At 43.2% G+C, this 68,346-nt stretch overlaps 3 protein-coding genes and 1 non-coding gene across 5 annotated transcripts; all 4 read left to right on the top strand.

Annotated features, from left to right (window-relative positions):
• The first annotated feature begins 11,378 nt into the window (after positions 1-11,378).
• Positions 11,379-21,777, top strand: rpl23 (ribosomal protein L23). 2 transcript variants are annotated; one of them, XM_052038827.1, is made up of 5 exons: positions 11,379-11,457; positions 13,088-13,171; positions 13,567-13,695; positions 20,686-20,799; positions 21,630-21,777. In XM_052038827.1, the coding sequence occupies exons 1-5, from the start codon at positions 11,445-11,447 to the stop codon at positions 21,710-21,712; spliced, it is 423 nt and encodes a 140-aa protein (XP_051894787.1). In that variant the 5' UTR covers positions 11,379-11,444; the 3' UTR covers positions 21,713-21,777. The 2 variants fall into 2 exon arrangements, with proteins under 2 accessions (XP_051894787.1, XP_051894786.1); XM_052038826.1 differs by lacking the exon at positions 11,379-11,457 and adding an exon at positions 12,232-12,253.
• LOC127583155 (small nucleolar RNA SNORA21) lies at positions 21,013-21,148 on the top strand. The gene has a single exon (XR_007958221.1). It is a non-coding gene; the product is annotated as a small nucleolar RNA SNORA21 (small nucleolar RNA).
• Positions 21,778-30,252: 8,475 nt separating the features above from the next.
• Positions 30,253-45,892, top strand: LOC127582805 (uncharacterized protein C17orf98-like). The gene is made up of 4 exons (XM_052038371.1): positions 30,253-30,537; positions 33,799-33,898; positions 39,027-39,160; positions 45,719-45,892. Exons 1-4 carry the CDS (start codon positions 30,304-30,306, stop codon positions 45,890-45,892), a joined length of 642 nt encoding a protein of 213 aa, XP_051894331.1. The 5' UTR covers positions 30,253-30,303.
• cwc25 (CWC25 spliceosome associated protein homolog) lies at positions 45,716-66,418 on the top strand. The gene is made up of 10 exons (XM_052038622.1): positions 45,716-45,929; positions 48,746-48,918; positions 51,968-52,204; positions 53,202-53,271; positions 53,797-53,906; positions 55,658-55,727; positions 57,230-57,450; positions 58,282-58,368; positions 60,160-60,321; positions 64,166-66,418. Exons 1-10 carry the CDS (start codon positions 45,912-45,914, stop codon positions 64,278-64,280), a joined length of 1,263 nt encoding a protein of 420 aa, XP_051894582.1. The 5' UTR covers positions 45,716-45,911; the 3' UTR covers positions 64,281-66,418.
• The last annotated feature ends 1,928 nt before the right edge of the window (positions 66,419-68,346 follow it).

Below are 68,346 nucleotides of genomic sequence, written 5' to 3'. Positions count from 1 at the left end.
ACTTTTCCAACTTCCGGTAACCACTTCCCTCTGTTCCCTTTTTCCCTTATCCCACCAGCTCCCATCACTCCATCTCTTTCCCTGCCCCGCCCTCTCGATCCGCCCATCACCCACACATTCCTCCCACCAGTTCCCCTCCCCACCTCCTTCCCTTTATTCCATGGTCCACTGTCCTCTCCTATCAGATTGCATCTTCTTCAGCCCTTTGTCACTTCCACCTCTCACCTCCCAGCTCTTGCTCCACGTCTTCCCCCACCTCTTTCACCGTCTCCAAGTGCTCTGCCCAATTAAATATCCTTTTACACGTACCTTAAACATTATTGTAAACTGAAGTGCTAAAGGAATTTATTTTTGGTGGCCCTATGATATTATTTTCTCCGCTAAAGTTGCTTACAACAGTTCCCTAGAGATTGATGTTTAACTCTTGAAGATTCCCAACAGTCTTGGAAAATTAGAAACCTTAATAGCAGAAACTCCAGAATGTGAGAGGAGGTGGCACAGCCAGTTTTTGTGGGACAAGAGGAGATGAAAGGTTGCGAATGATTTTTGTATTAATTGATTCACTGGATGTGCTTATTGGTGTGAGACCAGCAGTTACTACCCATCCTTAACGACTCCCAAACTGAAGAGAAGGTTAAGAGTTGATCATGAAAGTGAATCTGGAGTCACGTGTAGGTCAGACTGCGTTAGGGCAGTGGATCTCCTTCCCAGAAGAAGATTGGTTATCCAGAAGAGTTTTTACAACAGTATGGTTCTTTTACGGATACAATTAATATTACCAGCATTTTATTCCAGATTTAGAATTCAAGTTCTTTAAGCTGTGGTAAGATTTGAAACCACATTTCACACCTCTGGATTTTTAAAAATTTACAAAAATACCTCATTTCATAGAAAATATTTCCATAGAAAGGTTTGAGCATACGCAGTTCATATAAACACAGGCTATGGCTTACACATTTTTAGTTAAGACATTTGTACATAAAGCTTCTCATTGTTAAGTCTCCCGCTCTAGTGCAGTGAATGCTACTGTACCTGGGAGACTTAGAAAAATGATGAGATTGGCAGATAGTAACCCTGGGAAGCACGGCTGCGTTTCCTCTACAGTATGAACTCCCTCACAGCTTCTGGAATCAAACCAGGGACTTTAATTTTCTGCGTGAGTTGAGGACGTTCAATACAGGAATTGTGGATGCAGTAAATTAGCATGTAAATCCAAGATCTGTTCGGATTATTAAACGCAGCGGGAATGTGATCCATGGATCTGTAATTCTAATTTTTTTTATCAATGCTTTATCCCTAAAACATGCTCAGCAGGAACAGAACATAACATGCTGAGCTCTAACCGCTGTGCATGTTTAATTACTCCCTCTTGCACGTTCTGCATGACTATATTCTAAACTGTAATCACCAATTGCAGCCCAGAGCTCATGCGCGCCCCCTTTTGGAAAGAACATCAATTTATTTGCAGACAGGGCATGGTGTCTTTTCAGTTTTAACAGATTAAAAAAGCATAAACACTCTAAACGCCTACTTAGAAGATCAACTTCTTTATTCACCAATAAAAATCTATTCTGGCAGTAAGTACCAGTGATGCAGAATTTACATTTCCATTCAGTTTGCTTTCTATAGCTTGCAAAATCCACAGATAGACCACTGATTCATCACACTTGCTTGTGGGAATTGCTAGTCAGTGACACGAAGGTGGTGACCGGGTAGACATGGTAGGTTTTAGTAAGTTAATACGCTGTTGAGTGTGCTCATTACTGATATTACCAATTCCAGTTTGGAGACCTAAGTTAATGGCATCACTTAAAAGAAGCGTTTTAACAAACATAAATACCCAATTTTGTCACCCACAAAAAAAGCTGCGAAAACAATGGAACCGCAAATAAGTACAAAACTTCAAGCCGTATTTAGAGTCACGGAGACGTGGAGTCATAGGTTTTACAGTACAAGACCAGGCCCTTCGGCCCATCACATCCATGTTGCCCATTAACACTAAACCCATTTACCCACATCAGGTCTGTATCCTTCTATGCCTTGCCCATTTAAGTGCCTGTATAAATGTCTCTTAAACATAGTGATTGTCTCTGACTCCACCATCTCGTCTGGCAGCGGAGTTCCATGTATCAACCTCTCTGTGTAAAAAAAAGTTCCCCTCAAATCCCCTTTAAAGCTACTTACTTCTAATTTTAAACCCATGTCCTCTTGTTACTAATACGCCTACCATGGGTAAAAGATTCTGACCACACTATCTATGCCTCTTATAATTCGATATACCTCCATCAAGTTACCCTAAGTCTCCTTTGCTACAGGGAACACAAACCCAGCCTATCCAATCTCTCCCCATAACTAAAGTTCTCCAGTCCTGGCAATATCCTGGTGAATCTCCTCTGCACTCGCTCCAGCACAACTACATTCTTCCTATGGTATAGCGACCAAAGCTGCACACAATACTCCCAAGTGTGGTCCAACCAATATTTTGTAAAGTTGCAACATAACGTCCCAGCTTTTATATTCTGTGCCCAGGTCCATGAAGGCCAGCATGCCATTTGCCTTCTTCACCTTCCTATCTACCTGTGTTGCTATTGTCAAGGAACTATGGACTTGACCAATTTGATTGAATTCTTTGAAGAGGTAACAGAGTGTATCGATGAGGGCAGGATAGTAGATGTGATTTGCATAGACTTCAGTGAAGCCTTTGACAAGGTCTCACATGGGAAATTGGTTCAAAGCGTTAGGGCCCACGAGATCCAGGGCACGTAGGCAAACTGGATCCAAAATTGGCTTGGCAACAAGGGACAGATGGTGATAGTAGAGGGTTATTTTTGCGACTGAGTGCCCGTAACTAGTGGTGCCCTAAAGGATCAGTGGTGGGACCGTTGTTGTTTGTGATGTACGTGATTGACTTGGATGTGCATGATCGGTAAGATCACAGATGACACAAACATTGGCAGGGCTGTTTTTATTATGTAAGTTAGTCTGAAGCTGCAGAAAGATGTTGATGTTTCGTTGAAATGGGATGAAAAATGGCAGATGGCGTTTAATCCAGGCAAATGTGAGATGATGCATTTTGGGAGTACTAATGAGGCCAGGACATATACCGTGAATCATAGGGACTACAGAGGAACAGGGGGACCTTGGAGTACCAGTCCATAGATCCTTGAAGGTGGCAACACAGGTGGACAACATGGTTAAGATAAGATGATATCTTTATTAGTCACATGTACATCGAAACACACAGTGAAATACATCTTTTGCGTAGAGTGTTCTGGGGGCAGCCCGCAAGTGTCGCCACGCTTCCAGTGCCAACATAGCATGCCCACAACTTCCTAACCCGTACGTCTTTGGAACATGGGAGGAAACCAGAGCACCTGGAGGAAACCCACATAGACACGGGGAGAACGTACAAATTCCTAACAGACAGCGGCAGAAATTGAACCTGGATTGCTGGCACTGTAATAGCATTACGCTAACCGCTACACTACCGTGCCTGCCCATAGGGAGGCATACGGGAGACTGGCCGCCATTTGTCTGGGAAATGAACACAGAAGTAGGAAGGTTATGCTCCAATTTATGAAACCTTGGTCAGGCCTCAGCTGGAGTACTGCGAGCAGTTCCAGTCACCAAAATATAGGAAGGATGTGACAGCGCTGGAGAGGGTGCAGAGGAGATTCCCAATGATGTAGCCTGGGATAGAGCAGTTCAGTTATGAGGAGAGACTGGAAAATCTAGGTCTTTTCTCCCTAGAGTGGAGGAGATTAGAGGGGACATGATGAAGGTAGATAAAATTATAAGGGGTACAGATGGAGTAGACGGCAGGAAACCTATCCTTATATCAGAGGTTTAAGGTAAGGGGAAAGAGATTTAGAGAGTGACCTTCTTCACCCAGTGAGCAGTATGGAATTGGAATTGGTTTATTATTTTCACATACTGAGGAACATCAGTGCATTGAGGTAGCACAAACAAGGTAAAACAATACAGAATGCAGAATAAAGTGTCACAGTTACAGAGAAAGTGCAGTGCAGGTAGACAATAAGGTGCAAGGCCATAATAAGGTAGATTATGAGGTCAAGAGTCCATCTTATTGTACCAGTGGACCGTTCAATAGTCTTATAACAGCAGGATAGAAGCCGTCCTTGAGTCTGGTGGTACGTGCTTTCAGGTTTTTGTATCTTCTGCCTGATGGGAGAGGGGAGAAGAGAGAATGTCCTGGGTAGGTGGGGTCTTTGATTATGTTGACTGTTTTACTGAGGCAGCGAGAAGTATAGACAGTCCACGGAGGGGAGGCTGGTTTCTGTGATGTGCTGAGCTGTGTCCACAACTCCCTGCAGTTTCTTGTGGTCCTGGGCAGATCAGTTGCCATACCAAGCCGTGATGCATGCAGATAGGATGCTTGCTATGGTGCATTGATAAAAGTTGGTGAGTGTCAAAGGGGACATGCCAAATTTATTTAGCCTCCTCAGGAATTAGAGGTGCTGGTGACCTTTACTAACCGTGGCGACTCTATGGTTAGACCAGGACAGGCTACTGGTGATGTTCACTCCTAGAAACTTGAAGCTCTCGACCCTCTCGACCTCAGCACTGTTGGTGTAAACAGGTGCATGTGCACTGTCGCCCTTCCTGAAGTCAATGACCAGCTCTTTTGTTTTGCTGACATTGAGGGAAAGGTTGTTATCATGACACCATGACACTAAGCTCTATCTCCTTCCTGTACTCCAACTCAACGTTATTTGAGAAACGGTGGTGTCATCTGCAAACTTGTAGATGGAGTTAGAGCAGAATCTGGCCATGCAGTCATGAGTACATAGGGAGTAGAGTAGGGGGCTGAGGATGCAGCCTTTTGGGCCACCAGTGTTGAGAATAATCGTGCCGGAGGTGTTGTTGCCTTTCCTTACTGATTGCAGTCTTTGGTCAGGAAGTCAAAGATCTAGTTGAAAATGGAGGTGTTGAGTCCCAGGTCTCGGCGTTTTCTGATGAGTTTGCTAGGAATTATAGTATTGAAAGCAGAGCTGTGGTCAATAAACAATAGTCTAACGTAGGTGTTGTAGGTAATTACTTGGAATGCACTGCCTGAGAGAGTGCTGGAAGCTGGGTCCCTGACAGGAATTGTCTAGATGAACACTTGAATTGCTTTAGCACAGAGATAAATGGACCAAGTGCTGGGTGATGGGGTTAATAGGGAAGAGTGCTCACTGGTTAGCATGAACAAGTTGGCTCGAATGGCCTGTTTCCAAGCTGCATGATTCTATGATTCTATGACTCTATGAGTCTAACCCCAGGGTCCCTAAGTTAATCACTTTTTCTTAGTGCCCTAGTACTGACTGTACATGCCATATCACATTATAACTTCTCAAAATGCATCACCTTGCACTTGTCGGGAATAAATAAGTCCAATGGTCCACCCAGCTTTCCATCTGATGCATATCCTGCTGTAGCCTCAGACAAGCTTCCTTGCTATCCACAACACCACTAACTTTCATGTCATCCTCAGGCTTACAAACCATACCTCCTACATTCCATTCCATTAATATATATCACAAGCAACAAGGCTCCAGACACCAATCCCTGTGGTAAAGCACTGGTAACATTCTCCCAATTAGAATAGCATCCTTCCACCTCCACCCCCTGCCTCCTATCACTGCCAATTTTGGATCCAGTTATGCAGCTCACTTTGTATCCCATGTGCCTTAACCTTCTGGAACAGCCGACCATGCAAGCCCTTGTCAAATGCCTTACTAAAGTCCCTACAGACAACATCTACTGCCCTGCCTTCATCGATCCTCTTAGTTACCTCCTCAATCAAATTAGTGAGCAGGATTTCTCCCACACAAAGCCATGCTGACTAACCCTAACCCTGCCTTTCAAAATGTACATAAATCCTATCCCTTAGGATTTTCTCCAATAATTTCCTACTAACATAAGGCCCACTAGCCTACAGTTTCCTGGCTTACCTTGCTGCCCTTCTTAAATAAAGGAAAAATGTTATCCTTAGGAGCAAGAAGAATGGACCCACCGACAGCAAATCTCTGCTCAGCTCATCGTACTATACAACTTTGATTCAGACTGCTGTCCAAAGATTTAAATTCCTGCATGACCTGGAAATAATAGGGAAGAATGAATTATGCCTTTCACAACTGTGTTGACATTTCAGTAAGTTTTTCATTGGCTGTCAAGTCAAGTCATGTTGAGTTTATTGTCATGTGCCAAGTACAGTGAGGTACAGGTGCAGTGAAAAACTTGCTTACAGCAGCATCGCAGGCCCATAGGGACAGACAACACACAGAATGTAAACTATACATAAGTTACACAAGACAGTTTGGGATATCCTGAGGTTGTAAAAGGTACTGTAGATATACATTTCTTTATCTTTCAATTGACAAACATCAAGATCCCAAAATGGGGGACAAGTAGATGGCCAGGACACCACTAGAATTACCATCATATCATTTACATCCACTTATACAGACAAACTGAGGTTTGGTTTAAGCACAGACTTAAAAGATGGAACCTCAATGAGCCAAACATTGCTTTCATTACTGGTTCTGAGACCTTGTTATGAAAAAAATGATTGCTCACATAATGATAGCCACTGTGTTCTAAAATATTTGGCATGGTAGCATAGCGGTTAGCGTAATGCTATTACAGCGCCAGCGACCAGGGTTCAGTTCTGGCCGCTGTCTGTAAGGAGTTTGTACGTTCTTCCCGTGTCTGCGTGGGTTCCCTCCGGGTTCTCCGGCTTCCTCCCACGTTCCAAAGACATACGGGTTAGGAAGTTGTGAGCATGCTATGTTGGTGCCGGAAGCGTGGCGACACTTGCGGGCTGCCCCCAGAACGCTCTATGCAAAAGATGCATTTCACTGTGTGTTTCGATGTATGTGTGACTAATAAAGATTTCTTATCTTATCTATTCAATCACTTTACTTTTGGCAGTTGTGTCTTCTGCTGCCATGTCTGAAGCACTGGAATCCCCTCTCTAAACCTCCACCTTTCTGTCCTGCTCCAAAGGTGCTTCTTAATACCTACCACTTCAACCAAGCTTGTGGTCACTACCCTAATAGTTCCCTACATTGCTCAGTGTTTAATAAAGCTCCTGTGATGGACATTGGGGAAATTTTGTTTCATTAAAAACATGTATAAATTCAAGTCGCATTGTGTGAATTGCTTTGCGATGGCTCTGAGGGAAATGTTGAGGACAGGCCTTAGTTTATTCTCTTAAAGGATCCAGACGACCCTGAACAATATCACACTGGGCTTTAATCGAAAGCCTCCTAATCATCTCTATGCAGCTATAAGCTAATGCTCATGGAATCATGGAAAGTAACAGCACAGGAGATTATTGTGCCTCCCTTTACCTCTGCTGGGACTCTGATGGAGCAGCCCTGCCTCGTCCAACCCCCACCTTTGTTTATTAACCTGTACATTCCTCATTCTCAAGGACCCCTGTACACCAAATTGATTTGTGCATGGAATCAGATTCTACCACCTCTTTAGGTAGACAGTTCCAACATATCGGATGACCTGTCCTGGGCCCAGCACATAGATGCAATCACAAGAAGAGTGTGCCAGTGTCTTTACTTTCTTATGAGGTTAAGGAAGTTCGGCTTGTCACTGAACACTCTAACAAACTTCTACAGATGTACTGTTGAAAGTATCCTGACTGGAACTTTCCTGACGTGATTTGACATCATGGTCTGGTACGGCAATTCGAATGCACAGGAACATAAGAAGCTGCAGAGAGTAGTGGACTCAGCCCAATACATCACGGGCACGTCTCTCCCCACCATCGGTAGTATCTACAGGAGGCGCTGCCTCAAGAAGGCAACATCCATCATCAAAGATCCCCACCATCTGGGCCATGCCATCTTCTAGCAGTTACCATCGGGCAGGAGGGACAGAAGCCTGAAGTCCCACACCACCAGGTTCAGGAACAGCTACTTTTCTACAGCCATTTAGTTCCTGAACCAACCAGCACAACCCTAATCACTACAGTTTAGCAACACTGTGACCACTTTGATCACTTTGCTCTAAAATAGGCTTTGTGCTTTTTTTCTTCTAGTTGTGTTTGCTTGTAAAATTTGCGTATAACTTATGTTTAGTTTATGTTTTTCTTGTGAATACTGCTTATATGATGCTATGTGCCTGTGATGCTGCTGCAAGTAAGTTTTTCATCTCACCTGTGCAGATATGTACTTGTGCAGATGACAATAAGCTTGACTTTGACTTTGATCTATGCCTTTATTTTCTTTAGACGTGACTATTCTGATGCACTGTGGCCACCCTCCCACATTATCTCCACTGAGACCATCCAAAAATCCTAACAAGTGCCATTTCTTCCCTATGTTTGCTGATCTAACTTGGTCCCCATCAAGCAGTGTCTTGACTTTAAAATTCTCACCATTTTGAGAACTCTAAAATATACAACAAATCTGCATTTTTTTGATCGGTGAAGAGTGCCAGTGGAAAGATACTTCCTGGAGCTGCTTTGTTTAAAAATAATAATGCAGTTCATTAATATTGCAACCAGTTTATCCAGAATATTCCCACTTTTTATTAATCAGGTTGCAATCAGGGTACAACCTTAGAATTAGAGGATACAGTTTCAAAACAGAGATGAGGAGAAATTTCTTTAGCCAGAGGGTGGTTAATTTGTGGAATTCCTTGCCAGGTACAGCAGTGGAGGCCAGATCATTGGGGGCGTTTAAGGAAGAGATAGATGGGTATCTAAATAGTCAGGGTATAAAGGGATATGGGGATAAGGCCGGAAATTGGGATTAGAATAGTTTTTTTTCTTACTTTCCCCCCCCCCCCCCCCCATTTCTCATTTCTTTTTCTTTTTTCCCTTTTCCTTGGAGCAGACTCGATGGGCCGAATGGCCTGCTTCTGCTCCCTTGTCTTGTGATCTTGTGCTCTTGTATGTTAATGATCTATGGCCATGGAGGTTGTTGGTGAGGTTCTCCTAACATTCCATTATTTTAGGTGTGAAGTTTAAAAGCTCTCCTGAGTGCCCAAACAACTTGGTGCTTCCCAAACTCCCAGAGTAACTTACACATCTCTCATGACATAAAGTACAAAGAATAGCTGGTGAGTTGTCTGACTGAGGATATGATTTATGGTATGATTTGATTTGATTACTTTTCCTGTCAATATGTTCAACGTTCTTTTCGTCATGGAGTCATACTGCATGGAAACAGGCACTTCGGTTCACAAACTGTGCCAACCATCTAACACTCATCTATACTAATCCTATGTAAAACCCATTCATTTTATTACTATTATTGATTTACGATTGTCACATGTACTGAAATAGAGTGACAAGCTTTTGTTTGCATGCCTTCCAGATAGATCATTCCATACATAAGTACAATGAGGTAGTAAAAAGGAAAACTGAATGCAGAATATAGTGTCACAAGAGATTCTACAGATGCTGGAATCTGGAGCAGCACACACAAAACGTGCTGGAGGAACTCAACAAGTCAGGCAGCATCTATAGAGAGAAATAAACAGTTGACGTTTCGGGTCGAGACCCTTCAGTTTCAGAGAAAGTGCTGCGCAGGTAGACAATCCACATTCTCATCAACTCTTCATCCCCTCACCCCCCAACCCCCTTCCCCACTGCCATCCCATTTCTACCATGTACTCACTAGGAGCAATTTACAGCAGCCAATTAGCCTACACATCTTTGGAACGTGGGAGGAATCCAGAGCACCCAGGGGCAGCACATGCGGTCACAGGGAGAACATGCAAACTCCACAGAGACAGTATCCACGGTTGGATGAGACAGCACCTTACTAACTGTGCCTTTCTCCTTTCTTGAATATGATTATGCCATTTGCCAGACCTCTTCCCAGATAAGAGAGATGAGGTATAATATCAATGTCACCAACTGAATGACATTTGATCAAGGAATTTGCAGGTTTGTTTGTGCCTGTCACTAGCAAGATGTGTTCTGATTGTTGCCAACTCCGGCTAATCACCAAATAAGTAATGCTAGCAAAAATACACACTCTGTTCTCACTACTACTGTCAGGCAGGTGGTACAGAAACCTGAAGTCCCACACCACCAGGTTCAGGAACAGCTACTTTGCTACAACCATCAAATTCTTGAACCTACCTGCACAACCCTAATCCTACCTCAGCAATGGAACATTATAGATCTGTCTCTGATTGTGTTTTTTTTTGCACTGTCTTGTTTTGCAGTCTTTTTTTCCCTTCACTGTCTGGTATAATTTATATTCCGTGCGTACGGGTTAGGAGCTGTGGGCATGCTATGTTGGCGCTGGAAGAGTGGCAACAGTTGTGGGCTGCAGGCTACCCCCTGCACATTCTCAGTAGCTCAAAAAGACACATTTCACTGCATGTTTCGATGTACATGTGACTAGTAAATAAATATCTTGTCTGTACCTATGCGCCTGTGATGCTACTGCAAGCAAGTTTTTGATTTGTACCTTTACCTCACCGTACTTGTGCATGTGACAATAAATTCGACTTGACTTGAAAAACAAACTGTTGGGAGGAACACAGTCTAGACGAAGGGTCTCAACCCGAAATATCAACCATCCCTTTCCCCCCTTCTCCCCCCACTCCCCCTTCCCCTTCTCCCCTTTCCCCTACTCCCCCTTCTCCTCCCCTCCTCCTCCTCCTCCCTCCTCCTCCCCCTCCCCTCCTCCTCCCCCTCCCCTCCTCCTCCCCCTCCCCTCCTCCTCCTCCTCCTCCCTCCTCCTCCTCCTCCTCCCCCCTCCTCCCTCCTCCCCCCTCCTCCCCCTCCCCCCCCTCCTCCTCCTCCTCCCCCTCCCCCCCCTCCTCCTCCTCCTCCCCCTCCCCCCCCTCCTCCTCCTCCTCCCCCTCCCCCCCTCCTCCTCCTCCTCCCCCTCCTCCCCCCTCCTCCCCCCTCCTCCTCCTCCCCCTCCTCCCCCCTCCTCCCCCCTCCTCCTCCTCCCCCCTCCTCCCCCCCCCCCCCCCCCACAGCTGCTGCCTGACACGCTGAGTTCCTCCAGCAGTTTGATATTTGCTGCAGATTCCGGCATCTGCAGTCTCTCGTGTCTCCATTTAACTGCTGGCAAAGACGCCGTACCTATCTTTAGTGTTACACTAGACAAACCCTGCAGATAGCGCTGGTAATCAATTATTTTTATTTCAAATAAACTTTATTCATAAATAAAATATATATGCAAAACGAGAAAAAACACACTGCCAAACTCTTTACGTCCTTAGTGTCCTTGCATTCACCAGTGCTAACACCTCCTGAACCCTGCAGCGAGCGCTGGTGATGACCGGCTCCTGACACGTCCTCTTCCCCGCAGTTCCTGGTCCCTCGCCACGTGATACGGGCGAAATGATCTCCCCGGGCCTCACGTAAAATGCGCGATTGCGTCACCGCCCGGCGCGCTCTCCGTCGATATATCCCATAATCCAAGGCGCTCGGTCTCTTTCCCTGCGCCGCGATGTCTAAGAGAGGTAAGCGGGCGGCGGCGGCGGGGGAGCGGCGCCATCCGCCGCCATCCGGCCCCCTCATCGCAGCGCCGTGCGAGGCACCGCTCGGATCGTTCGTGTAGCCGCCGGCCCCGTCCTCTCAGCGGGGTATTTGTTGGGCATCGGCGGGTTTTAATGTGTGATGGATGTTGGGGTTGGATCCGGTGGCCGCCATGTCGGAGGGGCCGTGGTTCGGAGGCCGCGCTCCCTCCTTCCCTCCGCGGCGCTCCCTCCCTCCCTGCCACCGCGCTCCTTCCCTCCGCGGCGCTCCCTCCCTCCCTGCCACCGCGCTCCTTCCCTCCGCGGCGCTCCCTCCCTCCCTGCCACCTCGCTCCTTCCCTCCGCGGCGCTCCCTCCCTCCCTGCCACCGCGCTCCTTCCCTCCGCGGCGCTCCCTCCCTCCCTGCCACCGCGCTCCTTCCCTCCGCGGCGCTCCCTCCCTCCCTGCCACCGCGCTCCTTCCCTCCCTGCCCCCGCCGCCCAGCCCGTTTGCTCGGTTTATTGTGAGCCCGGGGAGGGCTCCGTGGAGCCGGTGACCTGGGCTGAGGCGTTGATGAGGAGGAGGAGACCCCTGCATCCCCGGCTGGGTGGTTGGACACGGTAACTGCCGAGTGAGTTATTGGCGAAGGAAATTAGTATGACAAGTGAGCAGCCTTGTATTTTTATGTTCCCTTTCATTTAAAGAAATATGCTTGGATTGCATCATTAAATGGTTATATTACTTCGGGATGTTGGAGATCATTCCTGAATGAGTTTGGCATTTTCTGTTCAGTTTATGTCAGGTATGCATGTGTGCTTTTGATCTGCTGTCGTTGGTATTGGTTTATTATTGTCACATGTACCGAGGTACAGTGAAAAACCTGTCTTGCATTGGAGGTAAATGATAGCTGATCTGACATCGTGCACAGGACCAACGAACAATCTGCTGGAGGAACTTGTGGCTGATGCAGGGTTTTGACCAGAAACGTTGACAATTTCTTCCCCCTGTCCCACAGATGTTGCTCGACCTGCTAGGTTCCTGCAGCAGGTTTTTTGTTGCTCCGGGTTCCAACATCTGCATTCTCGTGTGTCTCCATATTGGCATCACTACCTAATGAAGGATCTATTTGCAGTAGAGGGAGTGTAATTCACCAGATTGGTTTCTGGGTTGAGTGGGCATTGGTTGTCACGTGATGAGCAGATTGGGACAATCCATTCTTGAATTTAGAACAAAACGGAGAACATCTCCACATCTGTAATGGGTTTGACCGTGTAGATGATGTTCTAATATTTCACCTGGCTGAGGTCCCTTGAACCAGGGGGTCAGTCTCAATAATGGGTTGGCCATTTAGGACTGAGATGAGGAATATCTTCAGCTGAGGATAGTGACTCTTTGAAATTCTCTACCTAGTAAGAGCTGTGGAGATTCAAGAGAAGCTAATGATTTTTAGGTACTAAGGAAATGGGGGAATATAGGGTTAATGCAGGAAAATGGCACTGAGGTACAAGATCAACTGTGAGCTTGGAGAAGGTGCGAGGGACAAACAGGACTACTTGAATTCTTGCATTTGAGTATCTTCCAGCTAGCATCAAATCTTTCACTCACCACTTAAAGCCTCATGTTTTGGTTACTGCAGGACGTGGCGGGTCATCTGGAGCGAAGTTTCGCATCTCCCTCGGCCTCCCCGTGGGGGCTGTAATAAACTGCGCTGATAATACAGGTAAGAGCTGTACTAAATCCCTCGACTCAGTAAGGTACAAGGGACAGTGGGCAACCTGTGAATCATTTTGTTTATGGGATGGAAAGGTATAAAATGTACACTTTGCACTAAGCACATTATTTCTTTTAGTGATTATCTTAGCTGTCTTACTGCAGAGGCTATTTGGTTTTGTTGAGTCATATGGGCATTGATTTATTTGTAAAACAAAGTTCTATTATGAGCTATATTTGCATGATTGTTTTTTGCTACATTGGTTATTAGTAAATCCAAAGTTTGTAGTTAACTGGCACAGGGCACCTGATTCTGTGTAATAAATTGAGGTCAAAAAGTACCAGAGCTGCAGTAGGTATAATGAGGCAATGTGTTTCATCTGTTTGTTGACTGTGTGCTTTCAGGTGCCAAGAACCTGTACATCATCTCTGTCAAAGGGATCAAAGGCCGTTTGAACAGGCTGCCAGCTGCTGGTGTTGGAGACATGGTCATGGCAACTGTGAAGAAAGGCAAACCAGAGCTCAGGAAAAAGGGTGAGTGAGCTCTTTGAAGTTGGAATCATGAGGATGTTGCACCATGCAAGTATATAAGTCAGTAGATCATCCTATCTCAGTAATCCATTAGTCCACAGAAAGGTAATTCTGGAATATGCCAATTGCTGAATGAAGCAGTAATGTGATTACATTGTGTTTCAAATCTGGGGGGGGTGATCTGGAATGTGAATCTTATTGAAATCTGTTCATTTTCAAACCACCAACTTGGCTTGTCAGGAAGTAACAAGTGGTTTGTTGTTGCATAGTGTCAGATCACAGGGAAGACGATGGTGACTTCAGGAAATGAAGATTGTTCTTAAGTAGCTATCTCGGATATTGGAAGTTACATGGGTGTGGGATTTTTGTGTTGGGTTATGTTCCTTAAATCACCTAAAATTGAACCTGGTCCCCTGCAAGCTAGGGCCTATAATTGATTAGTATTTGGGGTGAGAACTGAGTTGTCTTGCAATAACTTTAATTGGTATCCTCCTTGACACTTTTCTTTTCTCATTGCTGATGGGATCTTGCTGTATGCACAGTTGCTTCAGAGTTTCCTCAACTGACTTCAGTAGCTATTGGGTTTTTGGTGTGTCCTGAGGTTCAAGATCACAAGACAAGGGAGCAGAAGCAAGCCATTCGGCCCATCGAGTCTGCTCCAAGGAAAGGGAAATAGAAATGAGAAATGGGGAATGGGGGAAGAAGAAGAAGCAGAAGAAAAAAAACTATTCTAATCCCAATTGCCGGCCTTATCCCCATATCCCTTGATATCCTAACTATTTAGATATCTATCTATCTCCTCCTTGAACGCCCACACTGATCTGGCTTCCACTGCTGTACGTGACAAGGAGTTCCACAAATTCACCACCCTCTGGCTAAAGAAATTTTTCCTCATCTCTGTTTTGAAACTATACCCTCTAATTCTAAGATTGTGCCCTCTGGTCCTGGACTCACCCACCAAGGGAAACAGCCTAGCCACATTTACTCTGTCCTTTCCTATCAATATTTTAAATGTCGCTATGAGGTCCCCTCTCATTCTTCTGTACTCCAGCGAATACAGTCCAAGAGCCGACAAACGCTCCTCATACTTAAGCCCTTTCATTCCTGGAATCATCATCGTAAATCTCCTCTGAACCCTCTCCAACGTCAACACATCCTTTCTAAGATGTGGGGCCCAAAACGGCGCACAATATTCTAAATGAGGCCTCACTAGTGCCCCGTAGAGCCTCATTAACACTTCCTTACTTTTATACACTATACCTCTCGAAATGAATGCCAACATAGCATTCGCTTTCTTTACCACCGATCCGACCTGGTGGTTAACCTTTAAGGTATCCTGCACGAGTACCCCCAAGTCCCTTTGTACTTACGTGCTTTGGATTTTCTCTCCTCCTAGATAATAATCTGCCCGCTTATTTCTGCTTCCAAAGTGTACAACTGCACATTTCCCTACATTGAATCTCATCTGCCATTTCCTTGCCCATTCTCCTAAACTGTCTAGGTCCCTCTGCAACCTTCCTATCTCTTCAATACTCCCTACTCCTCCCCCTATCTTGGTGTCATCCGCAAACTTAGCCACGAAACCATTTATTCCATCATCCAAATCGTTAATGTACAAGGTAAAAAGAAGCGGCCCCAACACCGACCCCTGCGGCACACCACTAGTAACCGGTAACCAGCCAGAACGAGATCCTTTTATTTCCACTCTTTGCTTCCTGTCAACCAGCCAATGCTCCACCCATTCTGTTATCCTACCTGTAATTCCATGACCTCTCATCTTATTAATCAGTCTCTTGTGAGGCACCTTATCAAAGGCCTTTTGAAAGTCTAAATACACAACATCTACCTCCTTTCCCTTATCCACCTTGCCTGTGATTTCTTCAAAAAACTCCAATAGGTTGGTCAGGCAGGATCTTCCCTTCACAAAACCATGTTGGCTAGGACCTATCTTGCCCTGCGCCTCTAGGTATTCCATAACCCCGTCTTTGAGGATAGATTCCAATAACTTTCCCACCACTGACGTCAGACTAATAGGTCTGTAATTACCTTTATGCTGCCTCCCTCCTTTCTTATACAATGGAACTACATTTGCGACCCTCCAGTCCTCCGGAACCACGCCTGAATCTATCGATTTCTGGAAAATAATCGCCAATGCCTCTGCTATCTCTAAAGCCACCTCCTTCAGAACCCGGGGATGCACCTCATCCGGTCCGGGAGACTTATCAGTCTTTAGTCCATTTAGTTTTCCTAGCACCTTCTCCCTAGTAATCTTAACTGAACTCAATTCTATTTCGTGAGACTCCTGACTAACCGGCACATTGCTGATGTCCTCCACGGTGAAGACCGATGAAAAATATTTATTCAATTCCTCTGCCATCTCTCTATCGTCCATTATAATAGCTCCTGCACCATTATCAATTGGTCCTATATCAACCCGTGTCTCTCTTTTACACCTTATGTATTTAAAAAAAACTCTTAGTATCCTTTCGAATGTTATCCGCCAACTTCCTTTCATAATTCCTCTTTTCTTTCCTAATGACCTTCTTAGTTTCTCTCTGCAGGTTTTTAAAAGCTTCCCAGTCCTCTGTTTTGCCACTAATTTTTGCTTCTTTGTACGCCGCCCCTTTTGCTTTTATTTTAGCCTTCACCTCTCTCGTTATCCACATTTGTGCCTTTTTTCCATTAAAAACCTTTTTTCTTGGAATATATCTATCCTGCAATTTCCTTATTTCCTGTAGAAATTCCTTCCATTTCTCCTCTGCCGTCCCTCCAGCCAGCTTACTCTTCCAATCAATTAGGGCCAACTCCTCTCTCATACCATTGTAATTTCCTTTGTTCCACTGAAATATCGATACACCAGTTACCAGTTTCTCCTTCTCAAACTTGAAACTAAACTCAATCATATTGTGATCACTGGTTCCCAGTGGTTCCTTTACCTTTAGTTCCCTAATCACCTCCGGTTCATTACACAGCACCCAATCCAAAACAGCCAATCCCCTGGTGGGCTCTTCAACAAGTTGCTCTAGAAAAACGTCCCTTAGACATTCCACAAACTCCCTCTCCTGAGTACTACCGCCATTCTGGATTTCCCAGTCCACCTTCATGTTAAAATCGCCCATAATTATCTTCACATTGTCACTCTGGCATGCTTTTTCTATCTCAAACTGCAACTTATCGTCCACTTGCTGACTGCTATTAGGGGGCCTATATATGACTGCTACCATTGTCCTTTTACCCTTGCTATTCCTTAGCTCCACCCACAAGGATTCCACCTCCTCTGACCCAATATCCTTCCTTTCTATCGATTTTATATCACTACTAACCATCATGGCCACACCTCCCACTCTGCCTACCCACCTATCCTTCCTATACACTGTGTACCCCTGGACATTCAGTTCCCAATCACATCTGTCATAAAGCCATGACTCGGTGATTGCCACAATGTCGTATTTATTAATCTGTAGTTGTGCCACTAGGTCATTATCTTATTCCTAATGCTACGTGCATTTAAATACAGTATGTTTAGTCCAGTATCTGCTATTAATTTTGTTGTACTTCTATTGTTCAGCAGATTATCCTGGCTTTCCACCTGTCTATCCTTCTTACCATCTTCACTACATACTACCTTAGACATGTTCCTATATACCTCATCCCCTATCCTAACATTCTGTATCCTAACATCCTGAATTGTTGTACTTCTATTGTTCAGCAAATTATCCTGACTTCTCACTTGCCTGTCCTTCTTGCCATCCTCATTGGACTTGTTTCTATAAACTCCCTCCTTTACCTTAGCATCTTGTAACCTAACATCCTGGTTTCCATCCCCCTGCCAGATCAGTTTAAACCCTCCCCTACAACTAAATCAAACATTCCCGCCAAGATATTGGAACCTCTGGAGTTTAGGTGCAACCCATCCTTAGCGAATAGGTCATGCCTCCCCCAAAAAAGGTCCCAATTATCCAAAAATCTGAAGCCCTGCCCCTTGCACCAGTCACTCAGCCACGCATTCATCTGCCAGAGCTTTCTATTCTTCCTATCATTGACACGTGGCACAGGTAGTAATCCTGAGATTACTACCCTTGAGGTCCTACTTCTCAACCTTCTCCCCAATGCCTTGTATTCCTCCTTCAGGACCTCTTCTCTTTTTCTACCTATGTCATTGGCACCTACATGTACCAAGACTTCTGGCTGCTCACCCTCTCCCCTCAGAATATTCTGGACCCGGTCTGTGATATCCCATACCCTGGCACCAGGGAGGCAACACGCCATCCGAGACTCATTGTCGCTATCGCAGAATCTGCTATCCGTACCCCTTACTATAGAATCCCCAATAACCACTGCATTTCGCTTCCTCCGCTGGACCACAGTACCAGGCACGGTGCCAAGGTCCCGGTTGCTGAGGTCTTCCTCTATCAGGTCATCCTCTCCAACCGAATCTAAAATGAGATATCGGTTTTTGAGGGGGACTGCCACAGAGGTGCTGTCTACAAACTCTTTATAACTCCTATCTATTTCCTGCTCGCTCTCCCTAACCAACCGAAGGTCATCGAGCTGCAGCTCCAGCCTCTCAATCCTTTCCTTGAGGAGCCGCATCTCGGTGCACTTTGAGCAGATGTAGTTATCGGGGAGTTTGGTAGTCTCCCAGGGTCCCCACATCTGACATTCCAAACATAAGACCAACCCCAGATGCATCTTGCTGAATACCACTGAGTTCAACAAATAAACTAATAACTTACCCCCTCTCTATTAGTCTTGCCTCTTTCCCGCTCTCGCCGAAGCCCGTTGAGCCAAAGCCTAACCCACTCTGTTCTCTCTCACTCTGCTGCCGGCTAGATATGTTGGTCTGCTATTTAAATCGCCTGCACGCTGCCGAGTGACGTCACGCGCCTGCGCAGTCACTCGCCGCTATCCCGAACGCTAGAAAGAAAAAAAAAATCGCTCCTCGTTAATTTCCGGCACTCTCCGCTCTCTGGTTGCTGGAAAGGTGTTTTTTTGTTTTGGAAGCTTCAGGAACAATTAAGTTTCTTAATAAGGTGTATTAGTGAATTACTTAGGATCTCTTTTGGGAAAATCTTGACTGTTGCTTCATGGAATGGGCAGAGTTGGAAGGAGGAATTCTCAAACAATGCTTGTCCCAACCTAAAACTGTTCCCTTGTCCCCTTCACAAAGAATGTCAATAGTTGAAGTCTTGAGGACTCGTTTTTCCTTGTGCACGTGAATATTGAGTGTAAGTTGATAATTGAGTGTTTCATATCTGGTATCTTTTAATTGTTCTTGTATCAGTGTAGAATTTGATTAACCTAGTGCCATGGATGTGAAATGATGCTTATGATTTTTCTAGCTGATGGAGTTGTGCAGTGTGGAAACAGGTCCTTTGGCCCAACTTGTCCATGCCCACCAAGGTGCCTACCTGAGCTAGTCCAATTTGCCTGCATTTGACCCACATCCCTCCAAACCTTCCCTATCCATGTATCTGTATTGTAAACTTTGTAATTGTACTTGCCTCTACCATTCCCTTTGGCAGCTCCTTCCATATACCCACCGTCCTCTTTGTGGAAAAAGTTGCCCCTTGGGTCCCCTTAAAATCTTTCCCCTCTCACATTAAACCTATGCTCTAGTTTTAGTCTCTCCTACCCTGGGAAAAAGACTGACCATCCACCTTTATCTACACCCTTCATGATTTCATAAACCTCTATAAGGTCACCTCTTTCTTGGCCGCCTCCACTCCATGGGAAATGGTTGCAGCCTATCCAGTCAACTCAAGCCCTCCAGTCCTGGCAATATCCTTGAGTCTTTTCTCCGTGCTCTAGCTTCATCACAAGTGTGGTCTCACCAATGTCTTTTGCAGCTTTAACATGGCGTCCCAACTTTTCTACTCTGTGCCCTGATGAAGGCAAGTATGCCATGTGCCACCTTCACCACACTGTCTACCTGTGTCATTACTTTCAGGGGACTATGTACTTGTACCGCTGGATCTCTCTGTTTTATAACGCTCCCCAGGGATTTGCAAGTTTTATAACACTTGCCCTGCCATTCACTGCCTTGCCCTGGTTTAACTTGCCAAAATGAATCACTTTGCACGTGTGTGAAGATTTCTTGTCATTTTCTGCTTTTTGAATGCCCATTTGCTGGAATATGAGTTTTGTTCCGCTAACAGTTCCATCTTAAAAGCACTTGCTTAGTCTATTCCGTGGCTTTGGTGAGTTGTCGAAGATGGGGAAAGTAATTCATTGCTTTCGGGTGAGATTGCAGATGCTTTGTGCTGTATATCCTCAATCGGCAATGGAACAGTTCAACAGTTATCTGTTGGTGGAAAGACTTGCATTGATGCAACACCTTCCACAACCCGGGGACATTGCAAAGTGTTTTGAAGTTTAGTTGCTATTGTGTACAGGAGAGAGCAGTAGGAGCCAATTTGCACATTGCAGGATGGCACAAACATTCCTGTGGGAATGACAAGCCTATTTTAGTTGTTACGTATTGGTCACAACACCAGAAGCAACTTGGAGCAGTGTCACAGTTTGTCATCAGCTTAACTTCTCATCCAGTAAACAGTACTTCTGGCAATACCAGGTCCTCTTGGTGGAGGTTAGAAGTTTGTCTTCAAGTCTCTGCGTGGGGGCTTGAACTGTAACTTTTGGGATCAGGAAGCAGTGCTATTAACTTTTTACAGCATCTTTTACTATATTCTTGCCATTTGAACATAGTCTAACTCTTCAAAAATTTTCATCTGTTTAGCTACAACAGTAAGTATGTCAGCATCCAAACTAAACACAGCCAATGCAGGGAACTTGTACTGAGTCTAGGATTTTGAGGTTTCTGTCTTGTGCATTAACCTGGCTGAGCCAAGAAAGGAAGGGCTGCTGTCGAAATGTATGCATTTGTAGGTTGAAAATAAGATTGTTCCTTTTTGACTGATCCTGTTGCCAATGTTTGTTGGGACAGTGCCAGTTTTGCACTGTATATCTTATTTTTGTGTGGTCATATTGCAGTGCATCCAGCAGTAGTGATACGGCAGCGGAAAGCGTATCGGAGAAAAGATGGAGTGTTCCTTTACTTTGAAGACAATGCAGGTGTGATAGTAAATAATAAAGGAGAAATGAAAGGTATGGTATTTGAGTTGGAATTAACCATTTGCTGTAAACTTGAAGCTAATTTTAAAGCCTAGTCTTGAATTAAAGACTGACGTGAGGGCATTCTGAGGTGCTATCCTGTCTGCCAGTGTGGAATCACTTGTTTCAATGTATGTCCTCCCCCGCCCCCCCCATGGGTTCAAATTTAGAACTAGTTACAGTTTGCTATCTGTCTCTCTGTTCATTTTCTCCCTAAAAGCACTTGCTTTGCCTGTTCTCAGTGGCTCAGTGAGTTGTCGAGGGGAGGCAAAGGAACACGTTGCTTTTGGGTGAGGTGGCAGCTGCCATGTGCTGTTTAATCTCAATCAGTAATGTGACATTTCTTCCTTGTGATCTAGTCACTTTTTCACACTAATAAACTGAGAAATTTGAGTTGGGGCTATTAAAGTGGCAGTCAACATAGTTTCTCTTGATTTCCCTGTTGGTTTTAATTAGAGGCTTGTATTTTGTCTCCTCTTTCTATTTTGCCTAAGAGTGGAAGTATGTTCTATCCTGTCACCCCTAGGTTTTTAACCTAGAAAAGAACTGCAGCTCGTAACCAATGGGTTTATCCTCTTGTTTCTGGTATTACTGCAGTTGATCTTTCCTGCACCTTCATGTGACTGTATATTTCATTTTATATTGTGGAGATCAGATGTGTTCATGGTGCTACAGATGTGATCTTACCAAAGTTCTATGCAGCTTTCATGTGGCTTCTCTGCTTCCATTCTTGTCCTTGTAGAAATGAGCCTCAGTGCTTGGTTTGTTTATGGTTTGTCAATTCCCTGTTCTCTTTCCAATAATTCTTCTGGTTTTGTTCCTAGGCTCTGCAATCACAGGCCCAGTTGCCAAGGAATGTGCAGATCTGTGGCCCAGGATTGCTTCCAATGCTGGGAGCATTGCATAAGAGTTGTAAAAGTTTCCTGTTAAGATATCTGTACAATTCAATAAATTTTTAGCCACCCAGAAAAACGATTACTGATTTTTTTACTGTCTTAAGTTTTATTTGTAGTGTGCTCTAAGTAAAGGTACAGTTTGCAATCCCCATGTTTGTAAATAAATTGTTATTTAATGTATTCTACAATCAGTCTTGCATTTTAATGTCTTTTTGACATAGTGAATTGGTACATGCACTGACTTTATCTTCCCAAATAAATAATGCTCATTATACCAGCCATGACCTCAGTTTGTCAAGCATTGTTAGGAGTGAAATTTTTGCCCCCAGAGTAAGTTTTACTATGATGTGAGGAATTATTAAAAGTGGAGTGCTCCCCAATTATACCACAGACTTTGTGCAGCTCCCAAGTTTTCATCACGGGGCAAGTCTAGTCATTTTAAAAGAAAAGTAGTACTTGAGTTGAAAAATCTTAATCTAAATATGTTTGGATCCTTCATTGCATGACTTTAGTCATTTTTTGGATGGAAATACACTAAAATTCCATACAGCAGTTGAATTTATCAATCTGAAATCATGGGGGAGAGAGGATATGAAAGTTGGATTTCTGAAAGGATAGTTGGGATTTAAATGATGGCAGGAAAAAGCAGTGGTGCTTTTAAATGTTAAAAGAACTAACAATGGCCTGATATTGCATAAAACTAGAAAGAGTAGACTTTCCAAAGGAAAATGACCATGTATATGCAAAAGCAATTGATGACCATTCTGGTTGCTGTGAGCCATGTACATAGGTCGGTTGGGTTTTAACTGCACTCATGAAACTAAAAATTATTCAAAATTCTATATGCTTAAGTGACAAAAAGCAAAGTCACTAAATGTTAAGGGTAGATTTTATTGGATTTGCTAATCCTGAGAGACATCAATGCAGTGGAAAGAATGCAGAATTCTAGCATTTTATCATAAATTTCAATTATAACAGTTGGGTATAGACTGGGAAGTAGCAAAAGCATCTGTGCCATGAAAGTGTAAAGCAGCATCTCCAACAAGCAAGGGTCAAAGACACATGACATTTAATGGTGGTTCCACCAATGGTTTAGTGGGAAGGAAAATATATCATTGACCAGAAAGTCAATGAAATGCCATACACTGACTACGAGAAGATTAGAGACGGAATGTCCTGTGACAAATGACATACCTCCTGGCCATCTACAAAGCACTGGTCAGAAGGGTTTGCCTTGTCTGGATGAGTGTGATACCAACAACATCTAGGACAAAGCAGCCTGCTTGATTGTTATCCCACATTGCCATATATATAACTTCCACCAACATCTCACCATAGCCATAGTGTGTACACTTGGATAGGTGCAGGGACAGGAAAGGTTTAGAGGGATATAGGCCAAACATGGGCAAATGGGACTAATTTAGGTGGGCATGGTTGAATTGGGTGGAAGGGCTTTCATGCTGTTACTCTGACTTCATTTACAAAATGAGTTGCAGTTACCTACCTAATTAACACCAACTGTGTGCTCCAACCTATGACCTCTTGCCACCAAGAATGAGGAGGATAGGGGGCCTATGGTAATACCAGTATCTTCCTGTCTGAGGAATATCTATCCAACAGCAATCTGGAAGAACCTTCACAATGGAAAGTTTAAGAAAGTGGCCTGTTGTAAGGCAGGGCTCTAAATATTTTAAAATTTGCTTTGGGGGAAAATATAGGAAATAAAGTCTTAAAAGAAGGCAACTGCTATGAGGTCAATGTTTTTATCCACTCAAAGCCAGTGAGCTGGCAAAATCTGCAGGACAATGACAGGTTTCATGCAGCTAATCCCAATACAGCACATGGGATTGATGAACATGCAATACTTGAACTCCATGAGTTGCACGGTGTTGGTTAAGAATGTCGTGGAAAATGGCACAGGGATCTGAGTCCTTTGGATGTATTGGCTCGAGATCTGCCCTTTATTAGGCCCCCTGCATCTATAATCTGGGCACTAAGGTATCAACTGGTTTAAAAGATCACCTACATTTCTCTGACTAGCAAACTAACCATTCACAAAGCTGGCCAATTTCCCATTGTGCATCCTGTGCATGATTTAAGAGAAGGAACAAAGGTACTACTTAGGGTCTGCATTACAATTTGTTTTGTTTAAATTCTGCACTTTATTTCCTGTTTAATAAATTTGTAGAGCACCATCCAATTTCACTGAAAGGACAAGCGAGGCAATGTCATTTTGCTCTCCCAGACCAAAATCCCCAGGGTTGAGGCCATGGTTACACTCGGCTCTGTTGGGCAGGCCACCTCATTCACATGTCTGACAGCTGGCTCCTGAAACACATTATGCCAAGCTCTGTAACGGGAAGAGGTTATCAGGTGGTGAGAGGAAATGATTCGGGATGTGTTCAAAGACTGAATGAAAAATGCAACATCCCCTCTCGTTTTTAGGTGTCCCTGGCCTATGACTGCTCAATGTAGAGAAGGAGCATTTATGATGGTATTCAGAACCTCAAGTCCACATATTAGGAGCACACTGAAGCCCTGCATAAGCAGTGGAAGGAGCATTCAACAGGTGCAAGAGTACTTGCTAAGGGATGCATTGAAACAAAGGCTCTAGGGTCCTGCTGCCACTGGGTGCTGAGAGTCTATATACTCTGTAATAGACTCTCAAGCACTGCAAAGATGCATTATTTAAGGAGAAAATGTGGCTTTCATGCACTGTAAGGGAATGTATTGAATCGATGGTACGATGTACACAGGAAGATGTCCCAATTGTATCTACTGTATATATTATGAATAACGTAGATTTTGGGGGGAGAGAAAGGAAGGAGCGGTCCACCTCACAAGCTTCCCATCCGTTTGTACCTCCTTCCTCATCTGTGGAAAAGTCTGCAGCCTCATCAGTCACCTCAGCTGCAGCAGAAAGCAAGTTATCCTTATCCCAAGGGACTGCCTAAGGTGGCATAAATGTTCACTATTAGGCAGCTTCTCCCATTGCAGATTCTTAAACTTGCTGACGCAGATGTTCACGAATGATACTATTGAGGTAAGACTTCAAGAAAGAACATATTGCTGTTGTTCACCACTCCCATGTGGCTGCGATTGCTTGCAAATTTTGCATATCTATGCCTCTCTCAACCCTCGGAGTTCCCAAAGTACCTTACAGAGAATACAGCCACTTGTAATTCAGGTGTGTCAGAAAACTAGAACACAGTTAAGATCTCTTATACAGCAATGTGATTATAGCCAGGTCGTTTAAAAAAGGTGTCAAGAGAAGACTAAATGTTGCCCACAACCTTGAGAACTCCCCCACTCTGAGATGAGATCTACCTGAGAGAGGGGGGAGACGGCCTTAAAAGAAATTGGAGAAAAAAGAAATTGATGCAAGTACTCAGCAGGTCAGACAGCCTCTGTAGAGGGAGAAACGGAGCTAAGGTTGATGAGCTTTCATCAGAACTCATACCAAACGTCACATCTGTTTCTGTCCACAGACCTAATGAGTATTTACATTTTCTGTTTTATTTTTGATTATTCACATTTGAAGTTTTTTACTTTTTAAAGTTTTGCTGAGTATTGTCTGTTTTGAATTTAGGTGTATTCAGATAAGATTGGACGCTAGGAAGAAAATCCCAAGTCATTTTACCCAACCTCTGTCACAGAGATACAGTTATGCCATCTTAGGCAGAACTCAGCCAAAATCATTAAATACGATTCAGGAAAACAGGATCAAAAATCATCCTGTCTGCTCTGTCCACATCTTGATCATTGGAATTCACTTCTGATCTCTTTAAGACGTAAAGGAGACAATAAAACGTTAAAGAGCTTCAAGATTATCCATGGTGTCAGGACAGGCAGGAGATTTTTAGTCTAGAAAGGAAGTTAATGAGAAATTACTTGGTTTTAACGCCATCTATTTGGCCCAATAGATCTATACTGATACATATGTTCCACATAAGCCCACCTAGTTTCATGTAATCATATCAACATATTGTATCCCACTCTCCATCAACGGCTGCTCCATTCTTACCCTTAATTGCATCTATGTCACTTGCCTCAATAACTCCATGTAGTAGCAAGTTCTGTATTCTTAGCGTTATCTTAAAGAGGAATGGGAGAGATAAATGTAGACTTAAACAGTAAGTTGAGAATGTGACACAGGTAATGATCTACAAACCTCCTGGATATACTAAACAAACCATAGGATTTCTTCAATGGGATGGAGCAGGCAGGTAAGTATTGTATTACAGCACAAAGAAAAACACACATTTCAGTTCAGAATGGTGTTTATAGTCCACACAATCTTCTCCTCACTCTTCTCAACAGAACCTTTTGTAAATAGCAAACATATTTTTTTCCCTTGTGCTTAACTTCCACTTAAATGAATCTATGCTATTTGCCTCAACTTCTTACTATAGCAAGTTGTACTTTTCTTACAGTCACCGAGAGATACAGCACGGAAACAGGCCCTTTGGCCCGCTGTGTCTGCACCAACCATCAACCACCTATTTACCCTAATCCTATGTCAATCCCATTTTTTAAATTTGCTCCTCATTCTCATCAGCTCCCCCCACATTCTACCACTCAGCTACACACCAGGGTCAATTTACAACGTCCAACTAACCTACCAACCTGCACAACTGTGGGAGGGAACAGGAGCACCTGAAGGAAACCCACACAGTCACAGGGAGAGCGTGCAAACTCCACGTTTACAGCAACTGAGTTCAAGGTTGACACAGATCTCTCAGTGACACAGCAAATCTCCTTGCTTATAGCATATACTTTTAATCAATCTGGCAGTTTCTCTATTAGAATTATTAAAATAGTCATAATCTTATAATTATGGGCCATGGTTCTGATCCTCTCCAATTGTGGAAGGAAACATATTCTCCATCAGGTTACTTTTAGTTTTCACTTTATATACTAATTCAATTTTTTTATATATGAGATTAAATGTTTTATTTCATAGACACAGAATTCATTCAAAATGAGACAGTGCTTTTGCATCCAAATGTACATTCCTGGTCATGGATGATACAATTTCACATTCTACAGAAATATTATGTCTTTTTGCACATGGTGTTCTAATGAGTATTGAAGGAGGGTGGCACCTGTAACTACCTCCAGTCGTCCTTTCCCTAGTGTGCACCTCACTCAAGTCCATCCCACAACACACAGCTTTCCTGATATAACCACTCGGATTGGGTAGAGTTGTGGACACATCTCGGTCCGTCACGAAAGCCAGCCTCCATGGACTCGGTCTACATGCCTCGGTAACGCAGCCAGCATAATCAAAGACCCCTCCCACCACGGACATTCTCTCTTCTTCCCCCCCTTCCGTCGGGCACAAGATACAAAAGCTTGAAAGCACGTACCACCAGGCTCAAGGACAGCTTCCATCCCGCTATTATGAGACTCTTGAATGGACCTCTTGTATGATAAAGAAGAACTCTTGATCTGACAATCTACCTTGTCAATGACTTTGCACCTCAATGATTACCTGAATTGAACTTTCTCTGTAACTGTAACACTACATTCTGCATTCTGTCATTGATTTTCCCTTTAACTACCTCGATGTACTTATGTTTTGAAATTATCTGAATGGATGGCATGCAAAACTAAGCTTTCCACTGTATCTCGGTACGTGTGACAATAATAAACCAATTCCAATTCTATCGTGTTTTTTACCACGGCCAGTTCTCCCCTTTACATTATTGGAGACCTATGCAGTTAATGGTACAGCAAGTATTGCTTAACCCTTGTTCTATACAAGTTTAACAGAACTATTCAACTTTTCATTTCTGTGTTTAGAAGTTAACACCAGAAAGTTGTGTTTTTTAACTGGTCTTTTTAACTGCTAATATTAATATACAGCTTCCCTAACACTGGTTGTAAGGGAAGCTGTATATTAATATCAAGGTTTTTGCCTCTACCTGGAGACACAAGAGACTTCAGCTGCTGGAATCTGGAACAACAAAAATGACGTTGGAGGAACTCAGCAGGTTAGACAGCATCTATGGAGGGAAATAGACAGTCGACATTTTGGATCAAGACATTTCGCGCTAGTTGAGTCCAGATGAAGGGTCTCAACCTGAAACGTCGACTGTCCATTTCCCTCCATAGATGATGTCTGACCCGCTGAGTTCCTCCAGCGCCTTATGTTAGGCCTCTACCTCTCTTCCAAAAGGGGTTTTCCAAGTGTTAACCTAAAAAAGCAATGAGCAGGAGTAAACCACTTGACCCTTTAAGCCTGCTTCACCATTGATCTAGATTATGGCTGATATTCCACCTCAGTGGCATTTTCCTGACTATGCCCACATCCCTCAATTCACTTTACGCCCAGACATCCATTTATCTCTGCTTTGAATGGACTCTGTGATTGAGCTCCCACAGACACTCCCACAGTTATTCCACCTGGGGTAGAGAATTTCAAAGACCGCCCTCTGACCAAAGAAATTTCTCATCTCCCCCTTAGTCTGAGACTCCAACCTCTCAGCCAAGAGAAATATCCTCCCGGCATCCAGCCAGTGAAGTTTTGGGTTGACAGAGTGGTGAATGTGATTCGTGCTGTTGGCTGATGGCTCCAGTGTCCTGGATTCAATCCTGATTTAGGGTGCTGTCTATATGGCATTTGCATGTTCTCCCGGTGACCATCTGGGTTTCCTCCGGGTGCTCTGATTTCCTGCCACATCCAACGACGTGAAGATTGGCTGCTGTAAGTTGCTCTTAGTGTAGGTGGATGGAAGGAGAACTGGGCAGCGTGGCGCAGTTGATGGAGGTGCCCCATAGTTGGTGTACAGTCAGCTGAAAGGCTTATGTCTGCATTCGATGACAAAGTTTGTACATTTCAATGAGGTCTCCTCAGAGCTTAGTGACATGGTGTGATGACAGTAACCTTTCCCTTAACGTCAACAAAACAAAAGAGCTGGTCATTGACTTCAGGAAAGGGGGCAATTCAGGAACAGCCTCTTCCCTTCCACATCAGATTTCTGAACAGTCTGTGAACCCATGAACACTACCTCATTACTCCTTTTTTTGCACTGTTTATTTATTTTTGTAATTTATAGTAATTTTATGTCTTTGCACTGTACTGATGCTGCAAAAGAACAAATTTCACATCGTATGTCAGTGATAATAAATCTGGTTCTGATTCTGTATTCTCCAGAGTTGAGGAGAATTGGTATTGGTTTATTATTGTCACTCGTACCAAGGTACAGTGAAAAACTTATCTTGCATACCGATCGTACAGGTCAATTCATTACACAGTGCAGTTACATTGAGTTAGTACAGAGTGCATTGAGGTAGTACAGGTAAAAACAATAACAGTACAGAGTAAAGTGTCATAGCTACAGAGAAAGTGCAGTGCAATAAGATGCAAGGTCACAACAAGGAAGATCGTGAGGTCAGAGTCCATCTCATTGTATAAGGGAACTGTTCAATAGTCTTATCACAGTGGGGTAGAAGCTGTCCTTAAGCCTGGTGGTATGTGCCCTCAGGCTCCTGTATCTTCTACCTGATGGAAGAGGAGAGAAGAGAGGATGACCCGGGTGGCTGGGGTCTTTGATTATGCTGGCTGCTTCGCCAAGGCAGCGAGAGGTAAAGACCAAGGAGCGGAGGCTGGTTTCCGTGATGCACTGGGCTGTGTCCACAACTCTCTGCAGTTTCGTGCGGTCCTGGGCAGAGCAGTTGCTGTACCAAGCCATGATGCATCCAGATAGGATGCTTTCTATGGTGCATTGATAAAAGTTGGTGAGTGTCAAAGGGGACATACTGAATTTCTTTAGCCTCCTGAGGAAGTAGAGGCACTGGTGAGCTTTCTTGGCCGTGGCATCTATGTGGTTGGACCAGGACAGGCTATTGGTGATGTTCACTTCCAGGAACTTGAAGCTCTCAACCCTCTCGACCTCAGCACCATTGATGTAGACAGGTGCATGTGGTAGTAATGAGAAGAGGACATATCATGGACGGTGAGGGTCCTTCGTGATGGATGCCGCCTTCTTGAGGCACCACCTCTTGAAGATCTCCTCGATGGTAGACTCATCCACTCAATCTGTCCCCTTTTGGTAAAGCTACTGTCCGTGGAACCAGCCTAGTGAATCTTCACGGCACCTCCCTTTAAGGCAAGTATATTTTAGGTAAGGAAGCCAAATATACCAGTTGCTTCCTCAGCAAAGATCCAATGTATTAGTCTTTGAAGACCCTGCAAAATTTTTTTAACTACTTTTAACTTTATTTAATATTTTGGCACACCTGTAGTTGCTTTGTCTCTGAACAAGACCTTCAGAGCAAGGTGCCCCTGTCTAATCACGCCACCCTTTCTCTGGAGCCTCAGTACAGATTGAAAAGTCGAGGCTGTGAGAAGTCAAAAATACAATTTAACGCTCCCAAATCATTTTGCCCGCATTGCAATTAAAATTTGCAGGAATATTGTTATTTCATTTGCACGTGTTTGAAAAACTGTCGGCTAAATAGGTAACGTTATATTTAAAGGAAACGTAACAGTGGTACCTAGGGGCTGGCACTGTGACATCTGCAAGGTTGGGTTGGGCCGGTTTTAAATGGTGGCGGTGCATGGGGCCACGTCTGAACCGGCACCGGCGCTGCGATCATGAACAGTTCTCGCTGTCCTCCAGGTGCTTGCTGCCTGGATTATGAATACTTCAAAAGAGAAAGAGGTTTCATCTTGGACTGCGTGGCTGTGTCCAGCAACTCCCTGACCTACGAAAAGGTCCATCCCAAACTGTGCGATGTAATCCCGCCCTACAACGCGCAGAATGACCCTTACGCCAAGCATATTTTCGAGACCAAGTCAATGAAGAAGCTTCTCAAAAGGACTAATCAGGTAACGTGGCGCTTGGGCTTTGCAACTGGAAACGGTGGCGTTAGTGGGTGCACTCTCTGTATAGCTCGTGGACTATACAATGGAAGGAGCCGTCTATGCTACTGTACACGCCTCGGGAAATATAACACAGAGAACATAGGACTGTACAGACCCTTCAGCCCACGATGTTGTGCCAAACTAATTAAACTAGTAATTAAACGCCTAACTAAACTAATCCCTTCTGCCGACACAAGTCCATATCCCCCATTCTCTGCACATTCATGTGCCTATCTAAGAACCTCTTAAAGGCCTCTATCCCATCTGCCTCCACCACCACCCCTGGCAGCACATTCCAGGCACCCACCACTCTCTGTGTAAAAAAAAACTTGCCCAGCACATCTCCTTTGAACTTACCCCCCTCACCTTAAATGCATGCCCTCCAGTATTAGATATTTCAACCCTGGAAAAAAGGATACTGGCTATCTATGCCCCTCATAATCATATAAACTTCTATCAGGTCTCCCCTCAGCTTCCTCCACTCCAGAGAAATACTGTTGGCCATTTCCCTGATCTATTTCTAGATTATTTGATTGAATTGCTTCTTCTTCAGGAATATTCTTCAGGAACACGTCCAGAATTATAAAGGCCAATGATTTGTGCAAGATATTCAGTTATGCTTTTCTGTTGTGTCTTCATTACACGGTCCTGTACATTTTATCCTTCAGTCTTGTAACTATTAGTTACCATCATCTTCCTGATTCCATCCTGCCTCCAGATCTCCCACGATCCCCTCTCCAAACACTCCCAGGCTACATTATATATACATTTACCATTACACAGTTTCATTGGCCTACCTTGTACTTATCCCAATCCAACCAAGGTCCACCAGGGTACATGTACCCTGGTTTGGGAATCTGTCACTATCACTGGCAAGGCCAGAAGTTATTGCCCATCCTCAGCTGCCTTGAGGAGGTGAAAAACACGATGATGCTGGAGGAACTCAGCAGGCCAGGCAGCATCCGTGGAGAAAATCAGGCAATCAACATTTTAGGTCAGGACCCTTCTTCAGGACTGAAGATAGGAAAAAGGGAAGCCCAATATATAGGAGGGAAAAGCAGAGCAGTGATAGGTGGACAAAAGAAGGTGTTGTGCTTGAGACAGGCCTTTCAGCCCACTGTCCATGCTACTCACTGTACCTATCTACACTGATCCTAGTTACCCACATTAAGTCTGTAGTTTACCTGCTTTAGCCACCACAATGCTGTTGGGCAGGAGGTTCCAGGATTTAGACCCAAGAGGAATCTGTAGGACGTTGAGGTGCCATGTCCCTGTTAATCCGATTCACACAACATCACGAGAGTAGAAGGTTAGGATGTAATCTTCATGCTTGAGACTCTTACATTTTGACCCCCTTTTCCTCTTTTTTTTCTCTTGTCTGCCTGCCACTTATTTTGAAATTGTCGACGTGTCAGGTTGAGACCCTGCATCAGGACCGAGGGCAGAGAGGGAAGGTGCTCATCTCAGTCCTGATGCAGGATCTCGACCAAAACGTCGACAACTCCTTCCCCCACGGACGCTGCTCAACCTGCGGAGTTCTGCCAGCAGATTGTTCCTTGCTCCAGATCTCAGCATCTGCAATGTCTTGTAACTCCATATTAGAGTTATGCTGCAATAAAGGCATAATTGAGCCTATAGCTATATATTCTTTACCTGGAAAGCAAGTGCAGATTTAAGGTGAGAGGGGTAAGTTCAAAGGAGATGTGCGGGGCAAGTTTTTTACACAGAGTGATGGGTGCCTGGAATGCGCTGCCAGAGGTGGTGGTGGAGGCAGATACAGTAGAGGCATTTAAGAGGCTCTTAGATAGGTACATGAATATGCAGAGAATGGAGGGATATGGACATTGTGTAGGCAGAAGGGATTAGTTTAGTTAGGTGTTTAATTACTAGTTTAATTAGTTTGGCACAACATCATGGGTTGAAGAGCCTGTTCCTGTGCTGCACTGTTCCATGTTCTACAGGACATCTCAGTTATGCTTCCCCCCCCAATTAAAATACATTAGGGTAATATTAAGCTTTTTCAGTGGATCTGATGTTGTGTAAAACTTAACCATACAGACTAGAAAATTAGGGGTTTGATCTATTTCCTGTTTAGAGTGAGTTGACATAAGCCTGGATGACAGTATTTACTATCATTGGCTTCAGTGATCCAGAGCTGGATTAGTTACGAAAATGATCAATATTCCTTTCCATTTTTAATCCGTGTCCTCTGACCTGTTGGAAATAGATCCAATCTACAAGGTTGGGAAGTAGGAGTGCCAGAATGGACATGATGGGCCAAATGACCTCCTTCTGTTAGCAACAAACAATCTGCTGGAGGAACGCAGCGGGTCGAGCAGCATCTGTGGGGGGAAGGGAATTGTCGATGTTTCGGGGTAAAACCTGCATTGTGATGTAAACCACAGACTTCATTGACCCGTTGCGCTAAGCTGGCTAACTCTCGCTGTTTGGTTCAAGCATGACGCTTCAACTGGCTGGAGAGTTGGTGGCCTCACATTTAAGACAATGGAATAAATAGGCAGATGAGTTTGATTAAAGTTATTATAAACAGGATGACTCCTTCAGATCTGGAGTGCATTGTCTGGAAAAGGGAATACAAGCAGATATATGCAGTGGTATTTTTGAAATGGAGTTTGATATTTTTGTTTAAAAACAGGCAGAGCTAAGGGAGAAGAGCAAGGGTCTGTGTAGCAAACTTGATAAGCCTCATATGGGATGGGTTGATTGGCTTCTTTCTATGGCGTTCATTCTGTGACCACAGAAGATTGGCTAACACTTTTAGGCTGGCGCTCTTCCAACCTCCAGGAACGACTATGAAACAGACCTGACTCCTGGACCCAGATGGAAACAACCAGCGAGGATGAGATGGACTCTTGACCTCACAATCTATCTTGTTATAACCTTGCACCTTATTGTCTACCTGCACTGCATTTCCTCTGTAGCTGTGACACTTTACCCTGTATTCTGTTATTGTTTTTACCCTGTACTACATCAATGCACTCTGTACTAACTCAATGTATCTGCACTGTGTAATGAATTGATCTGTACGATCGGTATGCAAGACAAGTTTTTCACTGTATCTCGATACAAGTGACAATAATAAACCAATTCCAATACCAATTTGTGGAGAAGATGGGGAGAAATTAGATGCAGCATGCAGAAGAAAAAAAAATAAAATAAAAGTTAAGTACAAGAACAATTTGATTAATAAGTATTCTTTGTTAGGATCAAGGTGGGACATCAAACAGTGGCTGGCTTGTGGACTATTTTTACAAAAATGGACCAGCTCAAAAATATCTTACCAGGAGAAATGTATATGGAACAGGTAAGTTATTTTAAATTCTTCTGAACAAAAATAATCCTGTTGTTTTAGTCAATGATTTCCTTTGTGAAATGTTTCAAAAGGGCAGAGCTGACTGTGAAAGCCTTGGTCTTAAAATGGGAATCCTTTATTAAGTTATTCACATGGGCATTGCTGCCAAGTCCACAATTTCCCTTGTAAAGGTGGTGGTGAGCTGCCTTCTCAAACAGTTGCAGTGAAAGATCATAAGATGATAAGATATAGGAGCAGAATTAGGCCATTAAGCCCATTGAGTCTGCTCTGCCATTCAGTCACGGCTGATTTTTTTTTTCAACCCCATTCTCTCGTCTTCTCCCCATAACCCTTAACCCTCCTTACCAATCAAGAATCTGTCAATCCCTGCCTTAAATACACCCAATGACTTGGCCTCCACAGCCCTCTGTGGCAATGAATTCCACAGACTCACTGCCCTCTGGCTGAAGAAATTCTTCCTCACCTCAATTTTAAAGAGACGTCCCTTTATTCTGAGGCTGTGCCCATGGATCCTAGACCCTCCTACTGATGGAGACATGCTCTCCACATCCACTCTATCCAGGCCTTTCAATATCCGATAAGGTTTCAATGAGATCCCCCCTCATCCTCCTGAATTCCATCGAGTCCAGGCCCAGAGCCATCAAATGCTCTGTTAAGCTTTTCATTCTTGGGATCATTCTTGTGAATCTCCTCTGGATCCTCTCCGGGGCCACCACATCTTTCCTTAGATACGGGGCACAAAATTGCTCACAATTTTCCAAATGTGCTCTGACCAGCACCTTGTAAAGCCTCAGCCATACACTCTTGTTTTTATATTCTAGTCCTCTCAAAATGAACGCTAATGTTGCATTTGCCTTCCGACTCAACCCACAAGTTAACCTTAAGGGAGTCCTGAATTACGACTCCCAAGTCCCTTTGCACCTCTGATTTCTGAATCCCCTCCCCATCTAGAACATAGTCTACACCTTTTTTCTTCGTACTGAAGTGCATGACCCCACCCTTCTCTCCAGCACGCCCACAGTGCTCCTGGACATATGGACTCCTGGACTTGGATCCAATGGAGATGAAGAAGTAACAAGGGAATGTAAAAAAATAACAAAATAATCTAATCCAAATCAGATTACACTCTGTTTTGGTCTGGAATATAAAAAAGTTACAATAAGGGTAATTCTACAGGATATCAAAGGGGTAACTATCTGTTTGGAATTTCCATTGCAATATCTGATAGGGGCAGGAGAAGGTGAAGCCTCCGCAAAGAGTCTTTGGGCTGGTTTGTGTGCTGTGAATTCTACGTGATTTTAACCGACTTACTTAGCTCCTGCTGATTCTGATAGTGAAAAAGAACTGATGTGAAATGATTATTTGTGCAATGTCATATTGTATTTCCTTGTGGAGAAATCTCGCTTACGGACTCCATAAATAGGACAGAGGATGAGGTAAATCGACATGTGATGTGTTGGTGTTTTCAAGTTGGATATGATGAGTGAGCGACCCGATCATTCATGTGTCATATGACAACCAGGTTGGTAGAAGATGAGTTAGCTGAATATGGATTGGACAGGAGAGTGGAGTTGAGGTCTAAGGTCAGGTAGCCCTGATCTTATTGACAATCAGAGTAGCCTTGAGAAGTTCCATGGCCTGATCCCTATTCTTATTTCTCAGATTATCTCATTCTTATGTAGGTTAATGCTTTAATGTCTGCAGTTTGAAGATGAAGGGAAGACTTGTGGTTGAGCAGCTGCTAGGTTTTTAAGGTCCCAGGATGGAATGAGTTGCATTCACAAACAGAACAACGAGCCCTTGTTTTATACAGCCAAAGTGAGGGAAACTGTGGGGAGGGAGTTGCCAATAAGGATTTTGCCAAACAGGTGTGTTATCCAGCTGGGAAGTACTTGTCAAGCAAGAAGGGCCTTGTATTTAAATAGCACTTTTCATGACATAATTTGAATGTAGTCACTGTCAGAGAGCTAATCTCTTTAAGACTGTAAGCATCTGAAGAAGGCTCCCATAAAAAAGATAGTGTCAATTTTCTTTTGTATCTAATTCCTTCAAGTGGTGATTTATCTGCTAAGAATGCCTGATTGTAAGACAACCTGTCAAAAAAAACATTGTCCTGGGAATTATGACATTTACAGTGAATGTAAGAAGGGTAAAAGCTGTTAGTTTCTTAACAAAGCCAGCCTCCTCACGTAGAATTTTGCGACTCTTTCCATGCGCCGTATCTAATGAGAAGGATTAATGAGCAATGAATCTCCAACATGGAAAAATCTGATCAATCGTAACTTAAATTAGGTCCAGACATTAGTTGATCTGAAAAAGAAAGTTTAAGTTTTCTAAACTGAGCAATGATGACAAACGCAAAATATATAACACAATGAATCCCTGCAGGTAAAACATTATGGATGCCAAGGGACATCTTTTATATCTTTTGTGGCTTTCTGTGGTGAGATAAGCACAGCATGAAAGGATGTAATTACAGCAACACTGCAGAAAAATAGCCTGTAGTTGATTGCAGAAGAATTGCATGTTCGTATTAAGCATAACTGTGGGAAAGGGAGAATACAAATGTAGACATTAATGCCATCTTGGTCATTCGCAATGAATTGATTGATAATATGCATTGAATGCAATGACAGGCTGGACTATCTGGTGCCTAGCAACATGACATAGCAACAGCATGCGTTTGACTATCATTGTCCCATGATATGTCTTGTTAGCTGCCACAGCCCAGGTGCTGTATCACTTCTTCTGAAACAAGTTGGCATAGAACGAACATTCAAATGTATTTTATTTTGGTTAGGGAGGTAAGACTGAGCAGCTTGAGATAACAGATATTTAGTGATCAAAGCCCCTGTAATTACCTTATGAAAAATAGCACAGGAACTCATGAATATCTCACTGGTCGTATGAGACCTGTACTTCCTTTACAGCATTGTTACTAATTGCTCAGCCTGGTAAAAAGTTAAAGGTTCATTGAATAAAGCACTGCTTAGTGTAAACTAAGCCTCAGAGAATAGGAAGATTCCACGTTCAAACCCTGGTCTTGTTATAGTGCTTGAAAATGTTGTCATTCTCAAGGTTACAATTCTGGTTGCCTCATTATAGGAGGGATGTGGAAGCCTTAGAGAGGGTGCAGAGGAGATTTACCAGGATGCTGCCTGGATTGAAGACCGTGTCTTATGAGGATAGGTTGAGCAAGCTAGGGCTTTTCTCTTTGGAGAGGAGGAGGACGAGAGGTGACTTGATAGAGGTGTACAAGATGATAAGAGGCATAGATCGAGTGGACAGTCAGAGATTTTTTCCAGGGTGACAATGGCTAACACAAGGGGGCATAATTTTAAGCATCATTTTTTACACAGAGAGTGGTGGGTGCGTGGAAAGCACTGCTAGCAGAGGTTGTGGGGGCAGGTACATTAGGGGCATATAAGAAACTCTTAGAGAGCCACGTGAATGATAGTAAAATGGAGGGCTATGTGGGAGGGAAGGGTTAGGTAGATGTCAGGTAGCAGGATAAAATGTCGGCACAACATTGTGGGCCAAACGGCCTGTACTGTGCTGTAATGTTCTATGTTCTTAGTATTGAGCAAAGCCAGTCATAAGCGATTTCAGGAAAACCCTCTTCGTACAATTCAGAACATTTTTCCCCCAGACCTCCAGAGATATAAAGTTAACTGATCTGTTCAAAATATGGATTAATAAAAAAAATATTTAAATAACAGAAAATTCTGGAAATCTACATAAGATTTTTGCATAAGATTATTGAAGAAAATTGTGATAACAAGTAAATCACCATCAGCAAATTGTTAAATTGGTTTATTATTGTCACATGTATTGAGGTACAGTAAAAAACTTTGTTTTTCATGCCATCCATACAGATCATTTCATCACATCAGTACATCGAGGTAGTACAAGGGAAAAACAATAACAGAATGCAGAATATAGTGTTACAGTTACAGAGAAAGTGTAGTGCAGGCAGACAATAAGGTGCAAAGCCATGATGAGGTAGATTGTGAGGTCAAGAGTCCATCTTATCGTACCGGGGACTGTTCAATAGTCTTATAACAGCAGGATAGAAGCTGTCCTTGAGCTTGGTGGTACGTGCTTTCAGGCTTTTGTATCTTCTGCCTGATGGGAGGGGGGAGAAGAGAGAACGTCTGGGGTAGGATCCTTACTCTTTGCAGACACAAACTTTGTGTATTTCCAGTGTTTTTTTGTCTTTCAGGAAAGATGGTGGACAGTCAGGTAATTGAGATGAAAAAGGTAAAATTGCCTTGGCTAACATAAATAATGGGAGCACATTCAATTGACCGAATGGTATACTCCAGTTTCTGTTGACAAATTGGACCCATTTTGATTTTGCTTGGAGAAAATGCACTGATTTATAGTGATTGTGATAGAATTGAAGGTTTGCATTTATCTCAAAAGCTTCACAAAAGCTTGGCTGGTCCAGATGTTACTGGTAGAAAGACTCAAAATTATGAAGAAGAAGAAATAGTTGCCACTTCTGGATAAGCCTGTCAGAGCACGTACCACCAGGATTAAGGACAGCTTCTATCCTGCTGTTATTGCTTTTCCCTTGTACCACCTCAATGCACTGATGTAATGAAATGATCTGTATGGATGGCATGCAGAACAAAGTTTTTTACTGTACCTTGGTATCTGTGACAATAATAAACCAATTTACCAAGTCCAGAGCCAGGTATCATGAATGTAAGAGCTGCTCACCGATTAAACAATGACTTTGGGAAGGATTTCTTTTAACAGAGTGCGTTGACTGTGCAGCTCACTGCCTTATGATGTGGTTGTTACAGATAATATTGGCATAGTTAAGGGATTCTTGAGAGGCACATGGTACTACCTCAATGTACTTATGTTTTGAAATGATCTGTATGGATGGCATACAAAACAAAGTTTTTCAGTGGATTTCAGTACATGTGACAATAATAAACCAATTACCAATTTATGGAGCCAGAATGGGAAATGTCAATGAGAATGAGAGAAAGCTTTAATACCACACAGCATGGGCAGAGACCAGTTGTAACGATTAGCATCTTTCTGTGCTGGAAATGATAAGAAAAGCTCAACAAGAGACTTGATTCCTTGTGTATTGATTTTACAGGTCACTCACATGACCAAGTAATCGGCCACAGAGGATACTTATCAGACGTCAAACCCATTGTCGGATACAACGGAAAGTTTGGCTACAGGAGGAACATACCCAGTCTGAGAGAAAAGCCTTCCATTTTCGGAGAAGTCTGCAGTCACTCGTTGTACTAGTGTGCACAGGCTTTTTTCCAAGGACATTTGGTGAGGATGGACTGAGAAGTCAGTAGAATCTCAATTCCTGCATTTTAAATAAGCTTTTCAAAGAAGGTACCCCTTCTAGAGCACTGAATTAAATGTGATAAGCAAGGAGAGTGTGAGAGTTTAAACAAAATAATATATGTAATTGAATTGTTCTGAAAATAAGAAGTAGATCCTTAAATAAATCATTCATGGAAGGGCAGTATTTTGTAAATGTTCACTTAACTTGCCATGAGTCCTGTGTTTGATGTATATCCACTTTGTAAGTTTCTTCATGTTGTGTCCCTGGGATCAAAAATGAATATTGTTTGAGAGATACAAAAGATGCCAGAATCTGGAGCATAAAACAAGCTGCTGGTGCAGCTCAGCGAATCAAACAGCATCTGCAGAGGGAAACGGACAGTCAGATGTTTCAGGTTGAGACCCTTCATCTTGACTGAAGGAGCAGGGGGGAGGCAGCCAGTGTAAAGAGGTGAGAGCAAGGGGTGTAGCAAGAGCTGGCAAGTGATAGGTGGATCACGGAAACCAGCCTCCCCTCCATGGACTCTGTCTGTACCTCTCACTGCCTTGGTGGAGCAGCCGGCATAATCAAAGACCCCACCCACCCAGGTCATTCTCTCTTCTCCCCTCTCCCATCAAGCAGAAGGTACAGGAGCCTGAGGGCACATACCACCAGGCTCAAGGACAGCTTCTATCCCACTGTGATAAGACTATTGAACGGTTCCCTTATATGATGAGATAGACTCTTGACCTCACAATCTACCTTGTTATGACCTTGCACCTTATTGTCTACCTGCACTACACTTTCTCTGTAACTGTGACACTTTACTCTGTATTCTCTTATTGTTTTTACCCTGTACTACCTCAATGCACTGTGTAATGAATTGATCTGTATGAACAGTATGCAAGACAAGTTTTTCACTGTACCTCGGTACAGTTGACAATAATAAACCAATTCCAATATCAATACAGGTGAGGAGAGGTTAATTGGCAGATGGAGTCAGGTAGCTGGAGATAACGACAGAAGCAGGGAGGTGCCGATTATGGAATCTGATAAGAAAGAAATGTGAAGAGTGGAACCAAATAAGGGAGAGATTGTGGGTGGAAGGGAACAGTGGAGAGAGGGGATAGGGGACGCAGTGGGGGGAGTGTCTGGGTGATGGACAGAAGGAGAGGGTGAGGGAGGGGAAAGAAACTGGGCAATCAGGGGCTGGGGTTTGAGAAGAAGGGTGTGTCTGGGAGGGCTTGGGTAGATCAGGGGTGCAGTGCGTTACCTGAATTTGAAGAATTCAGTGCTCATGCTGTTGGGCTGTAGACTCCCCAGGCAGAATATGAAGAGCTATTCTAGTTGGCATTAGACTCGAATTTTGTTTGACTTACCAGGGCTGTCATGATCCCACCGCAGACATTCCCTCTTGTCCCCCTTCCATCGGGCAGAAGATACAAAAGCTTGAAAACCTGCACCACCAGGTTCAAGGACGGCTTCTATCCTGCTGTTATAAGACTCTTAAACAGATCTTTTGGACTTTAAAGATGGACTCTTGACCTCACAATCTACCTCGTCATGGCTCTTGCACCTTATTGTCTGCCTGCACTGCACTTTCTCTGTAACTGTGACACTTTATTCTGCATTCTGTTATTGCTTTTCCCTTGTACTACCTCGACGTACTGATGTGGTAAAATGATCTGTATGGACGACATGCAAAACAAAGTTTTTCACTGTACCTCGGTACATGCGACGATGATAAACCAACAGCCAATTACCAGAGAGAAGTGGTTCAGTGGAATATATGCACCGGCAGAGACCACTGGTTTCAAAGGCGCCTCCTTATGCCACACAGGGTCATTCTTGGTTGAGTTTAGCTTCCCATATGCACTGCCTTTGCTTCCAAATGATTAGCTGCTCGGCTGGGCCAGCTGAGAGCAGATGGCACCTGTGACACCTGGTATGAGTTATTAGCACCGTCGGCTGAGGCCGAGAAAAGCACATGATCGGGAACAGTGGAAACCTTAACACCATGGCATTTTAATGTCTGTCATGTAGATTTTTTGGCCATAATTGATTGCCACATGATGTTCAGCTCTGCGAGAAGCACTCCCCCATCTGGATTACGTGTTACTTTAGCTTGTTTTGTAGCACATCCACGTCTAAGTTAATAGGTCTTGTGTTTATAACCTAGGACTACACTGCCACGGCTGAGATGTTGATAGAACATGGAACATAGAACAGTACAGCACAGGAACAGGCCCTTCAGCCCACGGTGTTGAACACGGTCCCGAGTTAAGCTAAATCTCTTCTGCCTGCACATGATCCATATCGCTCCATTCCCTGCATATTCATGTGTCTAACAGCCTCTTCAATGCCACTATTGCATGTGCTTCCACCACTTCCCCTGGCAGCCCGTTCCACTCACCCACCTCTTGTATAAAAGACTTGGCCTGCACATCCTCTTGAGAATTTCCCCCTCTCACCTTAAATGCATCCTCTAGTACTTGACATTCCTACCTTGGGAAAAAGATTCTGTCTACCCTATCTACACCTCTCATAATTTTATAAACCTCTATCAACCTCAGCCTCCAGCACTCCATGGTAAACAATCCAAGTTTGTCCAACCTTCCTTTATAGTTCACACTCTCTAATCCAGGCAGCATCCTGGTGAACCTCTTCTGCACCCTCTCCAAAGCCTCCGCATCCTTCCTGTAATGGGGTGACCAGAATTACACACAATACTTCAAGTGCGGCCTAACCAAACTTTTACATAGCTGCAATATTAATTCCTTACTCTTTTACTCAATGCCCCAACCAATGAAGGCAAGCATGCCATATGCAGTGATTATTAATGAATCCCAGTCTGCTTTTTATTTGAGAGTTCTCTTGGTAAACCGCATTAACTGCCAGTTATCTCATTGCGAGCAGATGGGTTGTCATATCGATCCATATATCAACTGTGATGTATGTTCTTATGACTCTGCTTCCACCATTCTCCCCAGCAGTGCATTCCAGGGACTCACCACTCTCTGGGTGTCAAAGGTCCCCCTCAGATCCCCTGTAAATAATAACATAAGAACATAAGAAATAGAAGCAGGAGTCGGCCATCTGGCCCGTCGAGCCTGCTGTGCCATTCAATAGGATCATGGCTGATCTGGCCGTGGACTCAGATCCATCTACCTGCCTTTTCCCCAGAACCCTTAATTCCCCTACTATGGAAAAATCTATCTAACTGTGTCTTAAATATATTTGATGAGGTAGCCTCTACTGCTTCCCTGGGCAGATAATTCCACAGATTCACTACTCTGTGAGGAAAAGCAGTTTCTCCTCATCTCCATCCTAAATCTACTCCCCTGTATCTTGAGGCAATGTCTCCTAGTTCTAGTCCCATTTACCAGTGGAAACAATCTCTTAACCTAAATCAGTTTTATTCGTCTCTGATATGGGGAAAAATTCCTGCAGTCCACCCTATCTATACCCATCATTATTTTATATACCTCAGTCACATCCCCTCTAAACCTCCTCCTCACCAGAGAAACCAGACCCAGCCTCTCAAGTCTCTCCTCGAAACTAAAATGTTCCATCCCGGGCAGCATCCTGATGAAACTTCTCCAGCACTGTCACATATTTCTTATAGTGTGGTAACCAGAACTGCACACAATACTTCAGCTGAGGCCTGACCAGAGGTTTAGAAAGTTGGAGCATATCTGCCCTGCTCTTGCCCTCATTGACCAGTATCCCATCTGCCTTCTTCACCATGTTATCTACCTGTGCTGCCACCTACAGTGGCATGCAAAAGTTTGGGCACCCCTGGTCAAAATTTCTGTTACTGTGAATAGCTAAGCGAGTAAAAGATGACCTGATTTCCAAAAGGCATAAAGTTAAAGATGACACATTTCTTTAATATTTTAAGCAAGATTACTTTTTTATTTCTATCTTCTACAGTTTCAAAATAACAAAAAAGGAAAAGGGCCCGAAGCAAAAGTTTGGGCACCCTGCATGGTCAGTACTTAGTAACACCCCCTTTGGCAAGTATCACAGCTTGTAAAAGCTTTCTGTAGCCAGCTAAGAGTCTTTCAATTCTTGTTTGGGGGATTTTTGCCCATTCATCCTTGCAAAAGGCTTCTAGTTCTTTGAGATTCTTGGGCCATCTTGCATGAACTGCTCTTTTGAGGTCTAGCCACAGATATCCAATGATGTTTAGGTCGGGGGACTGTGAGGGCCATGGCAAAACCTTCAGCTTTGCTTCTCGAGGTAGTCCATTGTGGATTTTGAGGTGTGTTTAGGATAGTTATCCTGTTATGGAAGCCATCCTCTTTTCATCTTCAGCTTTTTTACAGACGGTGTGATGTTCGCTTCCAGAATTTGCTGGTATTTAATTGAATTCATTCTTCCCTCTACCAGTGAAATGTTCCCTGTGCCACTGGCTGCAACACAAGCCCAAAGCATGATTGATCCACCCCCGTGCTTAACAGTCGGAGAGGTGTTCTTTTCATGAAATTCTGCACCCCTTTTTCTCCAAGCTTTTCAGCGTCAGAAGTTTGCAAAGGAACATCCAAACAAGCCTGATGCATTTTGGAAACAAGTCCTGTGGACTGATGAAGTTAAAATAGAACTTTTTGGCCACAATGAGCAAAGTAAGTATAGACTGAATGAGCTGTGTATTAGATGTAGTTCACCGTAAGCAACAAACAGTCTGCTAGAGGAACTCAGCAGGTTGAGCAGCATCTGTAGGAGGAAAGGAATTGTTGACGTTTAGGGTCGAAACCCTGCATCGGAGGTTCCTCCAGCATGTTGTTGCATTTGCAGTCCCTAGTGTCTCTGTAAGATCAGCCATCTTCTGACCAGATATTCTGTCAGTCACCTTCTAACTCACTCAAAAAGCAGTACACTCTTAAGGGCAAGACCCTTAACAGTGTTGAAGAGCCGAGAGACCTTGGGGTGCAAGTTCATGGCTCATTGAAAGTGGCTACACAGGTAGACAGGGTGGTTAAGAAGGCTTACGGAATGCTTGCTTTCAGTAATCGAGGTATTGAGTACAGGAGTCAAGAAGTTATGATGTGTCTCTGTAGAACTCTGGTTAGGCCAAATTTAGTGTATTGCGTGCAATTCTGGTCACCTCACTATAGGAAGGATGTCGAGGCTTTAGAGAAGGTGCGGAGGAGGTTTACTAGGATGCTGCCTGGATTAGAGGGCATGTGCTATCAGGAGAGGCTGGACAAACTTGGGCTCTTTTCTCTGGAGCAGCGGAGGCTGAGGGGTGATCTGTTGGAGGTGTATAAAATTATGAGGGGCATAGATAGGGTGGACAAGCAATATCTTTTTCCCATTATTGAGGGATCCAATACCAGAGGGCATGCATTTAAGGTGAGAGGGGGTAGGTAGAACAGACGTGAGGGGTACATTTTTTTACTCAGAGTGGTGGATGCCTGGAATGCGTTGCCTGATAGGGTGGTGGAGGCAAATTCATTGGGGGCTTTTAAGAGGGGCTTGGATGGGCACATGAATGAGAGAAGAATGGAGGGACATGGGCATTCTGTAGGTAGGAGGGGTTAGCTATGTCGGCACAACATTGTGGGCCTATTCTGTGCTGTACTCTTCTATGTTCTATATCCGTTAATCTGGGAAGTATTTTACCATTTGACATTATTATTAGACAGATCTTGCTCAATTCAGTTATGAAGAGATATGGAGCAACCCAGATGGGTTGGGATTAATGTATAGATCAGCAATGATCACTTGATTGGCAGAACATGTTCAAGTGACAGAATGGCCCCTTTCTGTTCCCATTTCACTTTCTTCTTCCTCTTAGGCAGCCCCTTGGGGTTGAGGGCAACCACCTGTTTCCATGCCAGTCCTGTGGGTTCAGAGGTGGCTGAGGGGTCCAGCATGGGACTCACAGACATTGCCGCAGGTGAGGCAGAAGGTGCTCGATGGAATACCATGCTTTAGCTTGAGATGGAGACAAGAGAAATCAAGAAGACTTTGAGATGGAGCACATGAAAGTGAGAGCAGGAAGGAAACTGACAGCAAAGGTGATCAAAGTCTTAACTTCTAGTGAAGAGCAGGAAGCAGCATTATCATACCTGGTGAAATACTATTGGGTCATTGCATTACTGGGTTATCAAACATTGAGTGCATTGATTCAAAAGCCAGAAAGTATTGAATATTGAGCAACAGACAAAAGAGCTGGAGGAACTCAGCAGGTCGGGCAGCATCTATGGAGGGAAATAAACAGTCGACATTTTGGGTTGAGACCCTTCATCAGGACTGTTTATATCTCTCCACAGATGCTGCCTGACCTGCTGAGTTCCTCCAGCATTTTGCGTGCGTTGTTGGAGGAACTCAGTGGATAGGCAGCATCTCTGGAGGGAAATGGACAGTCGAAGTTTCGGGTCGGGACCCTTCATCAGCTGCCTGACCCGCTGAGTTCCTCCGGTTTCTTTGTGTGTTGCTCCAGATTTCCAGCATCTGCAGTTTCTTGTCTTAAGTATTGAATATTGTTGCTGGTCCTTTAGCACAGAGGGCAGCAGAGGCAACAAGGTGCAGGTGCAGCGTGCGGCGACCTCCAACCGAAGGGGGCAGCAGTAGCAGCGGCGATGAGCTGCAGTTACTGCGACCTCCAGCCGAAGGGGGCAGCGGCAGCGGCAGCGGCGATCGTGGTCACCGAGTTCCCCTGTCGCCGGGCGTGAGGGGAGTTCCTGGGCCGTGATGGGCGGCGGGGATCTGGTGAGTGTTTGAGAGGAGCGAGGGGGCGAGGAGATCTGTCCGGGGCAAGGGACGGTGTGCGCGGAATGTTAGGGAATTATATCGGGAGGATGGGGCCCAGAGCGGCGTCTCGGCCCGTTAAATATCAGAGGAGGGGAGAGGATGCGGAAGGCGGTTGGGGGAGGAGGAGGAGGAGGAGGAGGGGGGAGGGGGGGGGGGGAGGGGGGGGGGAGGGGGAGGGGGAGGGGGAGGGAGGAAATGGAGGGGGGGGGAGGGGGAGGGGGAGGGAGGAAATGGAGGGGAGGGGGAGGGAGGAAATGGAGGGGAGGGGGAGGGAGGAAAGGGAGGGGGAGGGAGGAGGGGGAGGGGGAGGGAGGAAAGGGGGGGAGGGGGAGGGAGGAAAGGGGGGGAGGGGGAGGGAGGAAAGGGGGGGAGGGGGAGGGAGGAAAGGGGGGGAGGGGGAGGGGGGAGGGGGAGGGAGGAAAGGGGGGGAGGGGGAGGGAGGAGGGGGAGGGAGGAGGGGAGAGGGAGGAGAGGGGAGGGGGAGGAGAGGGGAGGGGGAGGGAGGAGGGGGGAGGGGGAGGAGGGGAGGGGGAGGGAGCGGAAGGAGAGGGGGGAGGAGGGGAGGGAGAGGGGGGAGGAGGGGAGGGAGAGGGGGGAGGAGGAGAGGGAGAGGGGGAGGGAGAGGGAGAGGGGGGAGGGAGAGGGAGAGGGGGGAGGAGGAGAGGGAGAGGGAGAGGGGGGAGGAGGGGAGGGAGAGGGAGAGGGAGAGGGGGGAGGAGGGGAGGGGGAGGGAGCGGAAGGAGAGGGGGGAGGAGGAGGGTAGAGGAGGGAGGGGGGAGGAGGAGGGTAGAGGGGGGAGGAGGAGGGGAGGGAGTGGAGACGAGGGGAGGTGTGGGGGGTAGGGGAGGGAGTGGGGGGGAGGTGTGAGGGGGTAGGGGAGGGAGTGGGGAGGAGGGGAGGTGTGGGGGGTAGGGGAGGGAGGAGGGGGGAGGTGTGGGGGGTAGGGGAGGGAGGAGGGGAGGTAGAGGAGGGTGGAGGGGGTTGTTCTTCAAGCATATTATCTAGATTACCACTTCAGTCTTGCATTGTTGGAGATATAAAGCACAAGTAAGGAAGTTATGATGAACTTTTATAAAACACAAACTAAGTCATAACAAAAGAATTGCAATCAGTTCTGTCACTGTATTTAGGAAGATGTTAAGGTCAAAGTCGAGTTTATTGTCATATGCAGGAGTACATGGATGCACAGGTGCAATGAAAAACTTCAGCGGCATCACAGGCACATAGCATCATATAAGCAGCATTCACAAGAAAAACATAAATTTACACAATTTTTTACGAGAAATTAAATCTTGTTAATTAATACAAGAAATTAACAGAAAACAAAGTTCAATTCAGCACAAAGTGGTCATAGTTGTAGCTAAACTAGTGTTTAGGGTTTTGTCAGTTGGTTCAAGAACTGAATGGGTGAAGGGAAGTCGCTGTTCTTGAACCTGGTGGTGTGGGTCCTAAAGGGAGTGCAGGGTGAGAAATTTCTGCTGCAGACTAAGACTAGAAAATCTGGGCTTGTTCTTGGAACAGTGGAAGTTTAAAGTAGATTTGATTAAGGTGTATAAAGTTTTGATGGGTTTAGGTACAGTAAATTAAATCTTCCCATCAAAGAAGAAAACAGAAGGGAGGGCAGGTGTAAAGTGATTAGCAAAGATTCAAGTGATGTGACAAAAATTATTTTCATGACATGATAAAAATTAAGTAGGTATGATCTGGAACTCACTGCCCAAAACTTTGGTGGTGCAGGTACATTTGTGGCTTTTAGAAGGGAATGAAGTAAGTACTATGATAGTTATTAAAAAAAATACAGGTCTATGGGGAGGGATAAAGCAAGGCATAATTACTGAAGATCAAGAGGCTGCAGATGCTGGAATATGGAGCAACAAACAATCTGCTGGAGGAACTCAGCGGGTCCTGATGCAGGTTGTCGACCCAAATCGTCGATAGTTCTTTCCTCCCACAGATGCTGCTCGACCTGCTGAGTTCCTCCTACGGATCGTTTGTTGCTCAACGCATTATTACTGACTGGATTGCTCTGCAACAGCCCAGCAGGGACTTGATGGGCCAAATGACCACCACCTGTTTGTAACAATTGCTTGATACTGGGGGCTGATGTTCAAATCAACACCCAGTATAGCTGCTGAGATGGACAACAAAAGGGGGCATAGGAACTGTTGGCCTTTCACCCCCTGGAGTCACTTCACCACCTCATTTACTACCTTTGCTCCACATCTTTAGAAACGTTAGTTTTCTGGACAACATTACCCCAGCTACTAACACAAAGCCATAGAGTCAGTGATCACCAATCTTATTTGACACTCACTGTGTGTATTGCTGTAGGCAGTGAGGATGCCAATCAAGACAAGTTTTCTTTATTAGTCACATGCATCGAAACACACAGTGAAATACATCTTTGCGTAGTGTGTTCTGGGGGCAGCCCGCAAGTGTAGCCACGCTTCCAGTGCCAACATAGCATGCCCACAACTTCCTAACCCGTACGTCTTTGGAATGTGGGAGGAAACCGGAGCACCGACCACACCGGAGTAATGGACATTTCTCTGTATTGGATATTGACGCTTTCCTTGGAGAGAAGGTAGATTATCCTGTGGCATGTGTGAAACAAATGGGAAATACTTGCCCAAACTTCTTGTTATAAAGTGAAAATTCTTTTCAGAAGAATGTATGCTTTAACCCTGTTTAGTCTTTTGTTTCCAAATTGTATGACCTGTTTTTGGTATGTAAAGGTCATTCAAAGTGTATTCTCCTTCATCTGCCACTTGCAGAATCTAAAGAAAAGCTGGCACCCGCAAACTTTGAAAAATGTTGAACGGGTGTGGAAAGCAGAGCAGAAACATGAAGCGGAAAAGAAGAAGATTGAGGAGCTTCAGAGGGAGCTCCGTGAGGAGCGAGCTCGTGAAGAAATGCAGCGCTACGCGGAGGATAGCGGAGCCATGAAGTAAGTCATTTGTCTTCTCGCCATTTGACATTTGGATCCTGAATGCAAAATAAAGGACCCAAAGTGACCAAGAAGAGAAGCAATGGTGTCTCTTGGAATTTAGAGTTTAAAATAATTAAACGTTGTGCATGATCAACGATAACACTAGCTCAGTCCTAGAGAGCACAAAAGTCATTGAGCCTGTAGAAGAATAGCAGTGCTCATTTCCACCTTCAGTCTGTAACCCTGGAAGTTCCTTATTCATAAATGGCTAATTTACAGTCTTATAAAGTTATTTATAGGATTAGATTGCACCAGCTTTTCAAATGGATTGTTCCAGGTCCTGATAGATGAATGAAACCGATTCGCTTTCCACCTCCCCAAATCTCTTGACAATGATTTTTAAAATGTAGGCTGCAAGTGTTGTCAGCACTGTAGCCAACTTGATTGTGGGTGATTGGGTGTTTCCTCTGTCAATCAAGCTTGGTGACTGCATTGTTATAAATGATTTTTTAAGCACAATATTTATAAACAGCTGTACTCCATCCATGGTATTTTTCTGGGTAAGTTAGCTTGGCTTTTATGGGGAGAGATTGCTGTTCTTTGTTTCTTCCACTCTTTCATCAGTGCTTCATTGGATGACGCTGTATTATCAATAAACCTTCTATAAATTTATAATGGATGATTATTGGCCATTTTGCCAGAAGGGTAATAATTCATTACCTTAAAAACTTTTATCAGGCCAATTCATAACTTTGTGTTCATCTAATTCTGTATTTATTCAATTCACTTTCAAAATTACTGTTGAATCTACTTCCCCACCCTTTCCAGAACTGATTTCCCAACTCTCCAGTAGTTTCTCAGATACTCTGTATGATCTTGAATGCCTCTATTAAATCTGTGTTTAACCTTCCCTGCTCATAAAAGAACGACTCCAGTTTCTCGAGACAACCAGAATCTTTTCAGCCTTCTCCCATTACTGAAGTAATCTCTCCCTGTAACGTTCTGGTAAACTTCATTTGGTGTTTTGGCCTCGGGTAAAATTCATCTATCTATTTCAGGCTTTACCTGTTTTTATTCCTTTCTTTGACTCTCTTGATTCAATTATACCTTCTTACATTTGTAATAGTAAACATCCTAGGCTGAATAAAGTTCATCTTCAGAAGCTTAAAAAGAATGGAGGTTTAGCTTTACCTAACTTTAGATTTTACTGCTGGCAGTCAATATACGAAATCTTACAGTTTGGCTATATTACATTAATCAAGAGGCTCATCCAGTATGGGTTTCTTCGGAAGCTAACTCTGTTAAAAAATGTTCTATTATTTCTCTGCTTGGTTCTTCACTCCCTATATCATTAAATAAACTAACTGATAATTTAGTAGTTAAACACACTTTGAGGATTTGGTTACAATTTAGAAAATATTTTGGTTTATTGAGTTTTTCTCTGTCCAGTACCATTTTCTCTAATTTTTTTAAAATCTTCTATGACTGATGTAGTTTTTAAAAGAGTGGAACAAATTACGTATTACTTGATTGCAGGATCTGTTTGTTGGAAGAAAGCTTTCTTTGTTTGAACAATTGTCTACCAAGTATAATTTACCAAAAACTCATTTTTTTTATATATATTTACAAATTAGAGAGTTTCTTCAATCTCATTTACATTCTTTTCCTTTGAATCCTGATAAAAATTTATTAGATGTAATTTTTAATTTGGAACCCTTTCAGGATGACTCAATATCTAATATTTATGGCAGATTACTAGGAATGAGTAAGGTGCCACTAGATAAAATAAAAAACGCATGGGAACAAGATTTGCAGATGTCAATTTTGGAGGAAACTTGGAATGAAATTTTCAAGTTGGTTAATACTTCGTCATTATGTGCTCATCATTCTCTCCTTCAATTTAAAGTGGTCCATAGAGCTCACTTGTCTAAAGATAAACTATTCCGTTTTTATTCCATATATCTCCTTACTGTGACAAATGTAATAACGGAGTGGCTTCTTTAATTCACATGTTCTGGACGTGTTTTGGCCTCAGTATTTCAGCAAGGGACTAACCAGTGATTTTACCATGATCTCTCTGCTTTTATATTCTTTGCCTATATTTTTAAACCCCACATTTTTTTGTTTTACTTTATCAATTTGATCTGCCATTCTGAAAAGATTTCTGTATATGAACACCAAGTCTTTCTTGTCATTTGGACATTTCGATATAATGACATTTTTGGTTCACTACCTTACCATATTATTCCTCTTAAAATACATTACCATTCTTCTCTACATTGAATTCAATTTGCAATTCTAAACATTGAAAAATATTTAGCCTTTTGGCAAATCTTGTGTCCTGCCTTGAGTATGGTTTCTGACATGATGCCTAAAATTTAAAAACAAAAGGCTCATTCAGATCTTTGCTGTTAAAGGGGGAAAGTCTTCTAGATGCTGGATACCTTAAGTAAAATAATATGTTGGAGGTCTTCTGCAAGGGAATGATGCCAGACCTTCATGAATTACCAGTCAGGCACCATTTGGAATATCATGAGCAGTTATAGGAACCATGTTTTTAAAGGCATATCAAGAGATCGCAGGGTAGATGGGTACTTAGAATTTCAGTTATCTGGAGAAACGAGTTTGCTTTCCTTCGAGCAGGGAAGGTTAAAGTCAGATTTAATAGAGAAGTAAATAATCACACAGGTAAATAATAAACTACTTCCAAAGGCAAAAGATTTGGCAATGCAGTTCAGGAATGGGTGGTGGAAACGGATTCAGTAGTAAATTTGAAGGGGTATTTGATAAATACTCAGTAAAATTTGCTGGGTTATGAGAAAAGACACTGAATGAGGGCCTAATTTGATGACTGTTTCAGTATTGCTTATATCTGTGTACGGTATATTGAGTATGTTCCTTTATTGTTTAATGGTGCAAGATTCTGTTGTTTTTGATGTTCTTACATGACGTAAAACTGGACAGGCAGCATGCTCATACACTGAATTAATACAGTGAGACCTCTGTATACAAGCTCCTAGAGGTCTTAGTGTAAAATTATAATGTAAGGTTGGTCTTTTGCCTGCAGAAAGAAGTCAGATCGTTTAGATTGGATGTATCAAGGCCCCTGTGCAATGGTGAACAAGGAGGAATACTTGCTGGGTAGACCCATCGACAAGTATGCTACTGACAAGATGGTGGACGAGGAATCTGGCCCTTCTTCAGACACTGGGCTGCTGCCTGGCTCCATTTTCTCTGCAACAGGGGCTAACTCTGCCTTGGATATGGCTTCCAAAATCCGGGAGGATCCACTGTTTACAATCAGGTGGGAAAACTATACGACTTCCAGGAACTAAAATTCAAATATACAAAGTTAGCTTACTGGGAGAGGGATGGAGCCTGACAATATCTGAAGATTTTGGGATATTTCTGCTTGGGCTGTGTTGTTAGTTGTTTATTATCTACTGATCATTTTATCATTTGTGGTTCTGTTTTCTCTCATAGCTTGGGGATATCTATTGTTATGCCCACTGTGATGTCAACTTGTATTTGTATAACACCTTTAAATTAATATAGCATTGCAAGGCACTTCACAAGATAAGTGTCTGTTAAAGTAACATCATAGGACAGTTGATGAAAAATATTGATATGGAAAGCTGGTTTTCAAAGAGAATCTTTATAGAGAAAGATAAAGCAATCAGGGAGGTTTTGGAGGGAATTCCAGGCTTTAAGAGCTAGACAACAACAGGCGCAATTGCACCCTACTATGCTGGCGTAATGAATATTGGGGATACCAATATTGGAAGAGCACTGACTATCGTAAGTCTAGAGTAAATTATTTATAGGGTGATAGTGAGGGGTGTTGCCATGGAGGGATTTTAAAAGCAGGATGCTTTTAAAATTGTCGTTCATAAATCCTGCTTGCAGGGACTGACTGGGATCTTTCATTAAGAAGTTGCTAGGCCGGTTGCCTTCCAGAGGGCTGTAGTAAAAGAGGTCATTGGTTTATAACATTCTACAACATGTGAGCAGGGTACACCTTCATGCCTCTTCTGAATCCTTGAGCTCCCTTAGCAGATGTTAACCATCTCCTCATTGGGAAGGGAATTGGAAGGAATACCATAGTTTAAAGGGAGCGATCTTATGGGTAGAGGAGGAGGAGGTTGTTGTTCCCCTATTGGTCTCAAAATGCTGGGTGAATGAAAGGTCAGAGGAAGTCTGTTGCTCCCAGTTTGATTATTGAAGTACCTAATCCTTCTTATTTTGACTTTAACAGAAGATGCTCATGGTATTGATTTTTGTTTTTAAATTGGTGTTTTCAGGAAGCGTGAGGAAGAGAAAAAGAGAGAGACTTTAACTAATCCCATGAAGATGAAGATGATCAGAGAAATGGTGAGTTGGTCTTCAAGTCTCTTGAGCCCCTGTTGATCCTTGTATCTCCTGTATCCTAAAACGTGCAGCTAGCCTTTTGTGGCGTTTAATCGGAGGTTGAAAATGGTCCCCGTTTACTGAGACCAGACAAGCAACAGCGGTGGCTCCCAAATTTCCATTACGTTGATTAATATTGTTGGTCTTGACATCAAGCAAATCCCCATTGATCTAGATTATGATTCCTGATTCCTTCACCAGTCCAGACCAGAACTGAGTACTTCATTGAGTATCCATAATTAAACTGCTAAATTTGCAGAAGGCAAAAGACTAAAGTAATGGCCAGCCGTGTTGTGAATAAAATTTGCTGAAAATACGCTGTCTGAGTGGTAAAAGTTTATTACAAATTTCAAAGTTTCTTTATTTGACCTCTTAAATAAAGGTATCTACGTAAATCTTTTATTTCAGATGGTGCAGGGTCAAGTGCATACTTTAGTTTTCTGTATTGCAGAAACAGAAATAAGTTTGCGACTCTTTTTCTTTCAAAAGCTAAAAAAGAACCTGGATAAAACAGAAAAGAAGAAGAAAAAGGACAAGAAGAAGAAGCACAAGAAGCATCGGCGCTCCAGTTCCAGTGACAATGAGCAGCATAAAGCAAAGTACAGTATATTAGCCAATAAGGTCGGCACCAGCTGGATAACTGTGTCCAGTCCTGGGCACCACACTTTGAAAAAGACTCAGGCTTTGCATTATACAGAATGTTTCAGTGACGAGGGATTGAGTTGCATTTATAGACCAGAAAAGATGGTTAAGCCTCAAAGGAAGGGAGTTTTGAAAGAAGTGCTTAAAATCACAATAGCATAAATGAAGAGAGATCATTCCCAGCGGTAGAAAGATCAGTAATCAGAGGACATAGATTAGTTCTTGTATGACAAGGAGAAATGAATTCAATGACTGGTAAGAATGAGGAAGGACTGTTTAAAGATATTCGATTGCTTTAAGAGATAAATATTTAAAGCATGAAAGGTTGTAGTGATGTGGGTAAGAGTGAAGAAATGTGACTAACTGGATTGCTTTGCGCAAGAATTGGTACAAGTTTAGTAGGACATGGTGTATCATTATAAGATTCTTGTACGTTGACCTCAAACCAAGTTGTACTATCTTGTCCTTCATTATAGTAATCACAGGGTCTTAGTGACTCACTAGTGTCAGCCATAGCTCCGTTGGGAGTACCATCTCCTGTGAGTCAGAGGGTCTCTGGTTCAAGTTTCACTTGAAATACAAAACTCTTGGGTGTTACTCCACTACGATACTCGGGGGAAATCTTCACTGTAATAGGTACCACCTTTACGATGATATATCTGCTCTCTCTGGTGGGTGTAAAAGATCTCATGGCAAGGTATCTAGGAAGAGCAGGGTAGTTCTGTTGTATATTATGCTCAATATCCTTAAATCAGCATGATTAATGAAAGAATATAGATTACCTATAAATTATTGCAATGCTGTTTCGTGGAGTTTGGTGGGTGAAAATCGCCTGCCATATTTCCGACGTTACAACAGTGTCTACATTTCATAAGTATTTCACTAGCAATACTTTTTTGGCACCTCCAAGTTTTCTTTATTGGCATCACAAGTCAGGGTTAAGAAAAATAAATTAGAAACCTTGTCCTTGATTGCTATCCCATGACGTATGTTGAAACAATATCGAGGAGAATATGTTGGTTGAAATGCTGTAATTGTCAAAATGTCCCATTTTCAAATATGTAAAAAAGATACTAGATTAGAAGCCTGGTGAGGATTTCAAGATCAATTCACCTGATTTTTTTAAAAATCTGAATCTTCAGGAGAGGGAGGGGGAAAATTAGGGATGAAGAAGAGATGGATTTTTTTTTTGTTGTTGTAGCTCTCAAGTTTGTTATTTGCACAGTTAGGTCAATAATTATGACCCTGTCAATGTGGGCTGAATGATCAAGTGTGAGAGGTTTCACTGCCAACCCAGTTGTAGCATCGACATGCACATTGCTGCATGCTGTGTTTGTATCCATGCCAATGAAAGGTATATAATGACCTGGATGAGCGTGGGTTTCCTCCGGGTGCTCCGGTTTCCTCCCACATTCCAAAGACATACAGGTTAGGAAGTTGTGGGCATGGTATGTTGGCGCCGGAAGCGTGGCGACACTTGCGGGTTGCCCCCCAGAACACTCTATGCAAAAAATGTATTTCACTGTGTGTTTCGATGTACATGTGACTAATAAAGATATCTTGTATCTTATGAAGATACTTGAAGGGAAGTTAAAAAAAACACTCCATTTTATTGGAAGACTTGAATTTTGGCACATTTGCACTGAACAATGAGATTGCATTTCTTTACTCTGAAACAGAATAAACATTTTTTTAAAAACTATTACAGAAAACGTGGAAGGAGTACAAGTCCTTCATCCACATTGGTCCAGAAGAAAATCCCTGGGTATGGTTTAAAGGTCTGTCTTCATGAATCTTTGCTGTTTCTAAAATGATTAGACTTTCTGTCAAGTGTGTCAGGAATCCAGATAATTAATAACGGAAAAACTTCCAAGCCTCTCATTGTAAATAGTTTGTCATCTCTATATTATTCCGGCTTACCAGGTGAAGCTACTAATCATGTCCACTTTGAGAATGGATCCATCACTAAAATTGTAGTGATCACTCTTGACTCTAAATGCACTTTTGTTTGTAACTAAAGCTTTTTAATGACACACAGTAGTTGAGTTGGTTGGCATATTAAACGTCAATTGCAGAGAGAATATATAGTATCATACTTTTCTATCAGCTCAAATACAACCAGTTCAATTTAAACAGTTCAATTGTCTAAAATAATTAATCAGCATAGAAAAGCAATTAATTGTGCTGCAATCATATTTTTCAGTTTACTTTTGTTGTTCCACCTACCACTTTAATTTTTCCCTAGATAACTGCATAGCTGTATAAATAATATTTGTAACCTTGGAATCATGATTGAAGCGTTTCAGTGATTATTAATGTTAGTCGTGGACGAGACAGTCTAGAAACTGGCCATTCGGCCTAACAAGTCATGCCAGCATTTATGCTCTACTCAACCCGCTAACCATTTTTCCTCATCTAAATCTGTTGGTGTAACACTCTATTCCTTCCTCCCTTGTATGTTTGTCCAGTGCATCAATGTACTTTGTTTCAAACATTTCGTGTGGTAGTGAGTCCCATGTTCTCAGTGTTGCATGAAGAAGTTCCTTCTGAATTCTTTGAGTTCTATGTGACTGTCTCATAGTAATTACCTCTACCCCTCAAGTGAAACCATTCTCTTTGCATCCATTCTAGTGAAATCCTTCATAATTTTAAAGGCTTCTATTAGGTCACCACTTAGCCTTCTATTCAGAATAAAGAAAACAATGAAATGCTACAGCGCAAAAAAGGAAATTCAGTTACATTGTGTCTTTCAAAGAGCAATCCTATTAATCATGCTGTCCAGCTCCTTCATACAGCACAGAAACAGGTCCTCCATGTTCACGCTAACCATAGGTACCTCACAGTCTGGCAGTTTTCTCCAAGTATTTATCCAATTCTGTTTTCAAACCAATTATCAGATGTGTAATTACTGTTGGATTAGACAGTAAGTTCAAAACACAAGCCACTCATTACACAAATTTTTTGTAGAACAAAAAAGTTCTACAACTGCTTTAATTCTCTGCTCCCTGAATATCAACCGTTTGGCCATTGTGGCACTTCATCTCCAGTTACTTTATCTTAACCCTTCATAATTTTAAGCAAAGTAAACTTCCCCTACTATCAGTTATAATTTGCTCAGCAAGTTTCACAGGAGAGGTTCTAACAAAGCAATTACAAAGCAACATTCTTTATCATTTCTCAGTCATAGGAACCTGCTGTTTTGTGTTTGCGTGTTTTGTGGTTTAAACAAGAGGATGTTCCCTTCCGCCCTTCTCTAATCCTGTTCCCTTGTGCTATCCAGGTGAAAGATTCTCACAGGATTAAACAGCGACCCACTTCCCCATCCTCCGACCAAGGTCAAACATCTCATAAAAGCAGGGCCAGGTCCCGGTCCCGGTCAGGGAGCCACACCCAATCAACAACGCAACAGTCTCACAGACGCAACAGACATGAAGATTCACGGGGGAGGAGATCCAGATCATCGTCTCGATCACCTCCGAGATACTCAAAAGTGCATTCGCAGTGAGTACGACCTTTATTTCGCCCACTTTGAAAGAATTTTTCGCTCTTGTTCTTCCTCTCCTGCAGCTACTGACCTGCTGGAATGCAGTTCAGTGGCCGGCTTTCTTCACCTGCTGTCCTCCCAAATGTGAGGCTTGATGGTGACCACTGCTGGACTACACAGCTGTGTAAATCAAAGTCTGAAGCTGTGCTTGCCTTACCCCACATCTTCACAGTCATCTGCACTGGCTGGTGGGCAGCTCTTGGCTTCCTGCTGAGACCAATCACACTCGTGCTACTGCTCAACACAGATTGGGAATTCAAGCTGGTGTTGGTGGTTTCTATTTCTAAAGACCTGCATTTACATAGCACCTTTCACAACCTCAGTATCTCCCATGGCATGCCGAGGTACACCCAATAAAGTATTTTCGAGATGTGGTCACTGTTGTAACAAGGCAATCTACTTACACATGCCAAAGTTTCAGAAATGGCAGTGTGGTAATTACCAGATAATCATGCCTTTGGGTTTTGGTTGCGAAGAGACATTTTGGCCAGGGATAGCTCCCAGCATTTCTTGGTGCCATTGGGTCTTTTGTACCTGCCTGATTTAATATTTCATCTAAAAGACAGCATTTCTGACAGTGTAGCACTCCCTCAGCCCTGCACTGGATCATCAGCCTGGATTTTTGTGTTCAATTTCCTGGAATGGGGCTTCAACCCTTGACAGTCTGACTTGGAGAAGAGCACTACACACTGAGCCACAACTGTCTGTGTGACTAATGACTTCTCAGGAAATTAGTCATTGGAATAGCTGTAAAAAGATCAGTTCTAATGAGAATTTGTTTTTTGAAGGTACTCTGACACTGGAAATATTCATGCACAGAAATCGTCCCCAAGGAGAGAAGGGTACCAGAGGAGACCTCATTCCAATCAGTCAAGGTATTTAATTCTGTAGCTCCATAGAAACGGGTAGGAGGGATGTAAATGTTTTAAACAATTTCTCAGTTTCATTAATACAGAAAATAAAGCCAAAAGAAATGATTGCTTGACATTTTATTGATCTTGCTAGCATGTGTCAAAGTAAAAGGGAAAATAGAAAAAAAATATTGATTAACAGCAAAAACCCGACTAAGGCAGCAGCAAGTGTAATTGGTACATTATCACAAACCCTAAAGCAAGTGCAGAAATCATGAGTTTTGGTTTTATTTTTAGTTTTATTTTGTTGGATGCATATTTTCCCTCAAATATTCTCCAACCAGCAATTTTTTTTGGGTGAACAGTATCCTTCTGAGAAACATACAACTCACACCTTGCTAGAAAATGAAATGCCACACAAAATGAGAAAAGGTTTTTGTTTTTCTGATGAGAAAAATAAATATTTTAACTTAAGAGTTTACCAAAGGTAAGGAACTTATAAGTTGTAGAAAGTGATAAAACTGTCTATCTGCGGATGGCAAGGTTTATATAGATATCTTTGCAGGAACACAGCCCCATTCTCTAACAGTTGAATGCCAGTCCAAGCATTCCTGTCCATCTGGGATTGAAGATCTATTAATTAGCTGTTCATTTAAAGCAAATGCAGTTTGTCAGTCTTAGTTCCACATCTCATCTAATGCATAGCACTTCAGACAGTGCAACATTTCCTGTATTCTGTGCCAAGGAGTCGGGCTGTCTGTCATGTATCTAATATCCCATGGGGAATCTGAACTTATCTCCGATAGTGTAACGTCATGTTTTTCGAAAGCAAGATGCAGGGAAATGGGTGAGAAAGGTGAGAAAATGAAGTATTGGGTCAGTCAACATCTGAACATGAGAAACAGGAGGAAACCATTCTGCACCTTGTTCCTGCTCAGTAAGACCATGGCCAGTATTTTCCCTTAGCATTGCTTTCCTGTGTTAACCCCATATCCCTTGCTTTAATACCTAATAAGCTATCAAACCCTGACTTGAATATACTCAGCAGCTGAACTTCCACAGCCTTCTGGGATGGATAATTCCAAAGTATCACCACCTCCGAGTGACGAAGTTTCTTTTCCCCTCTGGTCCTGAATAGCAGACCCTTATTTTGAGACTCTGGTCAGTGGTTCTAGTCATGCTAGCTAGGGGAAACATCAACTCTATCTCCCCTGTCAAATCCTTGAAATTAATTTTGCATGCTTTGAAGATGTCACTTCTTATTCTTCTAAACTCTAGAGAGTATAGACCTAGTCTGCATTTTCATCAGGTTGATGGAAAAATTATCATGGCAGTCTGCTTCGCAGCTTACCATTTTGTGTCTTGGTAATTTTGGGTGTTAAAATACACCTGGTAATGTCTTATTGCAAGAAAAACTAGCATGTTCTCAACACAACTTTATTTGCTGATATTGGGAGATCTGGATTGATATCTGTTATTGAGACATTGAGGGTTGGTATCACTGAACGCTACAGGACAGCACAACTATTCAACCCATCGTAACTGTACTGGCTAGAGAGAGAATAGCACTGTTTCAGGTTTTACCAAGGTTGTAAAGGGTGCTTAGTGTTCCTTACCAAGGTGTGTGCTGTGGGAATCCAGAATAGAATAAGAAGATATGGAGAGTCTGGTTGGAGTAAGGTTGAACTGTTGTTATCTTTACTTGCTGCAGGCCATAGGGACAAATGGCCCTTGTGTGCAGCCATTAACAATGGGCAGCAACACCCCTGCGTACAGTGAAACGCCAGTTCCATGAATGTATCTGGATTTTTACAGGAAACTTTCTGCAGAGGAGCTAGAACGCAAACGTTTAGAGATGATGGAGAATGCAAAGTGGAGGGATAAAGCTCGCCAGTGTAACATCAAGAGGTACAAAGAGGAAGAAGAAATGGAGCAAGAACTCGAGAGAAAGGATACTGGGGAAGCAAAATTCCTCCAGTAAGTATTGTGTGTTTCAGTATTACAATCTGCCTAAGTTACACTTGTGATTTTAGCAAGACTTTTACTTTGCACTATTGATGTAGTTGTAATTGCTTTTGATAATGCTTGTGATATTTTTTCATAAGAAAAAGGAAGGAGGAGGAGGAGGCCACATCCCTCTGCATCACCATCCAGTAAAATCATGGTCAATCCGATCCTGACCTCAGTTCTATTTGCAGATTTTTCCCTTGCCTTTTGGAGTAATGTTAAAATTAACTTCCTTCAGTGATAACTGTTCTCTGGGCCAGGTCATGCTTCACACAGCAGACGAAGAATCTTCAGCAACAGACAATCTGCTGGAGGAACAGCAGGTCAAGCAGTATCTGGGGGTGGGGGGGGGGGGGGGGGGGGTGGTGTGGAAGGAATTGTCAACGTTTCGAGTCAAAACTCTACATCAGGACTGAGAGTGGAGAGGAAAGTAGCCACTCCACTCCGTCCTGATGCAGAGTTTTGAACTAAAACGTCAATATTTCCTTTCCCCACAGATGCTGCTCAACCTGCTGAGTTCCTCCAGTAGATTGTTTCTTGCTCCGGATTCCAGCATCTGCAGTCTTGTGTCTCCAGACAAAGGATCTTGGTAGGCTATTTAATCGTAGCACAATTAAAGAGCCTGCCAAGACCAATTCCAATCTGCATACTCTCCAGCAGGGGCTAGTACAGAGCAACCAAGGAAGGAAGCAGGAAAAAACTGAAACCAAACTTGAATTTATTGTTGAATGCACAGGTGCAATGAAAAAAACTTATTTGCAGCAGCATAACAGGCACATAGCATCCACAAGAAAAGCATAAAGTAAACATATTATACAAAGCTGTGCAAGAAAGAACACAATTAGAACAAAAAAAAAGTACATTGTAGTGCAAAGTGGTCATAGAGTTGTTATACTGGGGTAGTAATTAGGATTGTGCAGGTTGGTTCAAAAACCGAATGGTTGAAGGGAAGTAGCTGTTCTTGAACCTGGCAGTGTGCAACCTCAGGCTTCTGTACCCCTTGCCTGATGGTAGCTGCGAGACGATGGCATGGCCCGCGTGGTGGGGATCTTTGATAGATGTTTCCTTCTTGAGGCAGCTCATGTAGATACTTCGGATGGTGGGGAGGGATGTGCCTCTGATGTATTGGGCTGAGCCCACTATTCTTTGCAGCAGCTTGCGTTCCTGCGCATTCAGATTGCCATACCAGACCATGATGCACCCAATCTGGGTACTTCAACAGTACATCAGTAGAAGTTTGTGAGGGTGTTTGGTGACAAGCTGAACCTCCTTAACCTGCTAAGAAAGTAAAGATGCGCCTTCCTTGTGATTCCATCTATGGTTATTGTTGCAGCACCACTCAACCAGGTGTCCTACCTCGCTCCTGTATGCTGAGTCATCATCACCTGTCACTTGTCCAACAATGCTCAACAGGTTCGACAGCATCTTAATGGAATTAATCTTTAGGACCCGTGAGATAATTACAGCACAGGAGGAGTCCACTTGGCTCATGTGCTTCTAGAAGAGAGATCCCATCAGTCCTTCCTCCTGTTCTTCCCCATACCCTATTGTCGTCTTGATTATTCTCTCTCAAATTATGTCGCCCTTGGAGTATTGTGTGCAGTTCTGGTCAACACACTATAGGAAGAAGGATGGGGTTAAGCTAGAGAGGGTGCAGAAAAGGTTCACAAGGATGTTGCTGGGATTGGAGGGCTTGAGTTATCAGGAGACATTGGATAGGCTGGATCTTTTTTCCCTGGAGCAAAGGAGGCTGAAAGATGACATGATTGATTGAGGTATATAAAATTATGAGAGGCATAGATGGGTTAGATAACCAGTTTCCCATGGTATGGGTGTCTAAAACTAGAAGGCGTGGGTTTACGGTGAGAGGGAGAAGATCTAAAAGGTAAATTTTTACACAAAAAGCACGTTATCTGGGATGAGCTGCCAGAGGAGGTGGTGGAGGCAGGAACAGTAACATTAAAGAGGCATCTGGACAGGTGCTTGAATGAACAGGGCATAGAAGGATATGGAATTAATATAGGCAAGTGGGATGAGTATATTTAGGCACAATGGTCAGCATTAATGTAGTGGACCAACTACTTTTAATGTGAAAAAATTTACCTCACAGATCCCCTTTAAATCCCCTCCCTCTCACCTTAAACCTATGCCCTCTAGTTTTACTTATCCCTAACATGGGAAACAGACACTGGCTCTCTACCCTATCCATGCCTCTCACAACTTTATATACCTCAACCGTGTCACCTTTCAGCCTCCTTTGCTCTGGGGAAAACAGACCAAGCCGATCCAATCTCTCCTGATAACTCAAACCCTCCGATCCTGGCAACATCCTTGTGAACCTTTTCTGCACCCTCTCTAGCTTAGCCCCATTGAAGGCTCTGGTTTTGTTTTCACCACCACTACAGTCATCTTGTACTCCTCTATCAAATCTCCTCTCAACCTTCTTTGAACAACTCCAGCTTCTCCTGTCTAACCTTGTATTTGAAAGCATTCATCCCTGGAGCCATTTGAGTAAATCCTTTCTGCACTCTGCCAGCTGCTGCCAGGACTCAAGGGTCTGAGTTACAGGGAGAAGTTGGGCAAGCTATGACTTTATTCCTTGGAACATAGGAGATTGAGGGGTGACCTTGTAGACGTGTATAAGATCATGAGGGGTATAGATAGGGTGAACACTTTTTCCCAGTGAAGGTGAAACCAGAGGGCATAGATTTAAGGTGAGAGGTGAAAGATTTAAAAGGGACCTGAAGAGCAACTTCTTCACATAAGTGGTGGTGAGTATATGGAACGGCTGCCAGAGGAAGTAATTGAAGCAGGTACAATAACAACATTTGAAAGACATTTGGACAAGTGCATGAATAGGAAGGGTTTAGAGTGATCTGGGGCAAACACGGGCAAATGGGACGAGCTTGATGGGCACCTTGGTCAGCATGGACAAGTTGGGCCAAAGGGCCTGTTTCCATGTTATATTACTCTATGACTACGACTCTCACTGCAACCTTCATAAGCTTCAAATGTGGTGACCAGAATTTGACCTAGTAGTGGCCTAACCAGTGTGTTGAACAAATTTAGCATAACTTCCCTGCCTCTGTTTATGAATCCCAGGACCCCAAGTGCTTTACTTCTCTCAACATGCCCTTCTACTTTCTCAATGTCTGTTCCTACACACCACTGCAAACTGCGCCATTTAGGTAATATTGTTCCTTCGGTGAGACAAGGGTATGTTGATCATTGTCAGAATTAGGTTTGTTATCACTGTCTTGCATAACGTGAAATTTGTTGTTTTGTGGCAGCAGTACAGTGCAAAGACAAACTAAAAATTACAAAATAAATAGTGCAAAAAAAAAAGGAACAATAAGGTAGTGTTCATGGACCGTTCAGAAATCTGATGGCGGAGGGGAAGAAGCTGATCCTGAATCACTGAGTGTGGGTCTTCAGGCTCCTGTACCTCCTCCCTGACAGTAGTAATGAGAAGAGGGCATGTCCTGGATGGTGAGGGTCCTTAATGATGGACGCTGCCTTCTTGATGCACTGCTTCTTGAAGGTGTCCTCGATGGTGGGGAGGGTTGTGCCTGTGATGGAGCTGGCTGAGTCTATAACTCTCTGGAGCCTCTGTGATCCTGTACATTGGAGCCTCCATACCAGGCGGTGATGCAACCAGTCAGAATGCTCTCCACCGTTCATCTGTTGAAATTTGCGAGTCTTCTATGCTATGCATGGCTGAAGGAAAAGACTTTTATTAAAATTTCTTGTTTTCTGCTTAAAAGTATTTAAGGATTTAGACTGACAATTTTTTACCTTCATTCGTTTCTTTCAGCAAAATGAAACTACAAAGCACTGCCACATCTTCGTTAGAAGACCGTGTGAAACGCAATATTCATTCCATCCAGCGGACACCTGCAGCCTTGGAGAAGAACTTCATGAGGAAGTGAATCAGGCTGTAAAGATGAACAAGAGCAGAGATCCTGTCAGAAGACAGTGTACCCCAAATATACAGCAGCTGCCAGATTTGCCCTTCGTGGAATAAAAAAAGTAGTCAGGACCTAGAAGCCAATATTACTCAGGGAAACATGATTCCAAATGCTAATTGATTCTGAGCCCTCTCCATTTCCCCATCAGCAGCCAAGTACAACCAAAGATGCTAGTCCAAGGGTGTCAGTACAGAAAGGGAAACAAGCCAATGGAATTAGCAGATGTGTTCCATGCCACAGTGATATCCCTCACTGCTGCCCGTTATATCTGGTTTGTCCAGGGTAAGGGACAGAGTATCAATGTTTAGTTATTAATATGTGCTTGTCTCATTAAGGCAATCACAGGTAAACCTTAGGCAGTTATATTTCCACATGATGTGAAAGGAGAGCATTTGGCCCATCAAGCTCTAAGAGCAATTCCGTTTTCAACTAATTTTCCCTGTAACCTATTCTCCCCACATTCCCATCGATTTTACCACCCATGTACACTGGGCCAATTTTTAACATCGCCCAATTGACTACCACCTTTGGGTGTGGAAGGAAAACAGAGCACCCAGGGAAACCCACACAGCTACAGGAAGACTGTGCAAATTCCACACGGCTGGCACCAGAAGGCAGGATTCAACCTAGGTCGCTGGAGCCTTGAGGCAGTGGCTCTACTAGCTGCGCCACTGTGCCGTTCGGATCTATTGGTGAATCTCGGTCTTTAAAATACAAGCGCGACAGAGAGATTCTAGACATGTTTATTATATACAGCATGAAAAGAAAATACTGGTAATACTCAGGTCAGGCAGCATCTGTGGAGAGAGACAAACTTTGACCTTTCTGAAGATCTGAGGTAGAGGTTCCCTCTTCACAGCTCTATTTGGAGCACTTGCTGTTTATTTGATTTCTAGAATCTGCAGTTTTCTGCTTTTCAGTTGTTTAGATATAGGCCAGTGGGTTCCAGTAGTGTTACACAAATGGGTAATGATGGAAGTAGGCACATGGTCTCTGAATCTGTCTCCACGTGGCTGACCAAAGCCTGTAACTACAATGTGACTGTTAGCCCCACAAAGTTAAGTGGGAAATGTCAGCATTGAAGTGTTAAAGGCATCTTGAAAATAGGAAGGACTGGAATTATGCACCCTGTGCAGAGTGATCAATGATGTATAGATGGATACAGATGTATATCAGTTTTGTGACTCCTTTTACATTCTCTTGCTTTTTCCCCATTATGGGTCATTTCTGAGCCAGGAGGAGATTTCCCCTCCTTTATATTTCTTGGAAAGATTTTTATTATTTCCTGGAATTCTCATCACCCACATCTCCCTGCTGAGTTTGAGCATTTGTGTGTAAAACTGTATGCACGCCTCTCTCGCTCTCGCTCTCGCTACAAGAGTCTAACTTGATATTTGTCAATTATCACTGGTGGTAGTGAAATTAGGGACGTGTAGATGGGCAGAACCGGTTTTTTATTCTACTTGTAGAAATACCACTGTCTGTATTTCTTTCTGCCGGCACAAATATTATTTTCAAGCAGCTATTTTCAGCTGGCTATTTAGCCTGAACTTGATACTGCCATTGCCTGATGTATAAACACAAACACAATCCAGCAGAAATTAATATAACAGTAGAAAGCAGATTCACTTCTCCCCACCTCTTCAGTAGCCCAGCACTGTTGGGTTAGATTGATTCACTTGTTCGATTGCCCTGCCTGAGACCAACGACTTCAGTGCAACGTAACAGCTGAGTTCAGCAGCATTAGTTTTCTGATTGACTGCTACACTAAATGACAAATGTTCACCAACTAATCAGCAGGGAGGTGCAGAACATTGAATTTTATGGAACATTGTTATGGGATTCTATTTCACCAACTTGTATGTAGTGTAAATAATTATCAATTGTATTTGGTTGCCAGAAAGGTATCTTGACAGTCAGGTATAACACCTTAGATCTGTTTGCACAAATTAGTCTGTAAATAACCACGTAATTCATTTGATACTTTTTATCAAAGCAAATGTATAAAACCGAGTGTTTAAATACTTGTGAAATTTAATGGCAAAATGACTAATGTCATCATTTTGTATATTTCAAACCATAAAACCCTTTTGAATTTGATTTTTTTTCATGTTTTTCTTTTTTGGTCAGTGGTAATGTATTGCCTTGTCTTCATGCATTGTAATGAATGCTATAAATGTTCAGTGAACCAATTACAAAGCAACAGGCAGTAAGGGTTTTGCATGGTCTCAGCGGGTAGGAATCTGATTTATTTGAGAAGTACTTTCATTTGTGTGTCTTGAGTTACTAACATTGCCCAGTTGTGGTGATTGGTGCTCCCTGCTGTAAAAAGAAAAAAAGACTTGAATTTATATACTGTTCTTCCATGACTTCAGGACTTCCAACAGCATTTTTACAACCAGTTAAATGCTTTATTATGTGATCGCTGCTGGAATGCAAACTCCCACAAACAACCATGTGATAGTGACCAGTTCATTTATTCCAGTGATGTTTAACAAAGCAAAGCAGAGCAAAAAAATAGCAGTGATCTTTCTCAAATTCTTTACTGAGCAGGTAGACCACCCCATACTCTATCTTTTTTTTAAAAAAAGAGCTGGATCTATGACAACCATAAAGAACAGGATCCTGCAGCTATTTTGCAACACCAACATGCTGTGCAGAAGAGGGCAATTCAAACATATCTGGATTGACTCTAAGAGCTACCCAATTAGTCCCACTTGTTCCCCATAATCCTATCCTATTTCCACAAAGTATTAATTTAAAAGGTTGGTACTGAATTTTCTTCCACTTTTTTCAGGCATTGCATCGCAATTCACGGAATACAAGATATTTTATCACACCTTAAATCTGGTTATTAACACTTAAGATTTGAAAAACCTCTATAAAATTTTCATTTAATCTTCTCAGCTCCAAGGAGAATGATACCCACTTTTGCTATCCCTCTGCATAACTGGACACCTGGTAAAGTTCTGACTCTCTGCACCCTCTCCAAGGCCCTGACAATGTTCTAAAAATCTGCCCAGTTATTCACCAAGATGCTGTGAATTTCTGAATATTAGTAAATCCAATAGAAATTGGAATAAAAATACAAGTTAGAATTCCCTGATAAGATTTGAGATGAAAGTAAATTTATGGCGTTTTCACTTTTAGTGACCATGTGGTACTCTGGTTTTCTCCCACAGTCAAAAAGTGTGCTGGTAAGTGAAATGCCTACTGTAAATTACCTCAATGTATGTTAATGGCAAAAAGAATCAAAGGGGAGTTGAATGGCCATCTGTTAGAATAAATTGCAAGGGTACAAGAAAAACGAGGGAAAGGGGCTAATGAGAGTTGTACAAGATCATGAGGGGCATAGAAAAGGTGGATGGTCAGTCTTTTTCCCAGGGTAGGGGGGTCTAAAACTAGAGGTCATTGATACAAGGTGAGAGGGGAAGCTTTTTCCACACACAGGTTGGTGGATATATGGAACAAACTGCCTGAGTGCGTGGAATGGGCTGCCAGCAAAGGTGATGGAAGCAGAAACGATAGGGTCATTTAAGAAACTTTTGGATAGGTACGTGGAGCTGAGAAAGATAGAGGGCTATGGGTAAGCCTAGTGATTTCTAAGGTAGGGACATGCTCGGCACAGCTTTGTGGGCTGAAGGGCCTGAATTGTGCTGTAGGTTTTGTATGTTTCTAAATGGGTATTCAGATTCAGGTCAGATTATTGTCACACACACAAATGAAATTCACAGGAATAGGCAGTGTACATGGTAATAATAAAAACAATAAGTACAGAGATGAGCGCCAAAACAACGGAATGGTGCAAGGTATAGTAGTGCAATTTTCAGTAGGTACAATTATAATGTTTAAAAGATAGTTAGGTACATGGATTGAAAAGTTTTAGAGGGATATGGGCCAAACGCAGGCAAATGGGAGTAGCTCAGACAGACGTCTTGGTCAGCATGGATGAGTTGGGCTGAAGGTCCTGTTTCCATGCTGTATAACTACTGAAAATTGCACTACTATACCTTGCACCATTCCGTTG

Source organism: Pristis pectinata, chromosome 25, assembly GCF_009764475.1.
Source record: "Pristis pectinata isolate sPriPec2 chromosome 25, sPriPec2.1.pri, whole genome shotgun sequence".
Classification (NCBI taxonomy): domain Eukaryota; kingdom Metazoa; phylum Chordata; class Chondrichthyes; order Rhinopristiformes; family Pristidae; genus Pristis; species Pristis pectinata.
The sequence above is the reverse complement of the archived record's forward strand: the minus strand, read 5'-3'. Positions and strand labels throughout refer to the sequence as shown.

Coding starts and splice junctions, on each gene's coding strand:
- rpl23 (XM_052038827.1), top strand. Junction 13,696..20,685: donor ACCAGAGCTCAGGAAAAAGG/GTGAGTGAGCTC, acceptor GTCATATTGCAG/TGCATCCAGCAGTAGTGATA. Junction 20,800..21,629: donor TAATAAAGGAGAAATGAAAG/GTATGGTATTTG, acceptor TTTTGTTCCTAG/GCTCTGCAATCACAGGCCCA.
- LOC127582805 (XM_052038371.1), top strand. CDS start 30,304: ATGAACAGTTCTCGCTGTCCTCCAGGTGCTTGCTGCCTGGATTATGAA. Junction 30,538..33,798: donor TTCTCAAAAGGACTAATCAG/GTAACGTGGCGC, acceptor ATTCTTTGTTAG/GATCAAGGTGGGACATCAAA. Junction 39,161..45,718: donor AGCCTTCCATTTTCGGAGAA/GTCTGCAGTCAC, acceptor CTGGTCCTTTAG/CACAGAGGGCAGCAGAGGCA.
- cwc25 (XM_052038622.1), top strand. Junction 58,369..60,159: donor CCTCATTCCAATCAGTCAAG/GTATTTAATTCT, acceptor GGATTTTTACAG/GAAACTTTCTGCAGAGGAGC. Junction 60,322..64,165: donor GGGGAAGCAAAATTCCTCCA/GTAAGTATTGTG, acceptor CGTTTCTTTCAG/CAAAATGAAACTACAAAGCA.